Source organism: Impatiens glandulifera, chromosome 2 (assembly GCF_907164915.1).
Source record: "Impatiens glandulifera chromosome 2, dImpGla2.1, whole genome shotgun sequence".
NCBI lineage: Eukaryota > Viridiplantae > Streptophyta > Magnoliopsida > Ericales > Balsaminaceae > Impatiens > Impatiens glandulifera.
In genome coordinates this window covers 50,931,839-51,003,927 of record NC_061863.1, presented here as the reverse complement: position 1 = coordinate 51,003,927, position 72,089 = coordinate 50,931,839, and the positions used below count along the sequence as shown (strand labels likewise).

At 30.5% G+C, this 72,089-nt stretch overlaps 5 protein-coding genes across 6 annotated transcripts; 4 read left to right on the top strand and 1 right to left on the bottom strand.

Moving 5' to 3' along the window:
• Nucleotides 1–35,826: 35,826 nt before the first annotated feature.
• Nucleotides 35,827–36,911, top strand: LOC124927196 (thioredoxin-like protein Clot). The gene is made up of 2 exons (XM_047467566.1): nucleotides 35,827–36,020; nucleotides 36,507–36,911. Exons 1-2 carry the CDS (start codon nucleotides 35,876–35,878, stop codon nucleotides 36,752–36,754), a joined length of 393 nt encoding a protein of 130 aa, XP_047323522.1. The 5' UTR covers nucleotides 35,827–35,875; the 3' UTR covers nucleotides 36,755–36,911.
• A 17,199-nt stretch (nucleotides 36,912–54,110) lies between these two features.
• Nucleotides 54,111–55,251, top strand: LOC124927114 (thioredoxin-like protein Clot). Its single transcript, XM_047467464.1, has 2 exons — nucleotides 54,111–54,304; nucleotides 54,791–55,251. Exons 1-2 carry the CDS (start codon nucleotides 54,160–54,162, stop codon nucleotides 55,036–55,038), a joined length of 393 nt encoding a protein of 130 aa, XP_047323420.1. The 5' UTR covers nucleotides 54,111–54,159; the 3' UTR covers nucleotides 55,039–55,251.
• A 2,237-nt stretch (nucleotides 55,252–57,488) lies between these two features.
• On the top strand, nucleotides 57,489–59,786 carry LOC124924861 (FT-interacting protein 4-like). The gene has a single exon (XM_047464848.1). It carries the CDS (start codon nucleotides 57,489–57,491, stop codon nucleotides 59,784–59,786), a length of 2,298 nt encoding a protein of 765 aa, XP_047320804.1.
• A 1,976-nt stretch (nucleotides 59,787–61,762) lies between these two features.
• Nucleotides 61,763–63,058, top strand: LOC124925495 (60S ribosomal protein L6-like). The gene is made up of 4 exons (XM_047465508.1): nucleotides 61,763–62,067; nucleotides 62,206–62,312; nucleotides 62,450–62,631; nucleotides 62,716–63,058. The coding sequence occupies exons 1-4, from the start codon at nucleotides 61,817–61,819 to the stop codon at nucleotides 62,869–62,871; spliced, it is 696 nt and encodes a 231-aa protein (XP_047321464.1). The 5' UTR covers nucleotides 61,763–61,816; the 3' UTR covers nucleotides 62,872–63,058.
• A 2,150-nt stretch (nucleotides 63,059–65,208) lies between these two features.
• Nucleotides 65,209–67,877, bottom strand: LOC124926099 (SURP and G-patch domain-containing protein 1-like protein). Of its 2 annotated transcripts, none has more exons than XM_047466264.1 (8): nucleotides 67,342–67,877; nucleotides 66,812–66,938; nucleotides 66,625–66,731; nucleotides 66,263–66,397; nucleotides 66,041–66,169; nucleotides 65,767–65,952; nucleotides 65,510–65,688; nucleotides 65,209–65,426 (listed from the first exon to the last, which is right to left on the bottom strand). In XM_047466264.1, the coding sequence occupies exons 1-8, from the start codon at nucleotides 67,742–67,744 to the stop codon at nucleotides 65,400–65,402; spliced, it is 1,293 nt and encodes a 430-aa protein (XP_047322220.1). In that variant the 5' UTR covers nucleotides 67,745–67,877; the 3' UTR covers nucleotides 65,209–65,399. The 2 variants fall into 2 exon arrangements, with proteins under 2 accessions (XP_047322220.1, XP_047322221.1); XM_047466265.1 differs by having other exon boundaries at nucleotides 66,628–66,731.
• Nucleotides 67,878–72,089: the final 4,212 nt, after the last annotated feature.

The window sequence follows — 72,089 nt, the reverse complement described above, 5'->3', positions numbered from 1 at the left end:
CGTTACAAGGAAAAATTGGTAGTTAAAGACTACGCTCAGAAGGAAGGAGGTGATTATAATGAGGTACTTTCTCCTGTTGTTAAACACTCTTCCATTAGAATTTTGTTGGCCTTGATAGCGCAGATGAATTTGGAGCTAGCTCAACCAGATGTGAAGACCGCAGACATACACGGTCATTTGAATGAGGAAATCTACATTTATCAACCAGATGGATTCAAAGTTGCTGATAAAGAAAATTGGGTTTGCAAGTTGAACAGATCATTGTACAGGTTGAAGCAATCGTCGAGACAATGGTACAAGCGACTTGACAAGTTTATGATGGAGCACAAGTACACAAGAAGCAGATTCAGTTCATGTGTGTATTTGCGCAAATTGCAAGATGAGTCTTACATCTATCTACTCTTGTACGTTGATGATATGTTGATAGCATCAAAGAGCCAATATGAAGTTGACAAATTGAAGGCTCAATTGGGTAGAGAGTTCGAGATGAAAGACATGGGGAAAATCAAATCTAATTGTTTAGATTTGGTAAACACATTCCGCGTTTGAGTCGGCGCTGAAGAGCGCCAATTGGAAGCACTGAAGGTTTATTTTTTAATATTGAAGATTAGTATTTGGATATTGTGCCAAGGTGGAGATTTGTTGTTTTTGGCACAATTAGAATCCCACATCGGAAGATGATGGGAGTGAAAAAAGTTTCTTAGTATATAAAAGAAACTATATTCACAATTAGCAGAAATCCCACATCGGAAGATGATGGGAGTTGGGGAAGTTTCTTAGTGTATAAAAGAAACTCTCCCCTCTTTGGTTTATTGCACCCAAATTTGTATCTCTTCTTCCTTATTAATTGATAGCCTTAGTGCTCGAAGACGTAGGCAACATTTTGGCCGAACTCCGTTATCAAATTCTGTTAGTGTGTTCATTATTTTGTTTTCTTCTTTTGTGGTTCTGTCAGGGTTTTTCCCCAACATTGGGTAGTTGTGGTGAATTTTGGATTGATACGGCTGATATGATAGACCTACATAATTGGGTTATCATCCCAATTATTTTTTGGTGAATTATCTGATTGAAGAGAAATCGTCAAACTTTCAATGATTGTAGTCATCCAATAAGTATCATTCATAATACTATTATTATGACGCTTTCTGAAATTAGTTCATTAAAGTACCATTTTTTTTTTCATGTCATGCTTTGTTTAACAAATTTATTTATTTTTAATATACATACATTTATAAAAGAAAAAAATAGTCAAAATATGTTCACGATTCTTCTATTATATATTTTTAAGTATATTTGAGTTTAAGCGGGGTAAAGCTGTTGAATATAATGCTTCTTCTTTAATTCAAGAATATATATATATATATATATATATATATATATATATATATATTATATACTTTAAGATCTTTTCATTTTTTAAATTTAAGAAAAATATACAAGAGATGTAAATTAAAATAAATAATAAATTGTAAGTCAACAAATTCACGTGACATATGTGACTGTGAAATAGTTATTCAGGTTTGTAAATAATATGAATATGAGATTTAAAAATCCTAAATTTGAAATTTTAGTTAATACTAAAATTATAAAGTATATTACTTAATAATACAAATATAAAATTATGTTAAGATCTAATATAAACATTAAAATTTTAAGTACTTAATAAATTAAATATCTAAAAATAAAAAAAATTAAATTAACAAATAAAAATATCTAAACTTTAAGTACCCAATATTTAAATTGATATAATAATATCTAAAAAAATACATAAAAAATATTATACCAACTTATATATAAATTATATTAGTTAATAAACTCAATATATTAAAGTATATAATTTAATATATTAAATAAACAATAAATAAAATAAATACTAATATTTTTTAAATAATATATTAAATTATAATTTATTAACATAATATTTATATATAAGTTGGTATAATATTTTTTATGTATTTTTTTAGATATTATTATATCAATTTAAATATTGGGTACTTAAAGTTTAGATATTTTTATTTGTTAATTTAATAGATATATAAAATAATAATAAGAAGTTAGAAAAATTTTAACGTTGTCATTTCTAGAGGTGATTAAAAATTTAATAAATGACATAATTTTAAGAAAAAAATGAAAAGGAAAAGAAGAAGAAATTTTGTTGTTCTTATAATAAAAAAACGACAAATTTAATAAAACTTTATATATAATAATAATTTTTATTAAATTTGGAAAGGATAAAGTAAATTTTTGGTAATTAATTTTTATAATAACGTGTTTAACTTTTCTTTTCACTTTTAAAAATAAAATTATATTTTAATTTATTATTTTAAACACATTTTAATTCACTTTTTAGAATTTATTATTTTAAACACATTTTAACTCACTTTAAGAAGGAGAAATAATTAATTATAAATATGTTTTATCCACATACTGCCATGAATATTAGGCTGCCCTAGGCATATTAAAATAAGTTTAAATAATTTAACAAATATTTCAAATCTATAAGTTGTTATCACTTATTATATATAAATTACTTTTTTGTTTTTGTAAATAATTGAATCTTACAAATAATAAATTAGAAAAAAAATTATTTTCATCCTTTTGGGTTGCCTTAGCATGTTAGGTTTATTAATTATTTTTGAATGGGTTATCTTTTGGGTTTGTCAGCCTTCGTCTATAGCTTGATGGGAATACTCTTTTATAAGTATAAAAATAAATAAATAAATAATAAGATAGGGAAATGTATAAAAAAAAATACAAAAATTGCCATTAAGCTACATTGATACAAAGTGCGTTTAGTACAAAAACAAAAAACTCTTAATTAAAATGGAATTAGACTAAACATATATGATACATATTTGTGAAAAATACATTTTATATAGAATATATAGATTTTCCAATCACACAAAAACCAAAACTAGTTAATATCATAACCTTCTATAAACGAGAGAGATAAGAATTGACGGGAAAATTTGAGACAACAATAGGAGCATCTTTGGGTTTTGAAGAGCTAGACGATTTCTTCTTTCTGGGAGAACTTTTGGCTAATTCCTTCTTTTCATCGGAGATTCTAGACGAGGATCCGAAACATGTGAAGATTGATAAATGAGGAGCCATGAACAATTTCAAGAGTGGAATAGGTAGTGCAAAATTAATGAAAATAATTGCTTATGATGTGTGTAGATTTATGAGTGTACCTTATTTATAGATGGAAATAAAAGAGAAAGAGTCAAACTAAACTAAGATTGGAGGGCAAGTAATACTATTCTTTGAAATGATGAAATAAATTAAAAGTACCACATGTGTAAATTCTAATTTCTTAGAACTTTCCCTCAAGGACTAGGGACTCTCTAACCATTATATTGACCTAATTCAAACAAACAAAAAAATATAGTAGAACATATAACCGGTACAGAATTTTGATATAATAAAAAATAATCTATTAGAAATTAGAATTATATACATGTTCATTCAAATAACAGCAGCATACATTCTAAATATGTCAATTATTGTTATTAATTTAGGATTAAATTTTAAGTCTTTATTTAATTATATATATATATATATATATATATATATATATATATATATATTATAGAGTATAGCTAAACATAGTAGGACCAAATTTAAATTTATATAAAAAAAATTAAATTAATTCCATACACACATATCCAACACCACAAAATAAAATAATATTTACTTGTGTATTTAGACAAAGGTTGAAAATTGCTCACTTAAATCATTTATAGAGAATTAGAAATTAAAAGTCAAATATGCTAAAGTTTTCATCTATTACATATATAAAAAAATATTATATGTATATATATATACACATAATATTTTTCTTTAAAGAATAAAATAATTTTCATTTATTCATTAATCGCAATCAAATGAAAATCATTTAAAAACATTTCAGATTTCAGATATTAGTAATCATAAATTCTAAAATATAAAAACTCAAGAAAAACATATAAACATAAGATCAACCATAAAATGAGTAAAATGATGCATCATCACACTAGACAATTCTATACTAACTTGAACTTAAAAAATTATATACAATACATGCACATTTTATATATAAACTTTATTAATATTAATATTATATTTGAGATCTATCTCTTTTGCCTTATATTTAAATTATATATCTTTAAAATATATATATATATATATATATAATAAAGACGTAAATTAAAATAAATAAATTCTTGTGTTAAATATCATTAGTTATTAAGGAATAGTTTCCGACCTTCTTACAAGTACAAAGAGATACTGTGTATTATTGTCTAGCTATTGTAGTGAATAATACGAAACTCTTTAAAGTTCAGAGATATTCTTAAATTTTAACAAACTATTTTACTCAAAATTTATAAAATGTTACAAAATATATTTGTTTCATTAAAGTAGACAAAAAGCTATAGAAGTGTATCAATAAACAAAACTACAGCTATGCTCGCGACTAAGTTACATAATTCATTGCTCTAAACGTGTGCTAGAGTAAAAACTCTTTATGTTAAATATTTGTGGAAAAAAAGTAAAAAACATTTTAATATATAATAGATTTTCTGAATTAAATTCTAATTTAAATTTTTTAATTTTTTAAATAATTAATGAGTCAATTATCTTTATCTCTTATTGATGAGAGATAAAAGGGAAAATGACATGTGCAAAACAACTAACTAATGTTAGTTAATTTTAGTTTGGTTTTGTTAATTTTAAATTAACACTCTTATAAAATTAAAAATAAGAATTCTCATTTTATATTAATAAAAGATACATATAAAGTCATAAACTTAATTTCATATTAGATTACATTATTATAACATATTTTATACAATTATTTATTATAGTAATAACTTATAAATTTACAATCACACAAATTATAATTAACCAGTTAATATTCTAGTCAATTACAAACGAGAAAGCGAAGAGCTGATTGGAAAATATGAGACAACAATAGGAGCCTCTTTGGATTTGGAAGAGCTGAACGAATAGGAGGATGTCGACGATTTGTTCTTCGATAAAGATTGATTGTCTAAACTTTTCTTTTCATCAGAGACTTGAGATGAGGAATGTAATGATCCAAAACATGCCAAGATTAATGATAGAGGAGCCATGACTAATTAATAAATAATTATTCTATGTTTTAAGAAGTGTGGAATGTAGTGCAAAATTAATGTAAATGTTTTGCTCACGATTTATGCTTTGTAAATCTAGGCTTCTACCTTATTTATAGATGAAGAGAGAAGAGAGAGTGAAACTTTGACTTGGTCAATGAAGATTGGAGAGCAAGTAATAATATTATTTGAAATTATTAAATAAATAAAAGGACCACATGTCCAAATTCTAATTTCTCACAGGCTTAAGGATCATACTTTTAATATATATATTCTTTATTTAGGAATTGGACAGTGGGTAAGTCCATCAAGGGCACACCCAATATTAGGGTAGCCCAATCTCTAAACCCAACACAAATTAGAACATTAACTAATATTTAAACAACTTCTTGAATTTTTTTTTATCCTTTACTGATTTATAAAGATAATAATTAAATTTATCTAGTCAATTTGAAATGTAAGTGGAAGTGAGGAACTCCACCCCCAGCTTAAAAAATTGTTATAATTAAATTTTGGTCATTTAGATAACTCTACATACTTATAAATAAGTAATACTAATAAAAACCTTTAACAAATTACAATGTTTTATTTGAGTTACTTGATATTTAATTTAGATTTACTCATTTGAAATGTTAAAAAATTGTTTAAGCACAACGATAAAGTATTATATAAAAAGGTTAAACAAATAAAAATAAGAAAAAAATACCTACAAACACGTTATTAAATAGATTATCGAGCTCATAAATCTTTAAGAATGACGAATAACTCCCCGACTTACTCCACCGGTTTTCAAAAACGAATATTAGAAAACGTCATAATAATATCATTATGAATGATACGAATTGAATGACTACGGTCATTGAAAGTTCGATGATTTCTCTTAAACTAGATAATATACTAGAAAATAGTTGAAATAATAACTCAAATATGTATTACTGTAAGCAATTCAAACGTCACAACAATTACTCAAAGACTCGGGCATCACCATACTTTGCATGGTTTCAAAGAATGAAATGTTGACATGATAATTGTTTCTCATTACTTTTGTTTACGAAAGAACTCAATTAAGTAGCTATTCACTAGCTCGTGGTTGAAAACTCAATAAAACTATAGCAGATCTTCATCATTTTCTAAAAATAAACCTCAAAGTAATTAGCAAAAATTATGATTAATTCTTCGAACAAAATTTCTGTTATGTGAGCCCACTTAATTATTAGTTTATAGGAATATTTTTTGAGGTAATTATGTTTGTTTTTGGTAAATATAGTCCTCAGTCATTTGAACTCACTTGGATGGATGTGGAATGACCCAAAATATCTAATTATATATCTCTTCACTTAAAAGAATAAAAAAAATGAGGTACCACAAAATTGATTTAGCAATCCGAAAATAGGTATCCAAAAACATTTTAGATATTAGTAATCATGATAAATTCTAAAATATCACAACTCAGGAAAAAACATATGAACATAACATCCATACAGATTATATATATACCTTTTAAATATAAATATTATATTGGAGATAGATCTCTTTTCCCTTATATTTCAATTATATATATATTTAAAAAAATATATAATAAAAGACGTAAATTAAAATAAATAAATTCCTGTGTTAAATATCATTAGTTATTAGGGAACTATTGTAGTGAATAATATGAAAAACTCTTTAAAGTTCAGGAATTTTCCTAAATTTTAAAACGTTAGTTTACTCAAAATTTATAAATAGCTAGTATATTATTTAATAGTACAAAATATATTTATTACATCAAAGTAAACAAGAAACTAGAAAAATGTATAAAACTACATTTTTAGTCATTACAAGCGAGAGAGATAAGAATTGACTGGAAAATATGAGACAACAATAGGAGCCTCTTTGGATTTGGAAGAGATAGACGATGTGGACAACGAGGATGATTTGTTCTTCGATACATAACGATCGTCTAATCCTTTTTTTTCATCAGAGACGGGAGATGAGGAATGTAATAATCCAAAACATTTGAAGATCAATGAAAGAGGAGCCATAAATAATAATTATTCTATTTGGGTTTCAAAAGAAGAGTGGAATGTAGTGCAAAATTAATGTAAATGTTTTGCTTATGATTTATGTTGTGTGTAGATTTAGGCTTGACCTTATTTATAGAGAAAAGAAAGAGAGTGAAACTTTGAGATCTGGTCAATGAAGATTGGAGGGCAAGTAATATTATTATTTGAAATGATTAAATAAATAAAAGGACCACATGTCCAAAATTCTAATTTCTTCGAACTTTGTCTTAAGGAACATACTTTTAATATAATGTTTTTCTTCTTAATTTATAAAATTAACAAGATTATAGAGTAATGGACAATGGGTAAGTCCAACAAGTTATGCTAGGGCACACCCACTGCTAAGGTAGCCCAATTTCTAAGCCCAACACAAATTAAAACTTAAAAAAATATATTTATTTATTTTTCTTTTATATCCTTAACAAATATCGTACGGCTTTATAAAATCTAAAATTATCTAGTCAATTTGGGATTTAAAGTTAAGGGATGAACACTCTACTCCAACTTAAAAAATGTTATAACCCATAACTTTTTATTTTTATTTTTAGAGAACTCTACCTACTTTTATTTATTATACCTTTAATCAAATTACATTGTTTTGAGTTGAGTTACATGTATTTAATTTAGATTTCATTATTTAATTATTTATCTCACCAATAAAATTATTAAATAAATATACTTCATTTAAAATATATATTATATATTTATAATTCTAATATCATTTTATCCAAGTCTTTTTTGTCGTATCACATTTATTTTTCGTTGATGATACGTTGTACATATATTAATTTTAAATATTTTGGGGATATTTTATGGTTATTCGGTACATGTTTCGATCTTCGAATTATTTTTAATAAATTATACATCTTTTTTTTAGATTTTATGAATGATGAGGTTGACAAATGTGTTGGAGTTTAGAATTTGTGATCAGGTGCTAAATTACGATCTAAGGTCACTTGGGACCCGATTATCACTAAATTAAATGTAAATTGTTTAAGTGTAAAAGTAAATAATCTCGAAAGGGGGTGACTAATCATCATTAAAATTAAGGTGTCATCTATACACATATATATGATGTCTTCATTCTCTCCAAGAGTGTGGCGCTGAAAATGAAGAGAATAATGTGTAAATTTCTATGGGAATCTTTTAACTCATCGTTTTGTCATCTAGTTAGTTGGGATGAAGGAGATTTGAATGTTCGAGATCTTATTGTATTTAATAAAGTTCTTCTATCAAAATGGTGTAGTAGATTTGCAACAGAGTCGAATAGTGTTCGGATATCGATGATCAAATGTAAGTATTGTCACAATTTGACTAGTTAGTTCACCAAAATGTTTAACTATTCAGCGGGGTGTAGCATTTTGAGGGGATTTTATTATATGTAAAAAAAGTTTTGTGAGCACTCTAAATACATTGTGGGGATGATTTTTCGATCAGTTTTTTAGACGACATTTGGTGTAGTGTCAGAAGTCTAGTTACGACGTATTATGAGCTTGTTTCCATTGTTATATGTAGAAATGATATAGTTAAGGACATATTTGATCCTCGGTCTAGTGAATTCACTAGCCGAAATAGTTTTAGAATGAGATTAAACATTAGAAAAGTTCGTCCCATAATAGAGTTTAATTTGATAAGACGCAAATAAGTGTCCCCGTCTGAACAAGACGTTATGCGTTGGTAAAATATGGATATATAGTTTCCATGTGGGGAAATGCTACAAGTTATTCGTTGATTCCATATAATTTTTGTGGGTGAAACTTTGGAAGTCAAAGGTTCTATTCAATATCTCGTTCTTTGGATGGAGCGTTATTAATAGTGGAATTCTTACGAATAATATGTGCATGAAAATATCTTGTATTATGGTTAGTCATGTGTCACGAGGAGGTTGAATCGGCAACGCATTGTCGACGTGTGGCTTGTATTTTGAGTCTTTTGTGGAGTATTATTGAGATTCATTGCGTGATATCGAGTCTTTGGATAATTGCTGGAAAGTTTGTATTGATGTGGCTGATATGACATACCTACATATTTGGGTTATCATCCCAATTATTTTTGGTGAATTATCTGGTTAGATAAAAATCGTCGAACTTTCAATAATCGTAGTTGTTTGATGCGTATTATTCTTAATGTTATTATTATGACGTTTTCTGATATTCATTCCGGAAAGCAAGTAGAGTTCATCGGGGGATCATTATTTTTTAAGATTTACGAGCTCGAAAAACTATTGATTAACGTTTATTTTATTTTTTTATGTCATAATTGGTTATTGTGCTCGAAGGATTTTATTATTTTTAATATATATGGACCTTATTAAAGTTTTATTATTTTATCCAAACAATTTATTTTTAATAACACAAATCCAACCAAAATTATTTGTAAAACAATAGGAAAATTGATCAAATACAAATTAGATCAAATAATCCAAGTTCGAACTAATTTAGTATTTATATTTTAGTTAATAGTTTTAGAGAGGATAATTTTATCATTTTTATTATCAATTATATTTACATTTTATATTATTTATATTTAGTATTAAAAATGTTATTGAATTAATTCAAAGATAATTTTTTAACTATTTTTTAAATTTTTAGAGAATTTTTTACCAAAACATTTGTATTTTTTCCAAGTAAATAAATGAACTATAAAATTCTCTATTTGTATGGAAAATATGTGCGGATTAGGGTAAAAGGTTAATTTTAGTGTTTAAATTAATTTGTTCAAATTAAATTATATTTTAATATATTTTAAAATATATATTAAATTATAAGAAATTAAAATTTAATTTATTGATTATTTATTTTATTGAATTAAATATTTATTTTAATTTATTGAATTTAAAATTGTACACTGAATTATAAAAAAATTACCTTATTCTCCGTAATAATATTTATGGACATTTTCAATTAAATTAAATAAATTGTACTTTTATACTATTCATTTTATATAAATAACATTTTTTACTTATTCCATATGAATAACTCTATAAAATTGTCTAGTTATATTTTTAAAGTAATTTAAGTCTACACTTAGTAAGATTTTTTTACATTAAGTTGAGACGTGGATGGAAGAGGAACACTAAAGGGTCGGGCCGGCCCAATAATTGGGCTAACAAGTCTCCTATAGAAAAACGTTAAAAAAAAAATTAGCAGTCTTAATTTTAATTAAAGAAAGATTAATTTTTTTTTTTTAGAGATTTGAACCGTTACCAAATTAAATGATTTATTTTCAACCTGAATAAATAAGTTACAAATTTTTATATTAAAAATTTAATAATTTAAACTTATTTTTTTTTTACTTTATTAAATGGTCTTCCCATCACGTGGGTACTGTGTTTACCGGAATTAGCCATTTAAATGTATTAGGGCATTTGTACCGGCTTATTTTGTATCCCTAAAAATAATATAAAATAATAATATCCATATTTTAGAGAATCAAAATATAAATTATTCTAAGTCAGCTTCCTTATCTTTATCCATATATCATTTAAATATTCATTAAAACAACTAATTTTTCAACCACCTCAACCACTTAATTACTTATTCATATATATTTAAATATTTATTATTAGCCATGAAAGAGAAAATATAATATTTTATTATTTAGGGATGCTACAGTAATCCCTAAATATAAGGATTCACGGTTCATCATTCCTAAAAAATTATAAGGATAGAGAATTTGATAAAGCATTTTTTTACAACTTTTATGTTATTTATATTTATAATAGAGATAGAACACATTTTAAAGATTCTACTACAAATGTCCTTAGTGATCAAAGCAAATGTTTTGGATATCTTATATTCACACTTATTTTTTGATTTAATATTCATAATTTTATTTATAAAATTATAAATCATTTAGTTTGTAACTTCCAATAATTAAGAAAATTCTAAGACCGCTAAAAACTCAAATACAAATTAGATCTACACCCATTTTTTAAAAACTACCCTATTGAAAATGACACTATTTATAACTTTTTAAATATGAGAAAAATATTATTCACTCATTGAGTCATTGTTAAAAAATAATAATAATTACATTCCAATTGTATAGGGTGGGTCCAATATATTTGTTTTCTCATATATTAGGATTTTCATTCAATGTATTACTTTTTTTATATTTTTTTAAATCAACAAACTTTGTATTTGTCTATAATATAATATAATATATATATATATAACTTGTGAAAAAAATAAAGTAAGTTGTGATATAATCAATAATCACAAACTAATAACAAAATATAAACCTTAACAATTTCACTAAACTATTTCATTACATATCAATATATCGCGCGAGTTATATACCACTAGGTCTCGCACAACAACCACAACATACAATCCGTTTTGCGTTTGGTTACAAATGAATTAGAATGTTAATGTGCAGGTTGACATGCACGTCCACAAAAATTAAAATTGTTAAATTTAATTAAAAACAATATATATATAAATAAAAGTTTTGAACTTGTTAGTAAGTAAACACTATAACTAGTCTTTATATTTTAAAATTAACATAAAATTTGATAAATATGAAATTGTATTTATATAATTATAAATTTTGTATTAATTTTTTTATAATAGATGTAAAGACAGTTTTCTCAAATCATTAGGTACTCGCAACGCTATGTACGATGACCCGTTTTGTTAGAGTAAACAAGTCGATATGTTAATTTGCAGGTTGACACCCTCTTAAATTTGAAACGAATTTTAAAAATAAGATTAATAATGACTTATATAAATTATTATTTTATAACCTAACAATATAAATATAACACTATTAAAAATTATTAAAGTTATGAATTTGTATCATAATAATATAAGTAAACCACTCTAATTAATTAAGTTAATAAAGTCTTATATTTTAAAAACGTTGCATTTTATTGTTATTGAATATATATATATATATATATATATATATATATATATATATATATATATATATATATATATATATATATATATATATATATATATATATATATATATATATATATATATATAATGATGTTTAATTTTGAAAGTGTCCGGATTACCGGGTCGAGAGTTGTGGTTAATTTGGATATATATGTGAGAGTAAGGAGATATTTGAGTCGGATTCTAGGTTGATCTGCCCATAAACTTAAAACGGTTAAAAATAAAATTAAAAATGTTATAGGTATGTTTCGAACTCGCAACCTAACAAAACAAGTACAAATCTTTAACAAATTAGGCTAATAACACTTTATATTTTAAATTTAACACCAAATTTGATGAACGCGAGAAATTTTTAACTAACTAAATATATATATATATATATAAAATGATGCTTAATTTTGAAAGTGTCCGGATTGTCGAGTCGGGAGTTGTGGTTAATTTGGATATATTTGTGAGAGTAAATGAATATTTTGGTCGGATTCTGGGTTGATCCGCCCATAAACTTAAAATGGTTAAAAATAAAAATACAACTCTTTAACAAACTAGACTAATAACACTTTATATTTTAAATTCAACACCAAATTTGATGAACGCGGGACGTTGTAACAATATATTTTTATCTGTGTGTATCGCACGAGAATTTTCCTATTTACCTTAATATGTTACAATTATAAATAATATATTATTTAATAATATAAATATAATTTTATATTATAAAAACAATCAATTTAAACAATAAGCTAGAGAAGTGTATAAAAAATAAAACTTATTACAAAATTAACTTAGTAGAAAACTCTTAAGTTGGAATCAAACTATAAACATATATGCTAAATATTTGTGGAAGAAAACATTTATATATATATATATAATATAGATTTTTCAATAATACAAAATCATAACCAATTAAAAACGAGAGAGTATAGAATTAATTGGAAAATTTGAGACACCGATGGGAGCCTCTTTAGGTTTGGAAGAACTAGACGACGATTTGATCTTCGGGGGAGAGCTTTTGACTAGTCCCTTCTTTTCATCAGAGACTCGAGACGAGGTGGATGATAATCCTAAACTGTTGAGTTATGGAGCCTACACTTATAATAAACTCTACATTGTTAATTAGAGTTTATTGAGTTTTCTTTTTTTGGTTTTGGGCTTGGGCCTGACCAAAGTTATTTAGGTTTATTACCTGAATGTTTACCCTATAAATATGTGATTATTAAGGGTTTACATTGGGAGACAGAATTCTAGAGAGATAAAGTGTGAGGCAAAAAACTCTGTATTCCTTCTTCTTCTTCATAGTAAATCCGGTGGTGGCTGAAGTGGATGTAGTTCAATTTGAGTGAACCACTATAAATCTGTGTGTTCTTGTGTTCTTCTTTCTTGTGTTTTCACAGATTTTTTTTAAAGCTGATAGGATTTGGGAGATACAAATCCTAACAACTGGTATCAGAGCAGCTAGGCTAGATCTGAGCATTGGAAATAATGGCAAGTGAGAATAGTATAGGACATGGGATTAGAAGATTTGATGGGACAGATTATGCCTTCTGGAGAATGCAGATTGAAGATTATCTCTATGGAAAGAAGCTTCATATTCCTTTGAGTGAGAAACCAGAGAAGATGGATGAAGCTGAATGGAAACTCCTTGATAGACAGGTTTTGGGAGTTGTCCGATTGACGCTAGCCAAGACAGTTGCTCACAATGTAGCAAAGGAGAAGACCACCATGGGTCTGATGAAAGCTCTTTTTGATATGTATGAGAAACCATCTGCTAACAACAAGGTACACTTAATGAAAAGACTCTTTTACTTAAGAATGGTTGATGGTACTTCTGTCACTACTCATTTGAATGAATTCAATACAATTGTGAATCAATTGCTATCTGTTGAGATTGATTTTGGGGATGAAGTTAGTGCCCTGATTTTGTTAGCATCTCTACCAAATAGCTGAGAACCTATGAGGGCAGCAATTAGTAATTCAGTTGGAAATGCTAAACTGAAATTTGTTGAAGTTAGAGATCGTATTCTTGCTGAAGAGGTTCGTAAAATTGATTATGGTGAAACATTCAAAGGTTCTGCTCTAAATGTGGAAAACAGGGGAAGAGGTAATGATAGAAATTTCAACCGAGGTAAGAGCAGATCTATGTCAAGGAGTAGGAGGAGTCAGTCCAAGTCTGGGAGGACATTTGAGTGCTGGAATTGTGGTAAACAGGGTCATCTGAAGAGGAACTGCAAAACACCGAAGAAAAACGGTGATGATAAAAATGATGCAGCCAACGTTGTTACAGAATCTGTCACTGATGCGTTACTTCTGTCTGTTGATAGCCTGATAGATTCATGGTTTTTGGACTCAAGAGCGTCTTTCCACACCACTGCTCACAAAGAATTAATGGAGAATTATGTGGCTGGAAACTGTGGGAAAGTTTATCTCGCAGATGGTGAGCCACTAGATATTGTTGGCATTGGTGACATCAAATTGAAGATGGAAAATAGTTCTGTTTGAAAGATTAATAAGGTGAGACACATTCCAGGTTTAATGCGCAATTTGATCTCTGTTACACAACTTGATGAAGAAGGTCACAATTTCAGTTGTGGAAATGATGCGTGGAAGGTGACTAAAGGAGCAATAGTTGTTGCTCGAGGTCACAAAACTGGAACGTTATATACGACTTCAACTTGCAGAGAATCAGTTGCTGCTGTAGTTGATGAGTCGAAGAACAGTGAGCTGTGGCATTGCAGGTTGGGTCATATGAGCGAAAAAGGGATGAAAATTCTTTTGAAGAATGGGCAGATTCTAGAACTGAAGTCTGTTGAACATCAGTTATGTGAAACTTGCATGCTTGGAAAACAAAAACGAGTGAGTTTCTTAAAAATTGGAAAGGAGCTCAAGAAAGAAAGACTAGAGTTGGTACACACTGATGTGTGGGGACCTGCACCTGCTTCTTCTATTGGTGGATCATACTACCATGTGACTTTTATAGATGATTCAACAAGAAAAGTATGGGTTTACTTTATGAAGCACAAGTCTGAAGTATTTGCTATTTTCAAGAAGTGAAAGACTTTGGTTGAAAATGAAACAAATCAGAAAGTTAAGTGCTTGAGATCCGACAACGGAGGTGAATATATCAATTCAGATTTCAAAGAGTATTGTGCTGAGAATGGGATCAGTATGGTGAAGACTGTTCCCCGAACGCCTCAAGAGAATGGAGTAGCTGAAAGAATGAATCGAACATTGAACGAGCGTGCTAGAAGCATGAGATTGCATGCAGGGATGCCTAAAACCTTTTGGACAGAAGCTATTAATACTGCTGCCTATTTGATAAACATGGGACCATCTGTTCCTCTTGAATTCAGAATTCCTGAAGAAGCTTGGAGCAATAAAAAGGTAAACCTTTCTTATTTGAAAATGTTTGGATGTTTATCATATGTTCATATTAATGAATGTGATAGGAGCAAACTTGATCCAAAGTCTAATAAATGTTTTTTCATTGGTTATGGTGATATCGAATTTGGTTATCGTTTCTGGGATAATCAAAATCGGAAGATCATTCGTAGCAGAAATGTTATCTTCAATGAACAGATTCTCTACAAAGATTGTGTTGGGAATACATCAGGTGGTGATTCCAAGTTGGAAGAGACTGGTACAGTCGATTTGAGAGAATTTTCAGCTGAATATATACCGGTTGTCGAAGAAGAACAATGTGTTGTTGAAGATGAAATCGTTGAGAACGTGGCCCCAGAGGTAAATCAGCAAACACCAGTTATACAGTTGAGAAGATCGTTAAGAAATCGAAAACCAGTTGAGAGGTGGTCTCCATCTCTGAACTATATCTTGTTGACAGATAGAGGTGAACCTGAATGCTATGAGGAAGCAAAACAGTGTGATGAATTAGTTAAGTGGGAGTCTACAATGAAGGATTTGGGTGCTGCTAAACAAATCCTTGGGATGAGAATTTTCAGGGATGAAGAAGTTCTCAAGCTTTCACAAGAAGAATATGTGAAGAAAGTTCTTAGCAGGTTCAAATTGTATGATGCAAAACCAGTTACTACCCCCTTAGCTAGTCACTTCAGACTATCTAAAGATCAGTTGCCTTCAACAGAGGAGGAGAAAAATTACATGGCCACTGTTCCGTATGCCTCTGCCATTGGTTGTATTATGTATGCGATGGTTTGCACAAGACCAGACATAGCACATGCAGTGGGAGTTGTTAGCAGATTCATGAGCAATCCGGGTAGACAACATTGGGAAGCAGTAAAGTGGATACTACGATACTTAAGAGGAAGTACGGGTCTCGCTTTGTATTTTCGAAAGTCTAATATGGGTTTAGAAGGATATGTTGATGCTGACAATGGTGGTGATGTTGATAGTAGGAAGAGCACAACAGGGTACATTTATACTCTGGGAGGTACTGCAATCAGTTGGGTATCAAAATTGCAGAAGATTGTTGTTTTTTCTAGTTGTGAAGCAGAGTATGTTGCTGTAACAGAAGCTGCTAAGGAGATGATGTGGTTACAACCCTTTTTGCGAGAATTGGGTCAAGACTACGAGGAAAGTGTGTTGCGATGCGACAGTCAGAGTGTCATTCATTTAGCAAAGAATCCTATTTATCATGGTAGGACGAAGCATATACAGATTCGTTATCATTTCATCCAGTCAGCTTTAGAAGATGAAGTATTAGCTCTTGAGAAGATTCCCGGGAGTGAGAATCCAGCTGATATGTTGACGAAAGCTGTGACAAATGAGAAACTGAAGTTGTGTGCAACTTCAGTTGGTCTTCTTCGTTAAGACACCGAATGGAAAGCCACTACCGATCGAGAGATGATGAAGTTAGTCTCCAAGTGGGAGATTGTTGAGTTATGGAGCCTACACTTATAATAAACTCTACATTGTTAATTAGAGTTTATTGAGTTTTCTTTTTTTGGTTTTGGGCTTGGGCCTGACCAAAGTTATTTAGGTTTATTACCTGAATGTTTACCCTATAAATATGTGATTATTAAGGGTTTACATTGGGAGACAGAATTCTAGAGAGATAAAGTGTGAGGCAAAAAACTATGTATTCCTTTTTCTTCTTCATAATAAATCTGGTGGTGGCTGAAGTGGATGTAGCTCAATTTGAGTGAACCACTATAAATCTGTGTGTTCTTGTGTTTTTACCGATTGTTTTCAAGCTGATAGGATTTGGGAGATACAAATCCTAACATAAACATGTGAAGATGTGTAAAAGAGGAGCCATCAATATATTATTCTATTAGGGTTTCAAGAAGAGTGGAATAATGTAGTGCACAGTTTATGCAAATATTTGCTCCTACAATTTATTCTTGATGATGTGTAGATTTGTGATTGTAGCTTATTTATAGATGGAGAGAAAGAGAGAGAAACTTTGTTTTGGTCAACTAAATTTGGAGGGCAAGTATTAATATTCTTTGAAACGATTACATAAATTAAAGTACCATATGTGCTAAAATTCTAATTTCTTCGAACTTTCACTTAAGGACTATAGGACTAGGGTTGAGTAAAATACTAAACCAACAAAATAATATTAAAAAATTGCAAACACAGTTGAACAGTTATCTTTACCTAATTCAAACAAACAATATATATATATATATGAATGGGAGGAAATTTGAGTTATATATTTCTATACTACCATATAGGTAAGGGCGGAGCCAGGATTTGAAACATATTCGGGCTAATTTTTTATCAAAAAAATCTATCCGGGCTAGTTTTATAATAATATCAAATAAACAAACAAAATAAATTAAGTTTATTGTCACTAATGTCTTTTAGCGACGGGAGATAATCAATAACGACGGTAATTTACCGTCGTTATTGATAAATACATACATTATATTTAGGGCTACCCGGGCTACAGCCCGAGCCGGCTTGTACTTGACTCTGCCCCTGCATACAGACAGTGTCTGCATCTCACTTATAAAATGAGACATATACACAAAAGGGAAGCATCACTCTTCTTATTTTTTTTTCTTTGTACATGTGACACTACTTTAATGGATACATGCATTGCCTATATGGGTAACATCAAACTAATAGGGAATTTGGGAGAAAGAATTACGTGGTGATCGAAAAACAAAAAATTTTCTCTTCTCTCTTTCCTCACACTTTTTAATAACAAATAAGATGATGTCACGTTATTCTCTCTCTTATATATAGAAAAATAATCACAAATTTTCTCTATCTTCTCTCTCTTCATCATTTATCCTTTTTACAGGCAATGATATGGCAACACACGTTATTCTCTCCCTAATTGTCTCTTCAAAATTCCTATATAAATTATTTAATGAAATATTTAAAATTAGATAATAAAAAAAATCTTTCAAATAAATAATCACTTTAAAGATATTTTATTATTAATTAAATCATTATTTATACTACTATTTTATACTCATCTATTATATACATTTTAAATATAAATATTATACATATAGGACACGGCTCTCTTTTCTCTTATATTTAAATTATATATTTTTTAGAAATATATAATAAAGACATAAATTAAAATAAATAAATTTCTGTTAAATATCATTAATTATTAGGATTAACTAGCATGTAGTTTGTGCATTTGCACGAGTAATGATATAAAAACCGAGAAAAAAATTACGGTGAAAATGTGATAGTATTTTTAATTTACTCTCTATATCCAAATTAACCACAACTCTCGACCCGACAATCGAGACATTTTAAAAATTAAACATCATTATATATATATATATATATTAGTTAGTTAAGAGGTAGAACATATACTCGGCAATCCGGACACTTTGAAAATTAAACATCATTATATATACATAAATGAGTTAATTAAAAGTTGAACTTATATTGTTAAAACGTCCCGCGTTCATTCAATTTGGTGTTGAATTATACATAAATGAGTTAATTAAAAGTTAAACTTATATTGTTAAAACGTCCTGCGTTCATCTAATTTGCTGTTGAATTTAAAATATAAAATCTTATTAGTCTAGTTGGTTAAAAAGTTTTACTTGTTTGGTTAGGTTGCGAGTTCAAAACATACCTATAGCGTTTTTAATTTTATTTTTAACCATTTATGAACGGATCAATCCACAATCCGACCCAAATATCAATTTACTCTTACATATATATCCAAATTAACCACAGTTCTCGACCCGGCAATCCGAACACTTTAAAAATTAAGCATAATTTTCGTAGGCTTGATTAAGGGTTATTTAAATAATTTATTTAGTTTTTTTAATAATTCAGTATTTTTTATATCTTAATTAATTAAACCAAATACATTTATCAACTAAAATATTATTTATTTTTCATTAAATATTAATATTTTTCAATAAATAACCCAATTTTTTTTAATCTCATACGAAACAATATTATTTAAATAATTTCAACCGGGTATCAAGAGGCTAAGTTTTAAAATGTTACAACATTACTAAAAATTTATAAATAGTATATTAGTTAATAATACAAAATATATTTATTACAGCAAAGTAAAACAAGAAGCTAGAGAAGTGTATCAAAATACAAAACTATAGCTATCTCGCGACTAAGGTACACAATCAATTAGAAAACTCTTAAGTTTGAATGAAACTAAACCTATATGTTAAATATAATTGGTAGTCAATTACAAACGAGAGAGATAAGAATTGACGGAGTAAATAATGAGAGACTCCTTGGGTTTGGAAGAACTAGATGAAGACGTCGACGAAGTTTTGTTCTTCGGTAAAGAATGATTGCCTAATACTTTCTTTTCATCGGATACTTGAGATGAGGAAGGTAATGATCCAAAACATGTGAAGATAGATGAAATAGGAGCCATGAATAACTATTATTCTATTTGGTATTCAAGAAGAGTGGAATGTAGTGCAAAACTAATTTATGTTATGATGTGTGTAGATTTAGGCTTGTACCTTATTTATAGATGAGAAAAAAGAGTGATTGTGATTCACTTTGATTTGGTCAATGAGATTGGAGGGCAAGTAATAATATTATTTGAATTGAATGATTAAATAAATAAAAGGACCACATGTCCAAACTCTAATTTCTTCTAACTTTTTCTTAAGGATCATACCCAATTCTGAAATTGGATATGAAGACGAAGAATTGGGGCGACGACTTAATGATTGCCCCTCTAACATTATTGAGGAGGATCGAGAGAAGGGGCAAGGAATTGAAATACATCATTGCTACTTGGGAGTTCTTGATTGATTTTTTATTGAGTAAACTAATTAAACTGTCTATTAAGCTTGAACGGTAATTCCAAAAGCTTCCTAACATGTAACATCGTTACAAAGTTGTGGGAACTAACGGAGAGACATCAATCTTCTTCTTGTAACACTAAGATTAAAAACATCCGGACATTCATTTTTACTCCCGATTTATAATTTTAAATAATTTTGAGCCATCAAAATTATGTTTTAAAACTTTTTATACGGTGTGCTCATTATACGGTATTAAAATAAATAAATAATTTAAAAACAGTGTCGTATCAACTGAACTCTAAAATAACTAAATTCCGGACTAAGAAAAGAGATATAAAAATGGCTAGGACCACCTTCGTCTTCATCAACAAACACGCAAACGATCACTATCGATTCTAATGCAGTTGGAAGGTTTTTCAGAAATGTAAAAATGGCTAGGGACCACCATTTTGCAAACTAAGGAATCAGTGAGGAATCCAACTGCAATGGACATCATCAACTGAAGTGGTCTAATTTGACCCGCAAAGTTGGAAGGCACGAAAGGGACAACTAAGGAATTGAGGCAAGGGCCTTATATCTGTTGAGGTACATGAGTGAGCAAATGTCCAGATTACCAGATTGAGAGTTGTGGTTAATTTGGATATATATGTGAGAGTAAATAAATACTTGGGTCGGATTCTGGGTTAATTCGCCCATAAACTTAAAACGATTAAAAATTGTTGGTGTTCCTTGCCATTACGGGCGGGTTTTTTAAATTCCGAGTAAACGGGTCAGGGTTTTCTTTTTAGAAAACGGGTTAGAGTATAAATACTTTTTTGGGTATTTTTCTTTGAACAGAGCAAATAGAGAGAGAGTGAATTACAGATCTAGGGTTTTCTGGTTTCCTTCTTCTTCTTGTTCTTTGGCTGATCCAGAGTGAGAGATTGGGGGAGCTTTTGATTGTGAAGTAGTCCAATCATTCCTAGTGTAATCACTTCTTTCATTTGAGAGCAGGGCATGTAAGTTTCTACTATTGACATTTGTTTGATTTAGTGAAACTTATCCCTCCCGTGGACGTAGGTCGATTTTGACCGAACCACGTATATTGTGTTGTCGTTTATTGCTTTGTGCTATTTCAGTTCTTGGTAATCTGTTTATCGTCATAGACGATTTGGAATCTGATTTGCTACAGGTTTTGATTTCTAAGAAGATCCATAGTTTTGCTGTTGCAAAACCCAACAGTGGTATCAGAGCAGTATTAATTGGTTATCTGTTTTAACATTGGAGCAGAGTGTTCTGTTGGTTATTTGGCGAAATTCATAGAAGAGATCAACTGATTTCTTTACTGGTGTTTTTGTCAGTTGTTAATGCAGTAATAATGGGGAAATCTAGACCTGATATGGTGAGTCTGAATGGTACAAACTACAGGCAATGGAAACTGATGATTAGTGATTTGTTAGTTTCAGATGATTTGAATGAAACAATTGAAAATGAGGGTGTTAGACCTGAGACTACAAAAGAGGCTGATTGGAAAAAGATAGATAGAAAGGCCTGCAGCTTTATTCGTTCTTGGGTTGGTGTAAATGTTGTGCACCATGTTGAGAATGAGACTACAGCGTATGGTGTGTGGAGCAAACTTGAAGCTCTCTATGCTGGGAGGTCAGCAGGGAATAAAGCAGCACTGGTACGAAGGCTGGTGAATTTGAAGTACATTGATAATAAATCAATTGCTGAGCACTTGAATGAATTTCAAAATATTTTGAATCAGCTGAGTAGTATGAAGATAAACTTTGATGATGAGGTGCAAGCACTTTTAGTCCTTGGTTCTTTGCCTACAAGTTGGGAGACACTTATTATCACTCTCAGCAACTCAGCACCAAATGGTAAAGTCAACATGGCATTTGTCACCAGTTCCTTACTTGATGAGGAGAATCGAAAGGGGGATAAATCCTCTAAGTCTGATATGTTGGTGGCTGATAGAGGAAGATCAAAAGATAATAGAAGTGGTTCGAGCAGGGGAAAGTCTAGAAGCAAGTCTAGAGCTCCAAAGAAGGATGGTGCTTGCCATTACTGTGGCAAAATGGGTCACTGGAAAAATGAGTGCTGGAAATTTAAAAATGATAAAGCGAAGGGTACAGTGAAACCCAGAGAAAAGAAAGAACAGAGTGCAGATACATCTGCTTATGCTTCAGATGGTGAACTAACATATGCTTCTAACTGTCAAGACTCCTGTCTTAGCACATCTTCAAATGAAACAGCATGGATTGTTGACACAGGTGCCTCATTCCATATAACTCCACACAAAGGTTACTTCCAGTCCTACAAAGCTGGTGATTATGGTGAGGTTCGCATGGGTAACAGTGGTGTGTTCAAGATAGTTGGTCTGGGTGATGTTAGAATTGAGACAAACATGGGCTGCTTCCTGACATTGAGAGATGTAAGACATGTTCCTGATTTGAGAATGAATTTGATTTCAGCAGGTAAGCTCGATGATGGAGGCTACCATAATGTTTTTAGTGGTGGAGCATGGAAGCTAAGCAAGGGTTCATTGGTTATTGCACGAGGTAAGAAATGTTGTTCCTTATACAAGACAAATTTGAAAATTGTCTATGATGCGGCATACTCTGTTTTAATGAAGTCATCCTCTGAGTTGTGGCACAAGAGATTAGGTCACATTAGTGAAAAGGGGCTGAATGTTTTGATCAAGAGGAATGAGTTGCTGAATCTCAAGGATGCTCATCTTGAAAATTGTGAGCATTGCTTGAAGGGTAAGCAGAACAGAGTCTCCTTCAGTAAGTCAAAAGTTGAACTGAAAAAGAATGTCCTTGAATTGGTCCATACAGATGTTTGTGGTCCTATGAAGATTAAATTCATAGGCGGTGCTTCCTATTTTGTAACCTTCATAGACGATGCATCTAGGAAGGTTTGGGCTTATGCTATAAAGTCCAAGGATGAGGTTGCAGCAAGGTTTGAGGTCTTTCACAAGCTGGTTGAAAGAGAGACAGGAAGAAAACTGATGAGGGTGCGGTCAGATAATGGGGGAGAGTACATAGGCTCATTTGATGATTATTGCAAAGAGTAGGGTATTCGACATGAACAGACTGTGCCCAAGACTCCACAACAAAATGGTGTGGCAGAGAGGATGAACAGAACAATGTTGGAACGGATGAGGAGTATGCTCTCCCATGCCAAGTTGGCTAAGCATTTCTGGGCTGAAGCCATGAGCACTGCAGTGTATGTGATCAACCGTTCTCCCTCCAAGCCATTGAATAATAAGTGTGCAGAAAGCGTCTGGTCAGGTAAAGATGTTAATTATGACTATTTACGTGTTTTTGGTTGCAGAGCTTTTGTGCATGTTCCAAAAGATGAGAGGTCTAAGCTAGATGCAAAAACCAAACAATGCATATTTTTGGGATATGGTGATGAAAAGTGGGGATACAGGTGTTATGACCCAGTTGATAAGAAGGTTTTGAGAAGCCGGGATGTGGTATTCCTTGAAGATCAGACTATTGAGAATTTTGAAGATGGTGAAAAGCTTGATGCATACATACGTGACCTTTCTGGTCTTGAGTTGTCTCATGATGTTGAGGAGACAAGGTCACATGTAGCTTCAGACTCAGATAGTGATGATGATGTTCCTCAGGGTCAAGCTGTAGGTCATGTAAATGATACTAATACTGAAACTGATCTTGGTGATAATGTTGAGGTTAATTTTGAAGTTCAACAAGAAGATGGAAATCAACAAAATCAACAAACAGAGGTACTTCGGAGGTCTACTAGGGAGAAAAGACCAAGTTCTAAGTATCCTGCTACAGAGTATGTTCTTCTAACTGATTGTGGGGAGCCTATATGCTATAAGGAGGCTCTTGAGGATGCTCATAAGAAAGAATGGCTAGCTGCCATGGATGAAGAGATGAAGTCATTGCTGAAAAATGGCACATATGATCTAGTTGAAAGACCAGAGAACAGAAAAGTATTACAAAATAAATGGGTGTACAAGATCAAGCAAGAAGGTGATGATAGCAAGACAAGATACAAGGCTAGGCTGGTTGTCAAAGGTTTTGGCCAGAGGCATGGAATCGATTATGATGAGATTTTCTCATCGGTAGTGAAGATGACTTCTATCCGGGTGGTGTTAAGTCTAGCTGCTTGTATGGATCTTGAGGTTGAACAACTTGATGTCAAGACTGCATTTCTCCATGGTGATTTGGATGAAGATGTTTATATGGAGCAACCTGAAGGTTATAATAAGAAAGGTGAGGAAAGCAAGGTGTGCAAAATTGTCAAAAGTCTGTACGGTTTGAAGCAAGCACCAAGGCAGTGGTATCTTAAGTTTGAGTCGTTCATGACCATCCATGGGTACATGAAGACGTCTACAGATCACTGTGTCTTTGTGCAAAAGTTTGCTTCTAATGATTTTATTATACTTCTCTTATATGTTGATGACATGCTGATTATTGGGAGAGACAAGCTCAAGATTGCCAAGTTGAAAAAGGATTTGGCTAAGTCTTTTGAGATGAAAGACTTGGGTCAAGCAAGACAAATTCTTGGAATGCAGGTTATTCGTGATCGGGTGAAGAAAAGGCTATGGTTATCTCAAGAGAGATATATTGAGAAGATTCTAAAACGATTTTGTATGGACAAGGCAAAGCCAGTTGTTTGTCCATTGGCTACACACTTGAAAATAAACAAGACAATGTCTCCCAAGGATGAAGAGGAAAGACAAGAAATGTGCAGTGTTCCATATGCTTCAGCAATAGGCAGTCTGATGTATGCAATGGTCTGTACAAGACCGGATATAGCTCATGCGGTTGGAGTACTTAGTCGTTTTCTTTCAAATCCTGGTAAGACACACTGGGAAGCGGTTAAGTGGCTAATGAGATATCTTCGAGGAACCTCCAAATACGCTTTGTGTTATGGTACTAGAAAGTCACATGTTGAAGGGTTTTCTGATTCAGATATGAGTGGTGATATTGACACAATGAGATCAACTTCAGGGTATTTGTTTACTTTTGGAGGAGGAGCTGTATCATGGCAGTCTCGTCTACAGAAATGTGTTGCTTTGTCTACTACAGAAGCTGAATATATTACCATTACTGAATGTTGTAAAGAAATGAGATGGATGAAAGAATTGTTGAAAGAAATTGGCATTGCACAAGACAGGTTTGTGGTGTTTAGTGACTCACAGAGTGCTATACATGTGAGCAAGAATCCAAGTTTCCATTCACGTTCAAAACACATCCAAAGAAGGTACCATTGGATCCGTGAAGTGCTCGAGAAGAAGGAGTTATACTTGGAGAAAGTGCACACAGATGAGAACGGGTCAGATATGATGACAAAGGGCTTGCCAAGAGGAAAGCATGAGATATGTTGTGCCAAAGCCGGAATGGTTCTGGCAGAAGCGTCACGATGATGAATGTTTATAGCAACATTCTCCCATGGCTCGGAAGGGGGAGAATTGTTGGTGTTCCTTGCCATTACAAGCGGGTTTTTTAAATTCCGGGTAAACGGGTCAGGGTTTTCTTTTTAGAAAACGGGTTAGAGTATAAATACTTTTTTGGGGTATTTTTCTCAGAACAGAGCAAATAGAGAGAGAGTGAATTACAGATCTAGGGTTTTCTGGTTTCCTTCTTCTTGTTGTTCTTTGGCTGATCCAGAGTGAGAGATTGAGGGAGCTTTTGATTGTGGAGTAGTCCAATCATTCTTAGTGTAATCACTTCTTTCATTTGAGAGCAGGGCATGTAAGTTTCTACTATTGACATTTGTTTGATTTAGTGAAACTTATCCCTCCCGTGGACGTAGGTCGATTTTGACCGAACCACGTATATTGTGTTGTCGTTTATTGCTTTGTGCTATTTCAGTTCTTGGTAATCTGTTTATCGTCATAGACGATTTGGAATCTGATTTGCTACAGGTTTTGATTTCTAAGAAGATCCATAGTTTTGCTGTTGCAAAACCCAACAAAAATAAAATTAAAAATAGTATAGGTATGTTTCGAACTCGTAACCTAATAAAAGAAGTACAACTCTATAACCAACTAGGCTAATAACACTTTATATTTTAAATTCAACACCAAATTTGATGAACGCGGGACGTTATAACAATATATTTTTATCCGTGTATATCGCACGAGAATCTTTTAGTTAATTAAATGTGAGTGTTCAGATTACGCCTTAGGCTAGGCAGGATATTCTATATCTAAAAGCATCTTAAAGTGTACTAAATAAGTGAGGATTATTAACAACTTACTCATTGTTTAATAAAAGTTTTGATTTATTGAGATTGAGTTCAAACTGACTTTTATGTTGTAACATTTAATATTGTAGAAATATATTTTTCAGTTGAACTACCTTACTATGTTACAATTATAAATAATATATTATTTAATAATATAAATATAATTTTTAGATTATAAAAATACTCAATGTAAATTATAAGCTAGAGAAGTGTATACAAAATAAAACTCATTATAAAATGAGCTTAATAGAAAAGTATTAAGTTGGAATGAAACTATAAACATAAATGCTAAATATTTGTGAAAAAATAAAACATTTATATATAATATATAGATTTTTCAATAATACAAAATCATAACCAATTAAAAACGAGAGAGTATAGAATTGATTGGAAAATTTGAGGCAACGATATGAGCTTCTGCAGGTTTGGAAGAGCTCGACGACGATTTGATCTTCGGGGAAGAACTTTTGGCTAATCCCTTCTTTTCATCGGAGATTCGAGACGAGGTGGATGAAGATCCGAAACATGTGAAGATGGATAAAAGAGCAGCCATCAATTATTATTATTATTCTATTTGGGTTTCAATAAGAGTGGAATAATGTATGCAAAATTTATGGAAATATTTGCTCCAACAATTTATGCTATGATGATGTGTAGATTTGTGATTGTAGCTTATTTTATTTATAGATGGAGAGAAAGAGAGAGTTTCAACTAAGATTGGAGAGCAAGTATTTCTTATTTCTTGGAACTTTCACTCAAGGACCAGGCCGGATAAGTACTATTAAATAATAAACCAACAAAAATACTGTAAAAATTGCAAGAACCAATTAAAAGTATATATTAACCTAATTCAAAGAAAAAAAATACTCCACATCCAAGATATACGATCGGACAGAGTTTTAATATAATCAAAATATAATTTATTAAGAATTAGGTATAAAGTTTATTCAAATCATGAAATCACATACACGAAATATATTAATTAATATTACAAGTATATTAAATTAATTATTACGTATGTTTATAAATAAAAAGAAAATCTTTATGTTTTGTATTATTTTTTACTTAAGTCTAATCAATTGTGCAAGGCATGTAAAGTACGAATGGTTGAGTGTGAAGTTATATATTCAAATAATTATTAAACTCACTAAATATTTTATACATCAAATCCGTAGAATATATATAAAGTTGGATGTATTTACATAGTATAACTAAACATAATGTGGCCAAATTTATATTTATCCAAGAAAGTTGAATCAATTTCATACACATATCTTACATGAAGTACAATAATATCTTATTTTTAAAGATTTTTTTTAATAAGTAATTAATTCTTATTAAATTCAAATGATGAGAGTTAATTAGTAAATAATACAATATAACGTCTATAAAATTAAAATAATTAAATTTGATCTAAATATTAAATTGTATAAACATTTAAGAAAAAAAATCTCTCAATGAAAAGATTCATTACTCATTTAATTTGTTGAAGATTCCTCTATAAACGGACTCCTGTGAGTTTACTAACGATGAATATTAAATTAGAGCAAATCAAACGAACCAATAAAATATCGGTAGTTAAAATTATTCTTAACCGATGGTTGGTAAGCAACAACGAAAAATATTCTGCCAAGTGAAAATGAATCATCTAGATATATGGTTGAAATAGTGATAAATCCATACAAATAATGGGAAGATACATATAAGAGATTCTTCATATGAAAAATCAAATCGATAAATTCTTTAATTAAAAAAATAACTCCAAATCTGATTATTTCGTCTCATTTACTGCTAAGAAGGGGACAAATAGGGATTCGAGAAAAGATATCAACACAATCGGAGGGTATTACCAGCTAACGACCCACCAATGATTGAGAATATTATTCGAATTATAAAATTCGAGATGAAAAAATCAATCCAGATAAATAAAATGTCGGACCGAACAAAATACATCAGTACTAACTCAAATCTGAGTAATAGAAAGAGAAATGAAATGACTCAAATGAGGCATCCTCCAATACTAAAAATGTCATCGAATTTAAAAAAATATTGACATTTCAACTTCGCTATAGTTTATTATATATATTAAAGAATAATATATATTTCATTTATTCATTATGAACACTAGAAAGTATATACTTATCTTGGTTCTGTTGTCGGTTAAAAAATGTGTTTTTTTTAAGTTTAGTTTTAACTTTTTTATTTTTTATTTTTCGGAAGTTCTTCGTTGGTTTGGTGTTTATTTACATGCGGCATCGACATCGACCATGTGTTCCACACGTCAGTCATAATATATGGTCTATACTACGGAGTTACTAGCCTAATAAATGACTATTTTTCATATTTGTTTCCAAATTTTAAGAAAGATGAATCGAAGTCATACATGTTTACACGAGTTTTTTTTAGAACGATGAGCTCCGTTTCTCTTTAATTTCAGAGTATAAATAATTTTCATAGGTTAAGTATATAGCCGGCAAACACACTTAACAAATTAACTGGGCGAGCCGAACTTGCTGTTTGACAGGTTCGATCCCAGGACCTCAAGGAGAATACGGATATCCACCACTTTTCGTGGTTTGGCTAGAACATGATATATGTTTACCAGAGGATGAAAAATGTTCGAAACTTAAAATTATTCTAAAAATAAAAGTCAGTACACAAAAAAAAAATCAAATTTAAATCAAAGATAATTTTAAAAAAATTCTGATATTTTTTAAAATTATAAAACTCAAGTTATGGAGACAAGAGACTTAACAAATAAAGAAATAACTTCAAACTAAGTCCTAAAATTGAAATAATTGTTTAATTTTTTTTATTTAAAGCCATTTTCTATTTCTTATGAACTTTTTTAATAAAGAAAATGGTTCAATAAATTGAATCGGTAAGCAAACAGAGACTTGAAAACTTGGTTCGAGGGCGATCTGCGGGCCAGAGAGACTCGGGGTAGGCCTGGACGCGGAGACACGCTTGGAGGAGGTCGGACGGAGTCTTGGATTGGGCCGAAACTAAAGAGGCCCCCTGAGTTAGGGGTTTGAATCCCCATATGCAGATACGCCCTTCTTTTATCCGATTTCCTTCTACACATCAAGGAGATGTCTCCTTTCCTCGGTGGTCGGTTGGGACATCCCCTTTTCTCCTCGGTGTGACATCCATCCAAACAGACCAAGAACAAGCCTATGTTCTATCTGAAGCAAAACCTATCTTCAGAAAACCAATTTTTTCTTAAATCTTTAAACAGTATTAAAATCTGATTACAGTTAAATGAAACTAATCTTATTCAACACGTTCTTAAGATAGTTATGGATCATCACCCTCTCGATCAAGAGCTCGAGCATTTTCTTTTTTGGATTTTCGTTTGAAAATGGGTAATTTTTATTCAGGGTGAATTGATCGATTATAAAGATTGTAAATCACATTTAGAACTAAGTGGAAAGTTATATGAACTCTTGGCAAATTGAAATTTAGAATTTTTAAAGTTGGGTGTTCTTCGGTGCTTCACGACGTACAGGATGAGGGGGCAAAGAAGGTGATCGTCGATCGCGGAACAGCGTCTGCCCCGCGATTTGTCAATTTCCAGCGATCCGTCAGTGGCCAGGGAACTGTATGTCTTCCTCGAACACGACGGATTAAAATAAAATGTCATATATATAATATTTTTTAAGGCTTAGAGTTTAAGATTTAATATTTATAATTTAGAATTTAGAATTTAAGGTTTATGTCATATATAAATATATATATATATATATATAATTTTTTATTTGTCTCATTTATTAAACGACATCGACAGCAAGTGGGGCAGTCTCTGGGAGTATCACTCTTTCGTTTGTCGTTAACTTCTGTTTGAGGTTTGTTGGCACGCTTGCATCCGTCGGATCGCCCTGATGGAGCGGTCGTTGGATGAGTTTAATTAAAACTCAATTACAACTTTAAATTTTAACATGTTACTTTACTCAAAATTTATAAATAGTATATTATTTAATAATACAAAATATAATTATTATTACATCATAGTAAACAAGAAGCTAGAGAAGCAAACTAAGCTTCACAATATTGCACTAAAATTGTGCGAGAGTATAAAATACTCTTAAGTTGGAATGAAACTAAACCTATATGCTAAACATTTGTGAAAAAAAAAACATTTTTATATATAATAGATTTTAAAATCATACAAAAATAGATCTAATTAATATTCTAGTCAATTATAAGCGAGAAAGATAAGAATTGACTGGAAAATATGAGACAACAATAGAAGTCTCTTTGGGTTTGAAAGAGATAGACGACGATGATAATTTGTTCTTCGATACAGAATGATCGCCTAATTCTTTCTTTTCATCGGAGACTCGATGTGAGGAATGTAATAATGATCCAAAACATGCAAAGATAAATGAAAGAGGAGACATGAATAATAATTATTCTATATGGGTTTAAAGAATAGTGGAATAATGTAGTGCAAAATTAATGTAAATGTTTTGCTCACGATTTATGTTGTGTAAATTTAGGCTTGGCCTTATTTATAGATAGAGAGAGAGAATAGAGAAAGAGAAACTTTGATTTGGTCAATGAAGATTGGAGCACAAGGAATAATATTATTTGAACTGATTAAATAAACAAAAGGACCACATGTCCAAATCCTAATTTCTTCAAACTTTGGCTTAAGATTTATACTTTTATATATTGTTTTTCTTCTTAATTTAGGAAATTAACAAGAATATAGAGTGATGGTACATGGACAATGGGTAAGTCCAACAAGTTCTGCTAGGCACACCCACTACTGGAAAATTTGACGAGATGATCCAAAGATGGGGTTATTTGACCTGGTGGTCGCTGATAATTTTAATTGCTTTCGTGGTCATTTATTTTTTTTGGATGAAATTACCATTTTCGCGTAACACGAAGGGCTTCGCGTTTCGCGAAGTGAATTAGAGTTTAGTATAAATACTCTAATTTTTCTATTTCCTTCATTTTCTTTCTCTCTCTTCCCTCTCTTCTCTTGTTCTTTCTTTGACGGCGGCAGCTACGACGACAGAGGCGGCGGGGCGGCGGTCCACTTCATACATATACAAATTTATGTTCTTATTTACATGATCTTGATTTTAAACTCTAACCTAATTCGATTTATGTTTTTTATTTACACGATCCTTATTTCGCGTTACATCATCAAGAAGATTACTCAATTCTTATTGCTTCTTGGTGTTCTTATTGTTCATATTGGTTCATACTTTGTTCATATTTTTGTTCATATTTATCGATGATGATATTTGCAGATCATATGGGTTCTGTTTCAGGGAAGATTCACTTTGCGCTTCGCTAAATACTTCGCATTTCGCGAAAGCAAATCACGTTACGCGAAGCGGCACGGTCGGCACACAAAGCGGCACGACCGTCACGCGAAGACACATCGTGTTACGCGAAACGACATCGCGTCACACGAAGACACATCGCGTTACGCGAAGCGGCACGGTGGTCACGCGAAGGGTCATCCCTTGTAGCGAAGGGCCATCCCTTGAGCGTTTTGTTTACCTTCTGACTCGGATTTTGTTGGCTATTTTCGTTGTTTAAGTTTTTGCATCTTTTGATGTTGTATTATTGCCTAGAAAGACAACTGTTTAAGGTGATTAATAATAAATCTATTGTATCTTTTTCACTAGTTTTAGTGGATGATTATTCAATTGTTGGATTATCTTAAATTTAGTTCTTTGTGACAATTATTTTTTGAGCAATTTAAAAGGCCTTGTTGTTTTCAAATAACCTTAATTACTATCAGTTATAGATTTTAAATATGTTTATTTGAAATTAATCTCAAATCGATTGAGATTTAAACGTATAGACTGAGACGAACATAGTAGATAAAAGATTGATAGAATTGAGGATACAATGTTTGTTCATAATATTCAGCATAACCCTAAACCTATTCAAATTAAAGTCTTTGAATACTAAGTAAACATTAGCAAAAGTCCCAACCATAGTTAGAAACTTAACTCATAAGGCAAGACAGACAAATAGGCCTGAATATGAGCATATGACAGATTCTTTAATCAAATAAAACAAAGAAAATCATTCTTCATTCAGCTGAAAAACAATAGAAATCGAATTTGGTATTTATACACAAATCTAAGTACAACTCTGTGTCGCTTCGCGTAACGCGATGTGCCTTTGCGTGACGATCGTGCCGCTTCGCATGCCGACTGTGCCGCTTCGCGTGCCGACCTTGCCGTTTCGCGTGTCAACCGTGTCGTTTCGCGTAACGCGATGTGTCTTCGCGTGACGCGATGTTGTTTCGCGTAACGCGATATACCGCTTCGCGTGACGATCGTACCGCTTCGCGTGCCGATCGTGTCTTCGCGTAATGCGATGTGCTTTCGCGAAACGCAAAGTGAATCTTTCCTGAAACGGAACTCATATGATCTACAAATATCATCATCGAAAAATCTGAATAATAAGATGAACAAAAATATGAACTAATATTACCAATATAAACCAATATTACCAATATAAACTAATATTACCAATATAAACAATAAGAACACCAAGAAGTAAATAAGAATTGAGTAAGATTCTTGGGAATGTAACGCGAAATAAAGATCGTGTAAATAAAAGCATAAATCGATTTAGGTTAAGGTTTGAAATCAAGATCATGTAAATAAGAACATAAATTTGTATCTGTATGAAGTGGACCGCCGCCCCGCCGCCTCCGTCGCCGCCGTCAAAGAAAGAACAAGAGAAGAGAGGGAAGAGAGAGAAAGGAAATGGAAAAATTAGAATATTTATACTAAACTCTAATTCACTTCGTGAAACGCAAACCCTTCGCGTTATGCGGAGAGAGTAATTTCGTCTAAAAAAAATAAGTGACCACGAAAGCAATTAAAATTATCAGCGACCACCAGGTTAAATAACTCCATCTTTGGGGTCATTTCGTCTAATTTCCCCCACTGCTAGGGTAACCCAATTTCTAAACCCAACACAAATTAAAACTTCAAAACAAAATGTAATTATTTATTTATTTTTCTTTTATATCCTAACAAATATTATACGGATTTATAAAATCTAATTAAAATTATGTAGTCAATTTGGGATTTAAAGTTGGATGAACCCTACTCCAACTTATTAAAAATATGGTAAGCCTATAATTTTTTTCTTTTAGAACTCTACTTCCTCCTAAATAAATAATTTATATATATAATAATGCTTAATTTGAATTTGTTTGATTTGTCGGTTCAAGAATTGTGGTTAATTTAGATATATATGTGAGAATAAATAGATATTTGGGTCTGATCAGGAGTTGACCCGCCCATAAACTTGAAACGATTAAAAATAAAATTAATATAAGTATGTTTCGAACTTGGAACCAAAAGATCGGTAACAAAGGATCGTAAAGTCACAATATTAGAGGTTGATTGATATTGGTGGTTGATTTGTCGAGGAATCAGATAAATGTAAGTGTGAAAGTGTAAAGTTACGGGATAAAATGTTGATTGAGATTGGTAATTGGTTTACCGATGAATAAGAGGTCGGTAACATTGGAGTTAGTGGTTAGTTTTTCAAGGGATAAGAGGTCGATTCAGGTCGTTAGTTGGTTTGTTGAGAGATAAGAGAGACGTGTGAAATGTGATTGAGATTGGTGGTTGGTTTTCCGAGAGAAAAGAGGCATGTGAAAGTGTGATCTCATGAGATGGAGATGTTCATTGGAATTGGTGATTTGTTTGGCGAGAGATAAAAAGTGTGTGAAAGTAATGAGGTCAAGAGATGAGAGTTTATTGGAATTGGTGGTTGGTTTTTCGAAATATAAATGCTGGTAATAGAGGATTGTAATGTCACGAGATTAGAGGTTAATTGTGATTGATATTTGGTTTGTCGATGGATTAGAAGATTGTGAAAGTATGAGGTCACGAGATGAGAGGTCGATGAGATTAGTGGTTAATTTTCCAATGGATAAGAGGCCGGTAAGATTGAGATTGGTGGTTGGTTTGCTGAATGATAAGAAACCGGTAACAAATGATCGTAGGATCACAAGATTAGAGGTTGACTGTGATTAGTGGTTAAGAAATATATTTGGATGAGATGTTGAATTACCAAAGTGTGAGGTCGCGATATTATAGATTGATTGTGATGGGTGGTTGATTTGCTGAGGGATAAGAGGCGTCTGAAAGTGTGAGGTCGTGAGATGAAGAGGACAATTGGCCGGATTTTGGTGGCTGGTTTGGCAAAAGATAAAAGATGTGTGAAAGTGTGTGAGGTCACAATATTAGTAATGAGAGTTGTTCATTAAGAATATTGGTGGTTAAATGTGTGATTGAGATGGTTGGTTGACCTAAGTGAAAGTGAGATCACGAATTGAAAGATCAATTGGATTGGTGGTTGGTTTGCTGAAGTGGGAGTAAAAAGGACACGAAAATGATATGAAATGGTTGGGGTACAAAATTCAAATTGAGGTCACGAGATTAAGTATTGAGATGTTCATTGGGGGAACACAAAATATTGGTGGTTAAATATATGAATGAATTTGTTGGTTTAACGAAAAAGTGAGTGTAAAGAGGTTAATGATATGATAAAATGATTGGTGCCAAAAATGATGAAAAAAAATGTTGGTATTATTGAGATTGAGTGAAGAAGTGAGGTCACGATATTAGTAATATGTGAGGTTTATTAGGTAAGAAATGACATTATTGGTTAACCGAGAAAAGAGAGTAAAAAGTCGAAGAAGAAGAGGTCGGTGTTGATAATAAAAAAGTTAAATAAATGTATTTTTATCTAAAGAAAAATTATCATTATTTTTTATAAATAACGAAAACAACGATAAATGAAAGAAGGAAGACGATCATTATAATGTTTTAACCATTGAAGCACCGTTATGTTAAGACCATATAGGTTTCGGACGAAAATAATAATGAAACCCATTAAAATAATGATATGCCAATCACACATAGATCAGTATTGTTTATTTCATTTGTAAATGTGGGCATTACTAATAAAAACCTTTAACAAATTACAATGTTTTGGTTTGAGTTAATTGTATTTAATTTAGATTAACTTATTGTTTATTTATTTATTTATCTCACTAATAAAATTATTAAATAAATATACTTCATTTAAAATATATATTATATATGTATACTTCTAATATCATTTTATCCCAACAATTTAATTTTTAATAACTTAAATCCAACAAAATTATTTGTAAATAGTTATTCAAATAATCCATGTTCAAAATACTCAAGTCTTTATTATTAATTAATAATAACAAATTTAAAAGTGATTTAATTTTAATTTATATATATATTTCACTTGGGTGAGAAAAAAAAACATTGGACTCTATTTGTTTAATGGGCTTTCCTTTTGATCCAGAGAGATCGGCTCACCATTAGAACTTGTCTGAATTCCAGAGAGAGAGAGAAAAGCGAGAAATCGGAAAGATGCCGCTAAAGACTTTAGACGCTACCATCTCAAGCTTCGATGGTGTTTTCCAGAAATTCAAAGAAGACGCACCGAAGAACAAGGCGAATCTCATCCTCTTCTTGGCTGATAATGATCCTTCCACTTCACTCAGCTGGTGCCCTGGTAATCTATTTTCAAGTTTCAATTTCTTCACCACACAATAATCTAGAGAATACTTTGAGTTTCAATTATGTTTCCTATAACACTGATTATGTATTGTTGATCTTCAATTTATCATTCCTCGTTCACTTCGGCTTTCTCTGCACGATAATTATCTAGGGTTTCTGAATAATAATAATAAAAGCTACTACTCTACGCCAGGTTAATTATTTAATTTCAAATTTCAATGTACTGTTGTAATCCAAGAAGAATTATATGTTATTCTTTGTCAATTGAGCTTCCATAGTGGGTTGAATACTTGAATTCAGTATAAGTTATTTTGAATTGTTCTAATTGAATACATGTACAATTCCCTCTTGCCCTTATAGAAAAGGGTAGAATTTTACAATGCCAATGATTGGAACAACTAACAAGTCATGACAATGTTTTTTTCTTCTAATGATTGATTGATTATGTGTGTGTGGTCTTTTTAATTTATGATTCTTTCAGACTGTGTAAGAGCTGAACCTGTTATCTACAAGAAGCTTGAAGCATTATCTGATGACATTGTTCTCCTTCGAGTTTATATTGGAGACAGACCTACATGGAGAAATGCACAGCATCCATTGAGGGTTGATCCAACGTTTAAGCTAACAGGTGTGCCAACTCTTATTAGATGGGAAGATGATGGTGTAAAGGGTCGTCTTGAAGATCATGAAGCTCATGTTGAACGCAAAATAGAATCCCTCATTGCTTAGGGGAAGTAGTAGATGATGCTGCGCCTTTATAATGATCGAATAATGTTTGGGTATTAAGTATTTTGTGATGGATATTGAGCAAAATATGTAATTGATAAGAATGTTGAATTGTATCCAATTACAGTTTGTAATGTTTCTAAATAAAATGGATTATGATTTGAAACATTCATCCATTAAATAGAGTTTTAATTACCTTTTTTTTTTTTTTTTGTATGAAAACAATTACTTTTAAATATAACAAGTCACTGAGTTAGTTACATTATATTATTTACATTTAAAAGTTTAGAGGTCTAATAGTCATTTCTAAATAAGGTCTAATTACCTTAAATTAGTCCAAATGCAAGAAATATGCAAAGTGCGAGAATTGCACCAAATGAAAGAAATGCATACCTCGATATTCAATTCACCATCTTCATCTGTCTTCTCCTCCAAAGTCCCAACATTGTCCATCTCCAACAACGGCCCATCCTACAAAAACCAGAAAAGTCTTCAATTAGTCCAAATGCAAGAAATATGCAAAGTGCGAGAATTGCACCAAATGCAAGAAATGCATACCTCGATATTCAATTCACCATCTTCATCTGTCATCTCCTCCACAGGCCCAACATTGTACATCTCCAACAACGGCCCATCCTACAAAAACCAGAAAAGTCTTCAATTAGTCCAAATGCAAGAAATATGCAAAGTGCGAGAATTGCACCAAATGCAAGAAATGCATACCTCAATATTTTTTTCGTTCAACAAATCATGATCTTCATTTTCATTGTCCTCCCCAACATTGTTTTTCTCCAAGAGCCCAACAATGTCTTCCTCCTGTCCATCCTACAAAAAACAGAAAAGGCTTCAATTAGTCCAAATGCAAGAAATGCACCAATTAGTCCAAATGCAAGAAATACAAGAAATACATACCTCAACTTCATTCTCCTCCACAAGCCCAACATTGTCTTTCTCCAAAATCAGCACAACATTGTCTCCCTTCCCATCCTACAAAAAAGAAAAAATCTTTTAATTAGACTAAATGCAAGAAATGCCAAATGCACGAAATTTATCATCATTCAAACTCATACCTCAGTGTTCACCTCAAAATCTTCCTCGTCCTTTTCTTCATCATTCTCCTTCTTTTTCTCCCCTTGTGTGGCAAAGTCTTGTTGTAGTTGGTTTAACATCTGTTTAATGAGAATTATTTCATTTCTCATTTCAGTTTTGATGAGAATTATTTCATCTCTCATTTCAGTTTTGATGAGAATGATTTCATCTCTCATTTCAGTTTTGAATTCATTTAGCTCCTTCGAAAGTTCATCCAATCTACATCTATCCTGGGGAGTTGTTGTTGTTGGAGTCGTGGGAGAGGATTCTTCGTCTTCGTCTTCGTATTTTCTACTCGTGGCGCTCTCGACAGAATAAGAGCTGCTGGTGCTGGTGCTGGGGGTAGGGTTGCGGGTTGTTCTTCTCGTGGAAGGTTTGGCTTTGGCTGGAGTAATTTGTCTTTTCTTCCTCATGACAGTTTTTTTATGAGGAACTCCATCGTCAATATCTCCAAATTTCCTCTTTCTGCAGTCAAGATCAAAAAGGACATCATAAACATTACCTCCCATATCTTCAAAGTCATCCCCAGCATATAAGATCTTCTCTTCTTCAGACAATTCCATTTTCTTAACAATCTTGCCTTGTAGGGCAGTGTGAAGATCAGAGGCAGTGCTCTTCCTCTTTGATTTGTACTGTATTATCCTTGGGCAGACAGGCTCTTCCGTTTGAAGCGTCGTTTTAATTGCAAGATTGGGGACAAACGTTTGGATCACCTCATAAGTCCACACTTGTAAGGCTAGTGCGAACCCATATACGGTATAAGAAACATCGACATCTTTGTCTTTGTCTTTGTTCTTCTTCCCCGAGGCGGCATTCTTCTTCTGCAGATATAGCTTCCTGTAGCGATCAAGGTCTTTGGTCAAACCCTTGATGGTTGCTCTAAAGGACACATTTCCCCATGGAAAATTGAGGAAGGTGTCGATGTCATCAACCATGCTGAAGAGTTTCATATTTATTATCCTCTTCGGGTCAAGGGCAAAGAGATAATGGGAAACAAGGTATACCAGCCCCAATTTCCATGCATCTTCCCTATCAGAGAAGGACAAGAATTTTGAATGAAGGTCTGCTATTCTAATAAGTGGAATACGTTTAAAATATTTAAGAACCAAAGTTGGAGATTCTTCAACCTGATTGAAAATCGTTTGCTCCGCAGGGAATCTCCCAAAATTGAGACCTGTAACCAATGCAAACTCCCTCACCCCGAAGCACAACTCTTCTCCATTCACAAGGAACTTCATCTCCATAGAATTTGAGCTGGACTTTCTGAGGAGCATGTGGTGTATAATCGTTCCTGAGAAACGCAGTAACGGGTGCCCTTTGAATAAGAATCTGAATTGGGTTTCCTCTACCCTTTTAGTTAGATTCATCTTCGCAAACTTGGCCGCAATACTTCCCATATTGGTTTTCCAAGATACCCTCCCAGCAAACTCGTGTATTATAGTGGACTCCATCTACAAAACAAGGAACAAGATGGGAATAAGCAAATCGAATTAACCATTGAGAAATGCTTGCAAATTTCTTAATACATTAAGGTGCAGTAAAGGTGCAGTAATACATTAAGGTGCAGTAATGGACAGTTCTAAATACATTAAGCATATGATGTGTCATTTCTTAAATCAACAACTCATCCTGTCTCATTGGCATTCTATTAAACGTAAAGCAGTAAAGCAGAATAAGAACAGACGAAAATTAAGCAGTAAAGCAGCAAAAGTTAAACCCTAAGCCTACACAGTCAAAGAAAACACAAAAATACCATTTCTTCACAAGAACATAACAAACACGGAAATGCCATTTCTTAAACGAGAAATGAATGAATAAACGTGAAATGCATGCATGTAGAATAAGAACATTGATACAATACTCGTCATATACCCTAAAAGCATTTACACACATAAACGAAACCAGAACCAAACCCTAAATCCTAAATACATCAATATAAATCAATATAAACGGCATAATACACTTCTAAAACCTAACCATAACCCTTAAAGCCCTAAACTCACCGGAATATGTCGAAGAGACGGCGGAAAAAGACGATGATGTCGAATAGACGGTGGAAAGTCGATGATGTTGGACGAGGAACGATGTTGAGGAACGAGGAACGATGTTGAGGAATGATGATCTTGATCGATGTTGAAGGAAGTCGGCAGTTGAGAAGACGTGGTTTTGGAAGTCGGGGTGGGAGGGAGAATCGGGGAGGTTTTGTTTTAAAATAGGGCCGAAAAATTATATATATGACTAAAGACGCGAATTACCATCCACGCGTTTCATCTAAAAACGCGTGAGTTCATCAACGCATTTTAGATGAAACGCGTGGATGGTAATTCACGTAAATTGAAAAACGCGAATTGTCATTCACGCGTTTCATCTAAATCGCGTGAATGAAATCACGCGATTTAGATTAAATCGCGTGAATGACAATTCACGTCAATGAGCGTAAAATCTGGCGCCGGAGGGGTATTTCTGACATTTCGCAGGGCAAAAGGGCCATTTTTGCCAACATTAGCAGGCGCGGGCCTTTTATGGAATTTCCCCTGTTATGGGGGGCATTTCATCAAATTTCCCATTTAAGTCTACACTAAGGCCTTCTTTGAGGAAGGGGTTTTTTTAATTTTGTTTGGGTTTTATTCAAAAAACCCTTATTTGATAAAAAGTAAGAAAAAACTAGTTTTTAAAATTTAAAGACTAATTTACCCTTTGACTTTAGAATATATGGTGTATGTGAGAGAATGATGGTTTAGAGAGAAGATAAAATTAGAGGATAATTTTGATATTTAAATGATAAAATTATTTGATTTAATGGTTGATAATATGTTTGGGTTTTGAGATAAAAACTAAGTTTTATCCCAAAAACCCCCCTTCATCAAACGAGGCCTAAGTTGTAACTTGGATGGAAGAGAAACACTAAAGGGTCGGGCCGGCCCAATAATTGGGCTGACAAGTCTCCTATAGAAAAACGCTAAAAAAAATTTGCAGTCTTAATTTTATTTAAAGAAAGGTTAAAAAACTAAGATTTGAATCATTACCAAATTAAATGATTTATTTTTCCACCTCAATTAATAAGTGTACATTTTTATATTAAAAAATTAGTAAATTTAAATTTTTTTTTTTTTTACTTTAATAAATGGGCTATCCCATCACGTGAGTTTCCAGTGTTTACCGGAATTAGCCATTTAAATGTATTAGTGATCAAAGCAATTGTTTTGGATATCTTATATTCACACTTATTTTTTGATTTAATATTCATAATTTTATTTATAAAATTATAAATCATTTAGTTTGTAACTTCCAATAATTAAGAAAATTCTAAGACCGCTAAAAACTCAAATACAAATTAGATCTACACCCATTTTTAAAAAGCTATCCCATTGAAAATGACATTATTTATAACTTTTTAAATATGAGAAAAATATTATTCACTATTGAGTCATTGTTAAAAATAATAATAATTACATTCCAATTGTATAGAGTGGGTCCAATATATTTGTTTTCTCATAGATTAGGATTTTCATTCAATTTATTATTTTTTTTATATTTTTTTTAAATTAACAAACTCTGTATTTGTCTATAATATATATATATATATATATATATATATATATATATATTATAAAAGTCACAAATTTCGGTGAAAAAAATAAAGTAAGTTGTGATATAATCAATAATCACAAATTAATAACAAAATATAAACCTTAACAATTTCACTAAACTATTTCATTACAAATGAATATCGCACAAGTTATATACCAATAGGTCTCGCACCACAACGTACAATCCGTTTTGCGTTTGGTTACAAATGAATCAGAATGTTAATGTGCAGGTTGACATACACACCCACAAAAATTAAAATTGTTAAATTTAATTAAAAACAATATATATATATAAATAAAAGTTTTGAACTTGTTAGTAAGTAAACACTATAACTAGTCTTTATATTTTAAAATTAACATAAAATTTGATAAATATGAAATTGTATTTATATAATTTTCAATTTTGTATTAATTTTTTATAATATATGTAAACACAGTTTTCTCAAATCATTAAGTACTCGCAACGCTATGTACGATGACCCGTTTTTGTTAGAGTAAACGAGTCGAATTGTTAATTTACAGGTTGACACCCTCATAAATTTGAAACGAATTTTAAAAATAAGATTAAAAATGACTTATATAAATTATTATTTTATAACCTAACAATATAAATATAACACTATTAAAAATTATTAAGTTATGAATTTGTATCATAATAATATAAATAAATCACTCTAATTAATTAAGTTAATAAAGTCTTATATTTTAAAAACGTTGCATTTTATTGTCATTAAATTACCTTAATATGTTACAATTATAAAAATATATTAAATATAATTTTAGATTATAAAAACACTCCATTTAAACAATAAGCTGGAGAAGTGTATAAAAAATAAAAATTATTACAAAATTAACTTAGTAGAAAACTCTTAAGCTGGAATCAAACTATAAACATATATGCTAAATATTTGTGGAAAAAAACATTTATATATATATATATATATATATAATATTTTTCAATAATACAAAATCATAACCAATTAAAAACGAGATAGTATAGAATTAATTGGAAAATTTGAGACAACGATGGGAGCCTCTTTAAGTTTGGAAGAGCTAGACGACGATTTGATCTTCGGGGAAGAACTTTTGACTAGTCCCTTCTTTTCATCGGAGACTCGAGACGAGGTGGATGATGATCCGAAACATGTGAAGATGTGTAAAAGAGGAGCCATCAATAATTATTATTCTATTTGGGTTTCAAGAAGAGTGGAATAATGTAGTGCACAGTTTATGCAAATATTTGCTCCAACAATTTATGCTTGATGATGTGTAGATTTGTGATTGTAGCTTATTTATAGATGGAGAGAAAGAGAGAAACTCTGTTTTGGTCAACTAAATTTGGAGGGCGAGTATTAATATTCTTTGAAACGATTACATAAATTAAAGTACCATATGTGCTAAAATTCTAATTTCTTCCAACTTTCACTTTTAAGGACTATAGGACTAGGGGTGAGTAAAATAATAAGCCAATAAAATAATGTTAAAAAATTGCAAACACAGTTGAACAGTTATATTTACCTAATTCAAACAAACAAAATATATGTATATCAGTTATATTTACCTAATTCAAACAATCAAAATATATATATATAATGGGAGGAATTTTGAGTTATATATTTATATACTACCTATTCAAGCCGTGTCTATATATCACTTATAAAATGACACATATACACAAAAGTGAAGCATCACCTTTCTTATTTTTTTGTTTTTTTTCTTTGTACGTGTGACACTACTTTAATGGATACATGCACTGCCTACATGGGTAGCATCAAACTAATCGGGAATTTGGGAGAAAGAATAACATGGTGGCCGGGAAAAAAAAAAAGTTCTCTTCTCTTTTTTCTCACACTTTTTAATAACAAATAAGATGATGTCACGTTATTCCCTCTTATATATATAGAGAGAAATGATCACAAATTTTCTCTATCTTCTCTCTCCTAACCATTTATTTTTTTTTATAGACAGTGACGTAGCAACATTCGTTATTCCCTCCCTCACTCTTCAAAATTTATATATATATATATATATATATATATATATATATATATATATATATATTATTTAATAAAATATTTAAAATTAGATAAAAAAAATTCTTTCAAATAAATAATCTTATTCACTTTAAAGATATTTTATTATTAATTAAATCATCATTTATACTACTATTATGATTACTCATCTATTATATACTTTTTAAATATAAATACTATACATATAGGACACGGCTCTCTTTTCTCTTATATTTAAATTATATATTTTTTAGAAAGATGTAATAAAGACGTAAATTAAAATAAATAAATTCTCGTTAAATATCATTAGTTATTAGGATTAACTAGCATGTAGCCTGTGTATTTGCACGAGTAATAATATAAAAATTGAGAAAAAAAATTACGGTGAAAATGTGATAGTATTTTTAATTTACTCTCTATATCCTTATTAACCACAACTCTCGACCCGACAATCGGGACATTTTAAAAATTAAGCATCATTATATATATAAATTAGTTAGTTAAAAAGTAGAACTTATACTCGACAATCCGGACACTTAAAAATTAAACATCATTATATATACATACATTAGTTAATTAAAAAGTTGAACTTATATTGTTAAAACGTCCCACGTTAATCCAATTTGGTGTTGAATTTAAAATATAAAGTCTTATTAGCCTAGTTGGTTAAAAGGTTGTACTTGTTTTGTTTTGTTAGGTTGCGAGTTTGAAACATACCTATAGCGTTTTTAATTTTATTTTTAACCGTTTATGGGCGGGTTAATCCACAATCCGACCTAAGTATCCATTTACTCTTACATATATATCCAAATTAACCACAGTTATCACCGCTCTCGACTAGACAATCTGAACGCTTTAAAAATTAAGCATCATTTTATATATATATATATATATATCGGACCTTTTTACTAGTATATTGTCTATGTTATTTTAGTGAATAATATGAAAAGTTCTTTAAAGTTCAATTTTAGTAGGCTTGATTAAGGGTTATTTAAATAATTTATTTAGTTTTTGTTAATAATATGAGAGATTTGTGAAAGTTTGATTTGGTCAATGAGATTGGAGGGCAAGTAATAATATTACTTGAAATGATTAAATAAATAAAAGGACCACATGTCCAAACTCTAATTTCTTCTAACTTTTTCTTAAGGATCATACCCAATTCTGAAATTGGATATGAAGACGAAGAATTGGGGCCCTAGCATTATTGAGGAGGGTCGAGAGAAGGGGCAAGGAATTGAAGTACATCATTGCTACTTGGGAGTTCTTGATTGATTTTTTATTGAGTAAACTAATTAAACTGTCTATTAAGCTTGAACGGTAATTCCAAAAGCTTCCTAACATCGTTACAAAGTTGTGGGAACTAAAGGAGAGACATCAATCTTCTTCTTGTAACACTAGAATTAAAAACATCCGGACATTATTTTTACTCCCGATTTATAATTTTAAATAATTTTGAGCCATCAAAATTATGTTTTAAAACTTTTTATACGGGGTGCTTATTATACGGGATTAAAATAAATAAATAATTTAAAAACGGTGTCGTATCAACTGAACTCTAACATAATTAAATTTCGGACTAAGAAAAGAGATATAAAAATGGCTAGGACCACCTTCGTCTTCATCAACAAACACGCAAACGATCACTATCGATTCTAATGCAGTTGGAAGGTTTTTCAGAAATGTAAAAATGTCTAGCTAGGGACCACCATTTAATTTACAAACTAAGGAATCGGTGAGGAATCCAACTACAATGGACATCATCAACTGAAGTGGTCTAGCTAATTTGACCCGCAAAGTTGGAAGGCACGAAAGGGACAACTAAGGAATTGAGGCAAGGGCCTTATATCTGTTGAGGTCCATGAGTGAGCAAGAACCCTTCATGGTCATCTTTAAGCTTTGAGTGTGATTAAATGTGCATGAGTGTTCAGATTAAGCCTTAATTAGGTTAGACAGGATATCTAAAAGCATCTTAAAGTGTACTAAATAAGTGAGGATTATTGGTAAGTAACCATTTAAGTTGTAACTCATTGTTTAATAAAAGTTTTGATTTATCGATATTTGAGTTCAAACTGACTTTTATGTTGTAACATTTAATATTTTAGAAATCATTATTGTCACTTGAACCACCTTATTGTGTTACGGTTATAAATAATATAAATATATATAATTTTTTAGATTATAAAAATAATCAATGTAAATTATAAGCTAGCTAGAGAAGTGTATACAAAATAAAAACTTATTATAAAATGAGCTTAATAGAAAAGTATTAAGTTGGAATCAAACTATAAACATAAATGCTAAATATTTGTGAAAAAAAAAATTATATATAATATATAGATTTTTCAATAATACAAAATCATAACCAATTAAAAACGAGAGAGTATAGAATTGATTGGAAAATTTGAGACCACTATAGGAGCCTCTTTAGGTTTGGAAGAGTTAGACGACGATTTGATCTTTGGGGAAGAACTTTTGGCTAATCCCTTCTTTTCTTTGGAGACTCGAGCTGAGGTGGATGATGATCCGAAACATGTGAAGATAGATGAAAGAGGAGCCATCGATGAGTATTATTCGATTTGGGTTTCAATAAGAGTGGAATTATAATGTATGCAAAATTTATGGAAATATTTGCTCCAACAATTTATGCTTATGATGATTTGTAAATTTGTGATTGTAGCTTATTTATAGATGGAAAGAAAGAGAGAAACTTTGATTTGGTCAACTAAGATTGGAGAGCAAGTATTCCTTATTTCTTGAGCTTTCACTTAAGGACCAGGGATAAGTATATTTAAATAATAAACCAACAAAATATTGTAAATAATTGCAAGACCCAATTAAAAGTATATATATATATATATATATATATATATATATATTAACCTAATTCAAAGAAAAAAACATATTCCACATCCAAGATATATACGATCGGACAGTTTTAAAAATATAATTTATTTAGAATTAAGTATAAATTAAGTTTATTCAAATCATGTAATCACATACACAAAATATATTAATTAATATTACAAGTATATTAAATTAATTTTTACGTTTATAAATAAAAATTTGTATTTTTTACTTAAATTTTGTCTAATCAATTGTGCAAGACATGTATAATATGAATAGTTGAGTGTGAAAATAATTATTAAACTGACTAAATATTTTATACATCAAATCCATAGAATATAAAGTGGGATGTATTCACAAAGTATAACTAAACATAATGTGGCCAAATTTATATTTATCCAAGAAAATTGAATCAATTTCATACACATATCTTACATGAAGTACAATAATATCTTACTTTTAAAGAGTTAAAAAAAAAATTAATAAGTAATTAATTCTTATTAAAATTCAAATGAGGGATAGGAAATAATACAACATAACAACTATAAAATTAAAATAATTAAATGTGATCTAAATATTAAATTGTATAAGCATTTAAGAAAAATAAAACTCCCATTAGAAAAGATTCATCGGTCATTCAATTTGTAGAAGATTCCTCCATAAACGGACTCATTTGAGTTTGTGAACGATGAATGTTGAAGTAGAGAAAACCGAACGAACCAATAAAATAGTGACGATAAAATTTCTACCAAATATCGGTAGTTAAAATTATTCTTAACCGATGGTTGGTAAACAACACCGAAAAAGGTTCTACCAAGTAAAAATGGATAATCTACGTATATGACCGAAATAGTGATAAATCCATTCAAATAATAGGAGGATACATCATACATATAAGAGGTTTTTTATATGAAATATCAAATCGATAAACTCTTTAATTAAAAAATAACTCTAAATTTAATTATTTCGTCTCATTTGTTGCTAAGAAGGGGACAAACACGGATTCGAGAAAATATACCAACACAATCAGATGGTATTAGCCGCTAACGACCCATCAATGATTGAGAGTATTATTCGAATTATAAAATTCGAGATGAAAAAATCGATTCGATAAATAGGATGTCAGACCAAACAAAATACAATACTAACTCAAATCTGAGTGATGGAAAGAGAAACGAGGAACCCTCCCATGCTAAAAAAAAATTGTCATAGAATGAATCAAGAAATATTGACATTTCAACATCTCTATAGTTTTTTTATATATTAAAGAATAATATATATTTCATTTATTCATTATGAATACTAAGGTATATACTTATCTTGGCTCTCCATCCGTGGGTTTTATAAATCCACCTAATTTGTTCTTTAAAAATTTAGAAAAAAATGTTTTCTTTTAAAAAATTTAGCTTTTGCTTTTTTACTTTTTATTTTCCAGAGATTCTTCGTTTGTTCGGTGTTTATTTACCTGCGGAAAAGGGTATTGACAATGTGGCCCACACGCGGTTCGTAATGCACCGTCTCTACTACGAAGCTACTAGCCCAATATATGACTATTTTTCAAATATGCTTCCAAAATTTAAGAAAGATGAATCAAAGTTATACATGTTTACGTGAGTTTTTTTATAACGCTGAGTTCCGTTTTTCTTGTAAAGTGCAAATAATCTCCGTAGGTTAAACATATAACATGCAAATTAACACATTAATTAGACGAACCGAACTTGCCGTTTGACGGGCTCGATCCCAAGACCTCAAGAAGGTTAGGGATATCCACAATTTTTCGTGTTTAGCTAGAAGAGGGGATATGTTTACACGAGGGTGATAAATGTTTGAAACCTAAAATTATTCTAAAAATAAAAGTCAATGTACAAAAAAAATCTTATAAAATAGAGAAATAACTTTAAACGAGTCTAAAACTGAAATAATTTCTAAAATTGTTTAAATTTTTATTTAAAGCCATTTTCTATTTCTTATGAATTTTTTTCTCTAAAAGAGGTCGGAGTCTTTCATTGGGCCGAAACTAAAGAGGTCCCCTGAGTTAGGAGTTTATTTAATTTTAATATTTATATATGATATTTTATTTTAATATTTAATTTTCTCTTTTTTATCTTCACTCTTTTCCGTCTCTTCGAAATTCTCGGAGACAGCAAGTATAACAGTCTTTTGGAACAGCAGATCTGCTCCCGCAAAGAAGGGATCGTCGATCGTGGAACAACGTCTGACTGGCCGCGCGATTTGTCAATTTCCAGCGATCCGTTAGTGGTTGGGGAATCTGTCATGTCTTTCGTCTGTCTAGGCGCGTTAACTTCCGCTGGAGGCTTGTTAGCGCACTTGCATCCGTCGGATCGCCCTGATGGAGCGGTCGTTGGATGAGTTTAATTAAAACTCAATTCCAACTTTAAATTTTAACACGTTACTTTACTCAAAATTTATAAATAGTATATTATTTAATAATACAAAATAGAATTATTATTACATCATAGTAAACAAGAAGCTAGAGAAGCAACTAATCTTCGCAATATTGCACTAAAGTTGTGCGACAGTATAATATACTCTTAAGTTGGAATGAAACTAAACCTATATGCTAAACATTTCTGAAAAAAAACATTTTTATATATAATAGATTTTAAAATCATACAAAAATAGACCTAATTAATATTCTAGTCAATTATAAGCGAGAAAGATAAGAATTGACTGGAAAATATGAGACAACAATAGAAACCTCTTTGGGTTTGAAAGAGATAGACGACGATGATAATTTGTTCTTCGATACAGAGTGATCGCCTAATCCTTTCTTTTCATCGGAGACTCGATGTGAGGAATGTAATAATGATCCAAAACATGCAAAGATAAATGAAAGAGGAGACATGAATAATAATTATTCTATATGGGTTTAAAGAATAGTGGAATAATGTAGTGCAAAATTAATGTAAATGTTTTGCTCACGATTTATGTTGTGTAAATTTAGGCTTGGCCTTATTTATAGATAGAGAGAGAGAATAGAGAAAGAGAAACTTTGATTTGGTCAATGAAGATTGGAGCACAAGGAATAATATTATTTGAACTGATTAAATAAACAAAAGGACCACATGTCCAAATCCTAATTTCTTCAAACTTTGGCTTAAGATTTATACTTTTATATATTGTTTTTCTTCTTAATTTAGGAAATTAACAAGAATATAGAGTGATGGTACATGGACAATGGGTAAGTCCAACAAGTTCTGCTAGGCACACCCACTACTGGAAAATTTGACGAGATGATCCAAAGATGGGGTTATTTGACCTGGTGGTCGCTGATAATTTTAATTGCTTTCGTGGTCATTTATTTTTTTTGGATGAAATTACCATTTTCGCGTAACACGAAGGGCTTCGCGTTTCGCGAAGTGAATTAGAGTTTAGTATAAATACTCTAATTTTTCTATTTCCTTCATTTTCTTTCTCTTTCTTCCCTCTCTTCTCTTGTTCTTTCTTTGACGGCGGCAGCTACGACGACAGAGGCGGCGGGGCGGCGGTCCACTTCATACAGATACAAATTTATGTTCTTATTTACATGATCTTGATTTTAAACCCTAACCTAATTCGATTTATGTTTTTTATTTACACGATCCTTATTTCGCGTTACATCATCAAGAAGGTTACTCAATTCTTATTGCTTCTTGGTGTTCTTATTGTTCATATTGGTTCATATTTTTGTTCATATTTTTGTTCATATTTATCGATGATGATATTTGCAGATCATATGGGTTCTGTTTCAGGGAAGATTCACTTTGCGCTTCGCTAAATACTTCGCATTTCGCGAAAGCAAATCACGTTACGCGAAGCGGCACGGTCGGCACACAAAGCGGCACGACCGTCACGCGAAGACACATCGTGTTACGCGAAACGACATCGCGTCACACGAAGACACATCGCGTTACGCGAAGCGGCACGGTGGTCACGCGAAGGGTCATCCCTTGTAGCGAAGGGCCATCCCTTGAGCGTTTTGTTTACCTTCTGACTCGGATTTTGTTGGCTATTTTCGTTGTTTAAGTTTTTGCATCTTTTGATGTTGTATTATTGCCTAGAAAGACAACTGTTTAAGGTGATTAATAATAAATCTATTGTATCTTTTTCACTAGTTTTAGTGGATGATTATTCAATTGTTGGATTATCTTAAATTTAGTTCTTTGTGACAATTATTTTTTGAGCAATTTAAAAGGCCTTGTTGTTTTCAAATAACCTTAATTACTATCAGTTATAGATTTTAAATATGTTTATTTGAAATTAATCTCAAATCGATTGAGATTTAAACGTATAGACTGAGACGAACATAGTAGATAAAAGATTGATAGAATTGAGGATACAATGTTTGTTCATAATATTCAGCATAACCCTAAACCTATTCAAATTAAAGCCTTTGAATACTAAGTAAACATTAGCAAAAGTCCCAACCATAGTTAGAAACTTAACTCATAAGGCAAGACAGACAAATAGGCCTGAATATGAGCATATGGCAGATTCTTTAATCAAATAAAACAAAGAAAATCATTCTTCATTCAGCTGAAAAACAATAGAAATCGAATTTGGTATTTATACACAAATCTAAGTACAACTCTGTGTCGCTTCGCGTAACGCGATGTGCCTTTGCGTGACGATCGTGCCGCTTCGCATGCCGACTGTGCCGCTTCGCGTGCCGACCTTGCCGTTTCGCGTGTCAACCGTGTCGTTTCGCGTAACGCGATGTGTCTTCGCGTGACGCGATGCTGTTTCGCGTAACGCGATATACCGCTTCGCGTGACGATCGTACCGCTTCGCGTGCCGATCGTGTCTTCGCGTAATGCAATGTGCTTTCGCGAAACGCAAAGTGAATCTTTCCTGAAACGGAACTCATATGATCTACAAATATCATCATCGAAAAATCTGAATAATAAGATGAACAAAAATATGAACTAATATTACCAATATAAACCAATATTACCAATATAAACTAATATTACCAATATAAACAATAAGAACACCAAGAAGTAAATAAGAATTGAGTAAGATTCTTGGGAATGTAACGCGAAATAAAGATCGTGTAAATAAAAGCATAAATCGATTTAGGTTAAGGTTTGAAATCAAGATCATGTAAATAAGAACATAAATTTGTATCTGTATGAAGTGGACCGCCGCCCCGCCGCCTCCGTCGCCGCCGTCAAAGAAAGAACAAGAGAAGAGAGGGAAGAGAGAGAAAGGAAATGGAAAAATTAGAATATTTATACTAAACCCTAATTCACTTCGTGAAATGCAAACCCTTCGCGTTATGCGGAGAGGGTAATTTCGTCTAAAAAAAATAAGTGACCACGAAAGCAATTAAAATTATCAGCGACCACCAGGTTAAATAACTCCATCTTTGGGGTCATTTCGTCTAATTTCCCCCACTGCTAGGGTAACCCAATTTCTAAACCAACACAAATTAAAACTTCAAAACAAAATGTAATTATTTATTTATTTTTCTTTTATATCCTAACAAATATTATACGGATTTATAAAATCTAATTAAAATTATGTAGTCAATTTGGGATTTAAAGTTGGATGAACCCTACTCCAACTTATTAAAAATATGGTAAGCCTATAATTTTTTTCTTTTAGAACTCTACTTCCTCCTAAATAAATAATTTATATATATAATAATGCTTAATTTGAATTTGTTTGATTTGTCGGTTCAAGAATTGTGGTTAATTTAGATATATATGTGAGAATAAATAGATATTTGGGTCAGGAGTTGACCCGCCCATAAACTTGAAACGATTAAAAATAAAATTAATATAAGTATGTTTCGAACTTGGAACCAAAAGATCGGTAACAAAGGATCGTAAAGTCACAATATTAGAGGTTGATTGATATTGGAACTGATTTGTCGAGGAATCAGATAAATGTAAGTGTGAAAGTGTAAAGTTACGGGATAAAATGTTGATTGAGATTGGTAATTGGTTTACCGATGAATAAGAGGTCGGTAACATTGGAGTTAGTGGTTAGTTTTTCAAGGGATAAGAGGTCGATTCAGGTCGTTAGTTGGTTTGTTGAGAGATAAGAGAGACGTGTGAAATGTGATTGAGATTGGTGGTTGGTTTTCCGAGAGAAAAGAGGCATGTGAAAGTGTGATCTCATGAGATGGAGATGTTCATTGGAATTGGTGATTTGTTTGGCAAGAGATAAAAAGTGTGTGAAAGTAATGAGGTCAAGAGATGAGAGTTTATTGGAATTGGTGGTTGGTTTTTCGAAATATAAATGCTGGTAATAGAGGATTGTAATGTCACGAGATTAGAGGTTAATTGTGATTGATATTTGGTTTGTCGATGGATTAGAAGATTGTGAAAGTATGAGGTCACGAGATGAGAGGTCGATGAGATTAGTGGTTAATTTTCCAATGGATAAGAGGCCGGTAAGATTGAGATTGGTGGTTGGTTTGCTGAATGATAAGAAACCGGTAACAAATGATCGTAGGATCACAAGATTAGAGGTTGACTGTGATTAGTGGTTAAGAAATATATTTGGATGAGATGTTGAATTACCAAAGTGTGAGGTCGCGATATTATAGATTGATTGTGATGGGTGGTTGATTTGCTGAGGGATAAGAGGCGTCTGAAAGTGTGAGGTCGTGAGATGAAGAGGACAATTGGCCGGATTTTGGTGGCTGGTTTGGCAAAAGATAAAAGATGTGTGAAAGTGTGTGAGGTCACAATATTAGTAATGAGAGTTGTTCATTAAGAATATTGGTGGTTAAATGTGTGATTGAGATGGTTGGTTGACCAAAGTGAAAGTGAGATCACGAATTGAAAGATCAATTGGATTGGTGGTTGGTTTGCTGAAGTGGGAGTAAAAAGGACACGAAAATGATATGAAATGGTTGGGGTACAAAATTCGAATTGAGGTCACGAGATTAAGTATTGAGATGTTCATTGGGGGAACACAAAATATTGGTGGTTAAATATATGAATGAATTTGTTGGTTTAACGAAAAAGTGAGTGTAAAGAGGTTAATGATATGATAAAATGATTGGTGCCAAAAATGATGAAAAAAAATGTTGGTATTATTGAGATTGAGTGAAGAAGTGAGGTCACGATATTAGTAATATGTGAGGTTTATTAGGTAAGAAATGATATTATTGGTTAACCGAGAAAAGAGAGTAAAAAGTCGAAGAAGAAGAGGTCGGTGTTGATAATAAAAAAGTTAAATAAATGTATTTTTATCTAAAGAAAAATTATCATTATTTTTTATAAATAACGAAAACAACGATAAATGAAAGAAGGAAGACGATCATTATAATGTTTTAACCATTGAAGCACCGTTATGTTAAGACCATATAGGTTTCGGACGAAAATAATAATGAAACCCATTAAAATAATGATATGCCAATCACACATAGATCAGTATTGTTTATTTCATTTGTAAATGTGGGCATTACTAATAAAAACCTTTAACAAATTACAATGTTTTGGTTTGAGTTAATTGTATTTAATTTAGATTAACTTATTGTTTATTTATTTATTTATCTCACTAATAAAATTATTAAATAAATATACTTCATTTAAAATATATATTATATATGTATACTTCTAATATCATTTTATCCCAACAATTTAATTTTTAATAACTTAAATCCAACAAAATTATTTGTAAATAGTTATTCAAATAATCCATGTTCAAAATACTCAAGTCTTTATTATTAATTAATAATAACAAATTTAAAAGTGATTTAATTTTAATTTATATATATATTTCACTTGGGTGAGAAAAAAAAACATTGGACTCTATTTGTTTAATGGGCTTTCCTTTTGATCCAGAGAGATCGGCTCACCATTAGAACTTGTCTGAATTCCAGAGAGAGAGAGAAAAGCGAGAAATCGGAAAGATGCCGCTAAAGACTTTAGACGCTACCATCTCAAGCTTCGATGGTGTTTTCCAGAAATTCAAAGAAGACGCACCGAAGAACAAGGCGAATCTCATCCTCTTCTTGGCTGATAATGATCCTTCCACTTCACTCAGCTGGTGCCCTGGTAATCTATTTTCAAGTTTCAATTTCTTCACCACACAATAATCTAGAGAATACTTTGAGTTTCAATTATGTTTCCTATAACACTGATTATGTATTGTTGATCTTCAATTTATCATTCCTCGTTCACTTCGGCTTTCTCTGCACGATAATTATCTAGGGTTTCTGAATAATAATAATAAAAGCTACTACTCTACGCCAGGTTAATTATTTAATTTCAAATTTCAATGTACTGTTGTAATCCAAGAAGAATTATATGTTATTCTTTGTCAATTGAGCTTCCATAGTGGGTTGAATACTTGAATTCAGTATAAGTTATTTTGAATTGTTCTAATTGAATACATGTACAATTCCCTCTTGCCCTTATAGAAAAGGGTAGAATTTTACAATGCCAATGATTGGAACAACTAACAAGTCATGACAATGTTTTTTTCTTCTAATGATTGATTGATTATGTGTGTGTGGTCTTTTTAATTTATGATTCTTTCAGACTGTGTAAGAGCTGAACCTGTTATCTACAAGAAGCTTGAAGCATTATCTGATGACAATGTTCTCCTTCGAGTTTATGTTGGAGACAGACCTACATGGAGAAATGCACAGCATCCATTGAGGGTTGATCCAACGTTTAAGCTAACAGGTGTGCCAACTCTTATTAGATGGGAAGATGATGGTGTAAAGGGTCGTCTTGAAGATCATGAAGCTCATGTTGAACGCAAAATAGAATCCCTCATTGCTTAGGGGAAGTAGCTAGTAGAAGATGCTGCGTCTTTATAATGAATGATCGAATAATGTTCGGGAAATAAGTATTTTGTGATGGATATTGAGCAAAATATGTAATTGATAAGAATGTTGAATTGTCTCCAATTACAGTTTGTAATGTTTCTAAATAAAATGGATTATGATTTGAAACATTCATCCATTAAATAAAGTTTTAATTACCTTCTTTTTTTTTGTATGAAAACAATTACTTTAAATATAAGAAGTCACTGAGTTAGTTACATTATATTATTTACATTTAAAAGTTTAGAGGTCTAATAGTCATTTTAGTTAAATTCAGGGACTTTTTTCTTTTTGTTCTTGGATTATAATTTTTGTATGCATATATTCAACCTTTAAAGAAAACAAAATAAGAATGTATGATATTCTATCTTAATTTTGTATTATTGATAAGATATATAAGATAAGAGTTTACCCTTTATTCAATTTTTTATTATTAAATATTTTAATTAAATATTTTGTTTTTTCTCTTTTTTTATTTAAAAATATTGATTTTTTTGTTTTTTGTTTTGTTTTTTCCTTTCTTATTTAATTAAAGTTAATATTTTTTTAAATAATTAATTAACTTAAATATACTTAAAATAAATTGAAATATATAAATTTAATAAGAAATAATAGGGAAAGAATTTGAAAGAGGGTGAGAGATGATGATTACATTGCGGTCACTATATTCTCTATTTCAATTCTCACACAAATCCTTTCTAATTATTTCTCATAAAAAAATATTTATTAATTTAAAATTAGGCATTCATGTAATAATATATATATATATATATATATATATATATATATATTAATTTTTCTAAAATTAATAAATATTTTTAAATATATATATATATGTTTATTTTATTTTTTTTATTTTTATTAATAATTTTCTCTCTCTTTTCATTACTTATATTTTTCTCTATCTTAAATAAGACACGTTCAATAAAAGAAAATTCAATTTTTATTATTAAAAAACATTTAACAAATTATCTCTTTAATTTTTATTATTATAAATATACTTTTTTTAAATATGCCACAATAAACACGCATTTTAATTATTTTAATATATATATATAATATTTATTTATATTTTAATTTTTTTAATATAAATTTAATTCTGAAATTATTTTATTTTAAATATTTTTAATAATTACTTTAAATAAAAATTAAAATACAATATAAATCCAACTATAACATACTATATTATAAATTTAAATAATTCAAATAAAAAATTAATTATACTAAAAAATAAAATAAATATATTTAAATAATAATTAATAATTAATTTATAAATACATTTCATATAAATTAAATATGACCATAAAATTAGACTTTTTTAAGGAGAGAAAAGAGAGAAACAACTAAAAGTTTAAAAAAGAGAATCAATTTAGTAAAATTATTAATAATTTTATTTTTTATTATTAATATATATTATTAAATTAATAGAATCAATTCTTAATTAATTGAATTAAAAAAATATATTTTTTATTCTCTTATATATATATTTTAATTAACACAATTAATTATTATTTATTTTAATTTGAGTTATTATTATTATTAAAAATGAATTTTAATTTTTTAATAAATAAAAGAAAATAAATTATTGAGATAAATAAAAAATTAAAATGCGTGTTTATATTGGCATATTTTAAAAAAAATATATTTATAATAATAAAAATTAAAGATATAATTTGTTAAGTGTTTTTTAATAATAAAAATTAAATATTTTTTATTAAATGTGTCTTATTTAAGATAAAAAAGAGAAAATATAAGTAATACTAAGAGAGAGGAAATTATTAATGAAAATAAAATAAATAAATAAATATATACTAAGTGTCAACAAGTTTAATCAGTCCTACATGTCTTTGCTGCCCTAAATTTTCGCTCCCCCTATCATTACTCATATACTAAAATATATCAATATAATACACATTTAAATAACTTATACACTATTGATTTTAAATGATATATATAACTTAAATATATTTATTTTTGTATTTTGAAAAATAAATAATAATTTAATATATTAATTTATAAGTGAAGCAATGTAATAAAAAAATAATAATTTATAGAAGTTAAACTATTATTTGTAAAAATTTAGGGGATATGGGTATAATTAACTTTGATTATTAACATGCAATATGCATGCATGCTATTTAGTTTGAATATCTGATATTTGAAGAGAGGTTATATTTTCTATTTTATTTCCTCTATTAATTAATACGGGAACAATTTAAAGTTTAATTGAAATTTGAATTTTGAAAAATGATACCTTAATTAATTAACCTCAAAACCCTAATAAGAAAATCAATCAGTACTTAAAACGATTTTCCACCGATTCAGTTTTGTTTCCTTTTTCCATAAAATCTTTTTCACTCCCCCACATCTATAACTGCCCGTCTACAATCGATCAATTAGATCAAGATATGCAGACGACTCAAAATCCAAGTTCTAATGATTTCTCTCTCAAGGAGACGTCTCCGATTCTGGCCGGAGGAAGAACCACCGGCGGTGCAACCGCCTTCGACCTCGTGGAGCAGATGGATTATCTTTACGTTAGGGTTGTCAAGGCAAAAGAATTGCCGAATAAGAATGTCAATGATAATCCTTACGTCGAAGTCAAGCTTGGGAACTTCCGAGCCGTAACGAGGCATTCATCGGAGAAGAATCATCCGGAGTGGAATCAGGTTTTCGCATTCACCAAGGATCGAATCCAGACGATTTTTCTCGAGATTTTCGTCAAGCATAAAGGTTTGAAGAACGATGATGAGTTTAATGGGAAAGTTGTGTTTGAACTCTATGAAATTCCGAAGAGAGTTCCTCCAGATAGTCCTCTGGCTCCGCAATGGTATACACTCGAGAATCAAAACGGACATAAGGCGAAAGGTGAGTTGATGTTGGCTGTCTGGTTAGGTACGCAAGCAGATGAAGCTTTCTCCGACGCTTGGCTCTCCGACGCAGCCGCAGTCACCGGCGATAACATGGCAAGCACGAGATCTAAGGTTTATCTCTCACCAAAACTTTGGTATCTTAGAGTAAATATCATTGAGGCTCAAGATTTACAACCTAGTGATAAATCACGGCCACCGGAGATGTCCGTTAAGGTTGTCGTCGGTAACGTGTCTATGAAAACGAGTAGTTCTCAGTGTAAGAGTGTGAATCCAATGTGGAATGAGGACTTGATGTTTGTTGTTGCGGAACCGTTCGACGAGTTCTTCAGTTTCGTCGTGGAGGATAAAGTTGCTATCGGAAAAGGTAGGGTTTCATTACAGAGCGTGGAGAAGAGATGGCAGAATAGTAACGTGATTAGCAGATGGTACAATCTTGAGAAACTAATCGGACCAGAGCAGAAACAGGAGATGAAGATTGTTGGTAGGGTTCATATGAGAATCAGTTTGGATGGAGGTTATCATGTTCTAGACGAGTTAACTCAGTACGCAAGCGATCTAAGAGCGACGGCTAGGAATTTGAATTTGAATAAACCGAGCATCGGTGTCCTTGAATTAGGTATCTTAAACGCTTCAGGTCTAGCGGCGATGAAGATCAGGAATGACGGATGCGGAACCACCGATGCTTACTGCGTTGCGAAATACGGTCAGAAATGGATTCGGACGAGGACGATCGTCGATTGCTGTAATCCGAAATGGAATGAACAATATAGATGGGAAGTTTTCGATCCGTGTACTGTAATCACCATTGGCGTTTTCGATAACTGCCATTTGCACGGTGGTGGTGGTGATAAGGATGTGAGGATTGGGAAGGTTAGAATTAGGTTATCGATGCTGGAAACGAATCGAGTTTACACACATTCGTATCCGCTGATCGTAATTCAACCTACGGGTGCAAAGAAGATGGGAGAGATTCAATTAGCGATTCGATTCAGTTATTCATCTTTAGCAAACATGCTTCAAATGTATTGGCAACCGCTTCTTCCAACAATGCATTATCTTCATCCGTTATCGATTTATCAACAGAACACATTACGGCACCAAGCGACTCAAATCACGGCGATGAGACTGAGCAGGGCGGAGCCACCGTTGAGGAAGGAGGCGGTGGAATTCATGCTTGACGTCGATTCGCATCTATACAGTATGAGGAAATGCAAATCTAACATGTGTAGAATCGAAGAAGCTGTATCGGGAATAGCTGCGTTCATCGAAACGATGAAAGGAATCTGTAGTTGGAAAAAGCCAGTCAGATCTGTTCTAGCTCATGTGATTTGTTTGGTGTTGATTTTACAACCTAGGTTGATATTGACGTCGATTATGTTCTCGATTCTTATGATTGGGGTTTGGAATTACAGGACGAGACCTAGATCTCCTCCGTATATGGACGCGCGGCTATCGAATGCGGATGTGATGAACGAAGATGAATTGGATGAGGAGTTTGATACGTTTCCTTCTTCAAGGACGGCGGATGTGGTGAAAATGAGATATGATCGGATGAGATATATAGCGACTAGGTTTCAAACTGTTACTGGAGATTTGGCTACGATGGGAGAGAGGTTTCATTCGATAATGAGCTGGAGAGATCCTAGGGCTACGGCATTGATCTTGATCTTCTGTTTTGTGGCTGGTATTGTGTTTATGTTGATTCCGATGCCGGTGCTGTTTATCATTTCTGTCTTTTATCTTCTCAGGCATCCTAGGTTTCGACATCCGTTGCCATCTTTGCCGATCAATTTCTTCAAGCGGCTGCCGGCGAAGACAGACTGTTTGTTATAATCTTTCTTTCTTCAAGTCATGGATGACGAATGATCTTTTAAGCTTTTGCTTCTTTTGATACAGTTTTGAAACTCGAATTCAATAGCTATAAAAATGGAAAATCGTTATCTGTTGTTACCTTTTATTTTTATTTTATTTTTAAGTATTTAGATTTATTTAAAATGATAAAAAAATGTTTAAACACTTACGAACAAAATATGACAAGCTCGTAAAGGCTTCATAGAAAACAATCAAATCTACCACGTACCAGCTTTTTTAAACAAATCTTAGAAATCCAAATAAGTATGCGTGTTTATATTAATCGCATTAATCAAAACTTTTTAACAATTACCCAAAAACTTGACATCCCCTGTGAGTCATATTAATACTCGATAAGAAAATATTGATACTAGTCACTCATCAAAATGCACAAGTAGGCGAGTTGTTGATTTAATATCGTCGTGACATATACGACTCATAATACTATATTTTTATGCACATATCATAAGAATTCCACCATAAATAAAACTTCATTCAAATAATGAAATTTTGACTCCTAAACATTTTCTCAACAAAAACAATATGAAATCATTTTAGCGAAAATTGCAACAATATTCCACATGAAAAATATTCATGTATTGCAATAAATAACGTTTTGTTTAGACAAGACTATTAATTGCGTCCTAACAAAAGTAAACTATATTATGAGACGATTTTCCTTAATGTTTAATCTTCTTCCATATCTAATTCGGTTAGCGATCGACTAGATCGAAGATCAAACATGTTCTTACTTGTGTCATTTATATATATATATAGTGGAAGCAAACTTGGAATATGTTGTAGATAAACTTTTGATGCTATACAAAATATCGTCCTAAAAACTGATCGAAAAACTATCACCACAATGAATCTAGACTTCTCACGAATTTTTTCCACGTAAAATAAATTATATTCAAAATGAGTAGACATTTTGATGAAGTAATTAAACCAATCATGATCATACTTATCTATGACCATGGATGGTCAGATACTATTTGTCTCCGTTGTAAACTAGAAATTTTAAACTAAAATTTTATTATAAATTTAAAGGTGGATAATAACTAAGAGAATTCTATTAGCTTCCTAAAATAAATAAAAAATAGAAAAACAATAATTTGTATAAATATTGGATTAATAATTTTGAGTCAGACAAAAATATTTTTAAATAAAAAACTTAAATGATATTAATATATAATAATAAAATAAATAATAATAATTTAAAATAAAAAATATTTTAATATGTTAGGACGGAAGAAAAGGAGTAAAAAAAATGTTTATTTGGATTGATTCAAATCATTGTTTTGAAACCTGAATCGATCCATCGGTCGGACCTTCAAACCTAGTGAACCAGTCGTCAAACTGGGCTGAGTTAATAAAAAAAATCATAAATGCAATCAACCTAGTTAAATCTGATCAACTTGTCGGTTGGACCGGAAATCTGACAGTCCAGATTAACTCAGCGAGTTTATCCTATTTTGATGAATGGTGTGAGTGTTTTACGAATAATTAGTAGTTGATATTTATTTTAATTATATTAATTAATGACTTAAGAGTTTGCGTTTATTTTAATTATGTTATGTATAATAAAGACAATGACATATTGTAATTACGAAATAATATTTTAAATTTTATATCTATTTTGACTAGCATTATTATATTATATGAAACTCATTACTTGAACCAATTAAAATCTACCGATGAAGAAGTGATCTAATTCCTTCACCGATTTTTTAAACTATAATTCAAATAACCTAACAAATTAGTCTGTATATTATTAGATCAAAATTTTAAAATGTTTTTTCTATAAAATATTTATTTATTTTTTGAGAAAAAAAATGTAATTATATAGATAAATAGAATACTAAAAACTATCGTGTTGGGCTAATACTAAGAGCTATTACTTAAAGCCCAATAGGTTTTAGGTTATTTTACTTGTCACTATTTATTCATCTTCCATATTATATAAGCGCCAAAGAAAGAGTGAAGAGAGAGAAAGAGAGATTTTTGCAGAGATGGCTCCCAAGACACCACGATCGACCAGGAACCCGGAATTGATCCGAGGAGTCGGAAAATTCTCACGTTCAAAGATGTACCACAAGAGAGGACTTTGGGCCATCAAAGCTAAGAACGGCGGATCATTCCCTCAACACGAGAAGAAACCCGTCGAAGTCGAGCCTTCCGTGAAGCCACCCAAGTTCTATCCCGCTGACGATGTCAAAAAGCCCATCGTTAACAAGCGTAAACCCAAACCCACCAAGCTCAGGTGCGATTAATGGATTCAATTTATAGTCATTTTCAGTCTTCTTAATGAATGTGATGAGCAGATCTATTGATAGGATTATCCTGCGTATTCAATGCGGTTGCTGATTCATGAACTTTTTATTTTTCTATCTTTCTACAGAGCGAGTATTACTCCTGGGACTGTCTTGATTGTTTTGGCTGGAAGGTTCAAGGGGAAGAGAGTTGTGTTTCTAAAGCAGCTAACTTCTGGTCTACTTCTTGTTACCGGTGAGGATCTATCTTTTATTTCAATTAAATTTTACTAGATTTGAGCATATGGGTTATTGCAATTGTATTGATTACATTAGATATCACATGTTGAGTTCCCATGGATTATTATGTATTTTATTACTTGGTTGATATAGGACCATTCAAGATCAATGGTGTTCCTCTGAGACGTGTGAATCAGGCTTATGTGATTGGTACCTCAACCAAGGTTGACATTACTGGAGTAAATGTTGAAAAGTTTGATGACAAGTACTTTGGAAAGAAGACTGAGAAGAAGAAGAAAAAGGCAGAAGGAGAGTTCTTTGAAGAAGAAAAAGAAGTATGTTTCTTTCTTTATATTGTAATTCTAATATAATGACTTGTACTTCTTTGCTAATGTTTTTGTTTAATGACTGAATTGCAGGAGAAGAATGTCATTTCACAGGAAAAGAAGGATGATCAGAAATCCGTAGATGCAGCTCTTCTACAAACTATTGAAGAAGTTGCTGATTTGAAGGCATATTTGGCATCTAGATTCTCACTCAAGGAAGGCATGAAACCCCATGAACTTGTCTTTTAAATTGTAAGTTAACAATGAGGCCTAGTAGGACAACTGTTATCTTTGGCTTTTGTGTTGATTTGAACACTAGCAGATTGGTTTTGGAAGTTTTGTTATTAAAGATTATGTTAAGTTATTTTTTTTTCCTATGTTGTAATTGGAATATACTTTGGGTCCTCTAATGAGATTTTCAATGGTTCAACATCAATTTGCTATTGTTTTGCTTGCTCTATCTGTGAAAATGACCATCTCCAAGTTTGATTTGGTAGTAGAATAAACTTTAGATGATTAAGAATTATGTTAGAATTCTTAAAATGAGTTATATTCCTTGCAAATGATGTCAATTTGAAAAAAAAGGATAAAATGTAAGGAGAGAGAAGATTGAGAAATTTTGTTACTTTTTTGGCTAATCAAATTGCGCAATATCATTTTCATGAGAATTTTATTTTTGTCAAATAGAGTCAAATCTTTAGTTCAATTTACTACCTTCAAAATTAATGTTATGTTGATCATAATTCAAACCTGAGTGACTAAGATTATTATGAATGTTGTTTAAGTACTGTGTTAGACAGTCCCATACTGTTCTATTATTCTATTAGCCGGTCTGTATAACAACAAGAGGAGCAAGAGCTTTTGCTATTTTCAATTAATGAATCATGGTCCGGAATCAGCGCTACTATCAAATATCAATACCCTATCACTTATGTTCAATTTCTCATCAACAGAAAATTGAACATATATATATATATATATATATATATATATATATATATATATATATATATATATATATATATATATATGAGAAATGATACATATCTCTTATCAAATTGCGACTCGCACAGCGAAATGACCTCGCCCTTATACAAAAGGGACCTTGTAGTTATACAAAAGGGACTTCGCCGGCTCAAAGTTCTCTTTGTATAACAGCGATGTCCCTTTTGTATAACAGTCAAGTCTCTTTTGTATAAGGCGAGGTCCCCTTCGCTGTGCGAGTCGCGATTCCAGAGTAGAGATATGTATCATTTCTCTCCCTTTATATATTTTAACGTATTAACTTATGTTGAACATATCTTGAATAGGGGTAAGAAAATAACTATAATATATATTGAAAATAGCGTACTGCAATTTGATTGATAACGAAATTATTGGTACTTTACAATAAAATGAGATTTTTAAAATTTTTAAAATAAATAAATTTAATATTAATTTCCTTAAACATAATTTTTAAAAATTAAATCAAAATATAATTATCTTATAATATCACTCAGAATTATATTCAATCTCTGCTCATTCTATTTTACAACATATGAAATTAAATTAATTTTAATATAAAATAAATTTAATTTTTAAAAATAGACCTAATAAAGTTTAATATGTTGTAAAATTCATCTCAAATACATAACACGAACTCGAAAGTATTATTCTTATTATTAAACTTGAATTATATTATTAATTTATAAAAAAGAATTGCGGTACAAATGTGATTAAAATTTGGATCTCACTATCTGGCATCTACTTTAATCAAATTTCGGTTAGTTTCTAAAATTATTAAATTTAAAAATAAAAACAAATTATATATGTTTTTAAGTTAATATAATTTTTAGGTATTAAAGGTATAATACTAATACCGTACCAAAATTAAGGTTTATCGAAATTAAAGTAAGGTAAATATATGAATTTTTTTATACCGAAATTTTTCGGGTAATGTATAAAGTATGAATAAATGATTAAGATATTTACCCTTTGCTCATGTTCCAATATCCAACCAAACTTTTTCAGTCTGGACAATTAGGAGATACCATCAACATCTCATTACAATCACATTAAGGACATAACTTTCAGCCAAACTGTGAAGATCTCATCCATCACCTTAGAGGAGGCTTATGGTCTTTGATTTGAAAGACTTGCTAACCTTTGAGGATCTTGAAAGAACATGTATTAAAGTAGGTGAAAAAAGAAACCCAAAAAAGAAGAAGCCAGGCGCTGATTGGCTTGCTCTTTTTTCTAAAAGTCTTAGTGCTGGTAGGGGCAATTTGTCTTCAAAGGCTCAATCATTCATTCGAGTAAAAATGTGCATGAAAATCTGGAAGACTTGATTGTGCTACAGGAATAATTCATGTACATCAAACTTGTAATATTTGGGATTTGTTCCAGCAAGAAGCATGATGTGGAATATATTAAAAATTGTATATAATCCACCGGACACATATATGGCAAACCAGATCCTCAAACAATTAATTAAATGAAATCAAGTATAAAAACACCAAGAAAATATATAACAATATTCAGATAAGTAAAAGTATGCACTCTTTTGCCCATTTGAGCATGAATAGATAAAAATAAAAGCTCAGGGTCCCATGAATATCAGCAATCATATGCAAAACCAAGATAGATCAATAAAGTCAGGTTTCTCATCTAATGTTTTATCATTACTAAAATGTCACAAACAAAAAAACAAAAACAGAGAAATCATTCACCTTCAAAAAAATTAAAAAAAGGGAACCAACAAGGCAACAAGCTTAGCTTACTAATTCAGTATTTGTTCCTCAATAGTATGCTTTTCTGGGATTGTTCTGCAAAATAAACAATTAAAAATTTGTGTTATGCATAAAAGAAAGTTTGCAATTGGCAGATGGCAACAAGTTAAATTACATACCAGGGGGTTGGGCCTGTGTTTATAACCAAGCATCATCCTTTTTTTATACTGTTCATATATATCATCTTCAGGCACCACTTCTCCAGGTTGGCTAGCTCCAACACCCAAATTGTTCAGTTTAACATCACCTGCCATTATTGGATTTGCAATTCCACTCCTAGAGCTCCCTAGACCCTCTCCTGCATACCCCATTATTGGATTTGCAATCCCATCCATTCAGAATTTACTCAGAAAGTTAAGTAAATAGTTTAAGTTACCTTCTTTCCAACCCATCTTTGATAGGAGTTTATGGCCAACATTATCTGACTGGATTTTTGCCTTCTCTACAGCTTCTCTGGTCGCTTTCTGTGCAGCTGCATCATTGCACGAAGCCATAAATTTCTCAAGCTCTTCTTGTGGGATATAGTCACCCATATGGTGTCCCTTTTTCTCAGAACTTCCTCCTGCCACATACACACACATTCAGGGAACTTGGTCATCAGAAAGAAGAAAAAACAACAACTCTCCTTCTGAGAGAAGACACTAACTAACCTTGAATAGAAGCAGGGGGAGGCATTTCATCCTTTGATTGTTTCGGCGGTCTTCTCTTCTCCTCTCGTGCAGCTTTCTTCATGTAGAATTCCATTATTGCCAATGAATCTGTGTTTTCCGATGATTCACCTAGATTATGAAATAACACATACAATTGAAATATAAATCAATGTTATTAAAGAAATGCAAACACACAGAAAAGATGAAAGGAAGCTCAGTTACCAAATTGTCCTGCTGATGCCATACAACCTCGTTTTTCCTCAGACTCGTACAATGCCGAGGTAGGAATTTGATAATTTGGCTGATGGCGATGTGACTTCTGAGAAATACTCTTTGAATTAATAGTACCTGAACCACCTGCAAGGGTATAAAAGGTATTAAAGGCACTGAAAAATATGTTCAAGAATCCAACCAAAAACTCAGAAGTAAGCACGAACATATAAGACATTAACTAATTGATAGAAAAATTTCACAAAGGGTCAGCAATAATCAAGAACATCATAATATTCCTTTAGAGGTCATATCTACCATAACTGTTAAGACTAAAAGATAGACGAAGAAATTAGAACAGGTTTTGCATAAACTACTTTGTGGTGTTTGGGAATCCTTGGTCTGAGACGAGGCTTTCTCTTCTTCTCTAAGCCGGTATTCATAATACTTGTAATCAGCGCAGCTTTCATCAAATAAAAAACTGAAAATGGAAGATAAAGAACAATAAAAACAAGAAAACTTCAACAAAATAAATAAATCCTCAAGTAAAATGTCACATACTAGAATGGGGTGTCCCCAGGATTCTTTTGACGAGTAACATTCTCAAACTGCCTGCCATGTTTGGCCACAAAAATTGCCAAGTTATCTGCCGCTTTCTTCACTCCAGGATCACTTGGAGAGCGTGGTGCTGCATTTCACTTAAAGAATTGATTAATACCTAAAGCATGAAGTAAGGAATGCAAATTCTTCTTCTAGCAGATGTTCCACATTTTCCAAGTCATTAATGAACCATTTCTTTCCACAATTGTCAATAGAGATTTAAGACATAAGCTGCATTTATGAGAAATACTCAAGAATGGATCCTTGAAGAAAGTTATAGTGTTGGACATGTTTATGAAAATCCTTGAAGCAAATAAATAGTATGTACGTACTGCAAATGCAAGACAACTTTTTACAAACTGTGGAAGAAAATTAACTGTGAAAAAAACAAAATTTGGATGACTTATTCTAGAAAGGTCACCAAATAAGATTAGAAGGAAAATCATCAACAACTGAACCAGATGAATAGATGCATATATTAAAGTAATTACCAACATCAGGTTGTTTTGGTAATTTCCTAGTGCTGTCGGGTTCTCCCAACTTCTGCCGTTTTGTTGGACCGTTATCAGATGGACTGCCTGCTTCTTTTTCTTCTTCATCATCATCATCTTCACTCAACTTTATAGAGGGTGCCATAAGCTTGGACTTCGGTTTCAGGCTGAATGCAAATTTACCTCCTGTAGAAACTGAAACTGGGGTGTCCTTTCGAGAGTCTTTAGGTTTGAATCCAAAGCTTGTTTTGTTGATGACAGGTTTGGGAGTTGAGGTCTGTGGTACAGTTGGATAAGACCTAGACTCTGGTAATGGATCACCTTTCTCTTGTTGGAGCTGTTTGAATCTCTCCATAAAGGAACCATCATTAACAAACAGGGCATTCTTTTTTCCTTTCTCCATGAGGAAAGAATCAGGTATGTTTCTAGCTGTTTATAGGAACCCACTTCTACAAACAAGCTCACATGATATATTTAGATAACAGAATAAAGGACTGAGTATTATATTTTCTAAAAACAACTCAGTTAATTGATAGAAACCTGCCTGTGTACCAAAAGATCTTGGATAAGAACCAAGTGTAACTAAACAAGTTACACAAACTTGTGTTAGGGATAATACTTATTAGATATAACAAAATTGATGACTACTTCAGTAACAAGTAATAAATGAAAACAAAAACACACACACACACATTATAAGCAAAATAGGAACAAGTTTAACTGAATCAGACATACAGCTACTTGGTCATACAAAGAAAAGACCATGGATTATCTATGATCGGTTATCAAGATTGGAGCCACTAACTATGTATGCTTTCAGATTTCAAGTGTATTGTATAGCAAAGGCTTCCCAACTATGCCTACACACATCAGAGATCTTAATAGTGCATGTCAGAGGCCTAAGTTGAAATACCCAAACGATGGGAGACAAAAGTAGTGATGAATAACGAACAATTTCATCGCTTCTTGGTCTCTTTTTTATGCAAGGATGGTTAAAACAGAATCATGATTGATATTGTCAATTGTCATGTTCTCCAAGGCTTAAGACTAGTGTCAATTTATGATGGTATGTATCAGTGTATCACGCCTAAATGGAAACTTAGCCTCGAGATAAGAAATGTTCAAAACCGAGCAAACTGAAAAGAGATGCACACAGGAAAGAAATCAATTTTAAAATAAAAACAGCACAAAGTGCCAATTTTTTTGGTAATACTTGTTCCAACATTCAGCTGATTATTGACATAAACATCCTGAAATAAAATCTAGGACACCCAAGAAAATTTTCATTTTGTAAATCAACTGGAACGAAACAAAACAGTTTATTTGAAAGGTAAGTTCTCAATCCTGCATCTGCCATTCGGAATCAGGTTCCTAGCGACCAAAACCGAACAGCAATTGCAGGGCTTTGCTACAATTTCTACCAAATAAACTATAGATCATAGCTGTTGTGAGATACTAATCTAATACAAAAATCAGAGAGTCCGATGAACCCTAGATTCATTAATAACTTTTCTTTTACATCATAAATTGATATAGTGACGTTTCATACCTGATGCTTCTTCGATTAAGAATAATAAAGATAGATCGATAGTTTCTCTTTCAAAAAAAATCCTTTAAGTTGAAAAACAAAGATTAGAGAAGAAGAAATTTATACGGAAAAGCATGAACATCAAAAATTGGTTTCAGTTTTTATTTGCATATAGAAATTTATATTTTGGTAAATATAATAATTTTTTTATTATTTAAAATATTATATATATTATTGTCATATGGTTCTTTTTTAAATATAATTTAATAAAAAATAAATTATAATAAAATATTATTTAATTCATATATTTATACTCAGATATTTTTAATTTATTACAGAAATACTAAAATAAATTTATTTTTTTAAATATTTAATATTTTTGTTTTTTATATAAATAACCACTACATAAACAATTGGAAAAAAGCTCATTTAGACGTATGTACTTGTACAACTAGCTCACTTAGACGTATGTACTAATAAAAGGTCATTTAAACATATGTACTATCAAAAATTAGCTCATTTAGCCTCTTTTAATAACCATGGTTAACTTTTATTTTAAATTTATATATTTATTAATTAAATATTAATATATTTTCTCTCTCTTTCTTTTTCATTAATTAAACTAGGTAATTTATTTTATTCTTAAATTTTTTATTATTTTAATATTAATTTCTCTTTTATATTTCATCTTTTTTTATTAGTTTTTATTTCTCATATTTCTTAAATTCTCATTTTTTTAAAAAAATTTAACAACTTATTTATGAATTTTATGTTTTACTGTAATATTTTTTTTGAAGGGTTTTTTCTTATTTAATTTAATATAATAAAAATGAAAAGGGTTTTTTTTTTATTTAGTTTAATATAAATAAAAATAAAATTAATAATTTTTTATTTAATTTTTATTCACGACTTATATTAGTAGTAAATGAATTGTTTTGTCTAATATTTGATTATTACTCTTTTGGTGTTTGATGAATAAGTTTTTATTATTATCCAATTCTTAATTCTTAATTAATTTATTTTTGTGCTGAAGAATTTTTATTTTTATAAGAATTTTCATTGTTTTATTCAATTATTGGGATAAAAAAATTTAAAATAATTAATAATTAATGTAAATATAAAAAAAAATATAAAAAAGATGAAGAAATATAGAGTTAAAATAATTAATGATGAAGGTTCATATATATAAAATAAAAATAATCAATCATAAATACTCATATAGAAATAATAAAAAAATTATAAAAAAGAAAAAAATAAAGAATTCAAATAAATGAAATAATAAATGAAAAGGAAAGAGAGAGAAAATATATTAATATTTAATAAAAGTTAACTATGGTTATTAAAAGAGGCTAAATGAGCCAATTTTTGATAGTACGTATATTTAAATGACCTTTTATTAGTACATACGTTTAAATGAGCTAGTTGTACAAGTACATACGTCTAAGTGAGCTTTTTTCCTAAACAATTTATAAGTCTATCTTTCGTTAATTTTTATTTCATTTAAAATATATGTAAACTTAATTTAATAATTATTTTTTAAAACAAAAGTTCTAATTTATATTAAACTATTTTATAACATTATTTATTTTTCTTTAAATCTTACGACATATTTATTTCTTAAAATAAAGTTTTTAATTTAAAATTTATAGTTGTTTTTAACCAAATTTATATTAAACAATCATTTTTCTAAATTAATTTTTTATTTACTTTTTTTTAATAATTTTCTAAATTTATATTAATTTTTTTAATTATTTTTAATTTTATAATCAAATTTTTATAAATTAAAAATTAATTATGAGTTAATATATATAATAATTATAATAAATAAGATAAATTAATATGTTTTAAATATTTAATATTAATATATATATATATATATGAAATAGATGATAAGTAATATATGTGTAATTTATAAAATTTATTCATTTATATAATTAAACTTTTTAAATTTTATATAAATAGTTAATCAAATTAATTAAATCATTTTCTTATTAATATTTAATATAATAATAAATAAATTTAATAAAGTTTTTTAATAACAATTAATCAATATTTATTTATTATGAAAATATATTATAATAAAAATAACATTTTAAATTAATATAATATATTTTTTAAATATCTTATATTAATCAATAAATTTATTTTATTTTATATTAAACTTATTTATTTCAAAATAATAATATAACAATTTTTATAAAAAATAATATTAAAATAACATTTTAAACTAATCAAACATATATTCTAAAATATAATAATTTTTTAAATATATTATTTTAAAATATTGTTTTAAATATTTATGTTGATAAATGATATATTTTATAATATAAAGATTTAAAATAAATTATACTTTTATTTTTTTATTATATAAGTTATTAAAATTAAAATTTGATTCTATTATTATTTTGTATTAAAAATTAGTTTAGATTTTTTTTTTTAAATTTATAATTACAAACATATATTTAGTAGAATATATATAATTATTAATTAATAGAAAATTTAACAAAAAATTAATAATATTATTTTTTATTTTAATAACTATAATTAAACGAAAACAAAATAATACTTAATTTAAAATATTTTTAATTTAAAATTTTAAAAATATATATTAAATTTTAATTATTTTAAATTAATATATTATAATATATAATAAAATTATATTATAAAAATAATATTAAATAATATATATTTTATTATTTATATAATGAATTAGTTTAATATATTTGTTTTATTAATAGTTTAAAATTTTAGTAATAAAGATTTTTTTAAATAATATAATTAGATTAATATATATTTATTTTATTAATATTTTTAATGTTTTGTAAATATTAAATAAGTTTTATAAAAAAAAAATTATCTTATTATTTGAAATATAAGTGTTTTTGAAAAATAACAGATAATTCCATTATATCTTTATTATTATTATTTATTTATTTTTTATCTTTTTACACTTAACTTATATTAATATTTATTTATATATATTTAAATATTTAATAAAATGTATTTATTAAAAAAATATAAAAATTTTTTATTTTAGTATAATAATTTTATATGTTTTAAATATAAAATTAATTATTTAATTAAAGATATATTATAATTTTATATATATTTTTAAAAATTTTAAATTATAAAAAAATAAAATATGAAATATATTGATTTCAAAAAAAAAAAAATTTTCAAAATTTAATATATTATTTTTTAAAATTATATTTAGTTACAT

Bases quoted from the DNA above. Each gene is read 5' to 3' on its own strand.
- LOC124926099 (XM_047466264.1), bottom strand. From the start codon at position 67,744: ATGGAGAAAGGAAAAAAGAATGCCCTGTTTGTTAATGATGGTTCCTTT. The intron at 65,953-66,040 runs GTTAGTTAGTGT...TGTATGTGGCAG, and splicing joins TCCCCCTGCTTCTATTCAAG to GAGGAAGTTCTGAGAAAAAG. The intron at 65,427-65,509 runs GTATGTAATTTA...TTTATTTTGCAG, and splicing joins AACACAGGCCCAACCCCCTG to AACAATCCCAGAAAAGCATA.
- LOC124924861 (XM_047464848.1), top strand. From the start codon at position 57,489: ATGCAGACGACTCAAAATCCAAGTTCTAATGATTTCTCTCTCAAGGAG.
- LOC124927114 (XM_047467464.1), top strand. From the start codon at position 54,160: ATGCCGCTAAAGACTTTAGACGCTACCATCTCAAGCTTCGATGGTGTT. The intron at 54,305-54,790 runs GTAATCTATTTT...TGATTCTTTCAG, and splicing joins TTCACTCAGCTGGTGCCCTG to ACTGTGTAAGAGCTGAACCT.
- LOC124927196 (XM_047467566.1), top strand. From the start codon at position 35,876: ATGCCGCTAAAGACTTTAGACGCTACCATCTCAAGCTTCGATGGTGTT. The intron at 36,021-36,506 runs GTAATCTATTTT...TGATTCTTTCAG, and splicing joins TTCACTCAGCTGGTGCCCTG to ACTGTGTAAGAGCTGAACCT.
- LOC124925495 (XM_047465508.1), top strand. From the start codon at position 61,817: ATGGCTCCCAAGACACCACGATCGACCAGGAACCCGGAATTGATCCGA. The intron at 62,068-62,205 runs GTGCGATTAATG...ATCTTTCTACAG, and splicing joins CCCAAACCCACCAAGCTCAG to AGCGAGTATTACTCCTGGGA. The intron at 62,313-62,449 runs GTGAGGATCTAT...TGGTTGATATAG, and splicing joins TGGTCTACTTCTTGTTACCG to GACCATTCAAGATCAATGGT.